This window comes from Glycine max, chromosome 12 (genome assembly GCF_000004515.6).
Source record: "Glycine max cultivar Williams 82 chromosome 12, Glycine_max_v4.0, whole genome shotgun sequence".
NCBI classification, from domain to species: Eukaryota; Viridiplantae; Streptophyta; class Magnoliopsida; order Fabales; family Fabaceae; genus Glycine; species Glycine max.
The window spans coordinates 16,439,600-16,511,688 of NC_038248.2; the positions used below are offsets into that span (position 1 = coordinate 16,439,600).

The following is a 72,089-nucleotide window of genomic DNA, read 5'->3' on the forward strand; positions in this document are numbered from 1 at the left end:
AAGAAGAAAGTACTATGCAATAACAAGATAAACTAGGTGTGGCTAGTAAAGAAAATAAACTATGAAAGTAAGCAAGAAATTAAAGTGAAAGAAATGTAAACTAGGCAGATCCTAAGAGTGTTTGGATGACCTCATTTAAGGTTCCCAACAAAACACTCACTATCCTAAGGAAAATTTCCTACAATTATTACACACAAATGGAAGTAGGGTGACCTATCGGAGACTCCCAACTTACTTCTAATGAAAGGCCTTTTTGTTACAAAATTTGAAAGCAATGAAGGTAAGTAAATTCTCAATTAAAAAAATTACAAAAATGTCCTTAATTTTGGTGGTTGTTCTCTCTTTGGTGATTCACTCAATATGGAGGGTTTCTTAGTCCAGTATCTCTTAAGGTGGTAGGCTCCTTACTTCTTGACTCAAATTCTTCAAGGGATGGCACCAATCCTCCTTTCCAATTCCCTATATGGCAACTCACAAACAAGGAAATAAAGAGACAAGCAATAACCAAAGACCAAAAAAATGAAATGAAAGCTAAACCAATAGAGTTTTAACAAGACAAATTTTCAAGGATTATTCAACAATTAAAGCAATGAAAAACACACAAAATCAAGCTTGGACTCAAAGAGAAACCTAGAATGGCTCTAGAGTATAGTAGAAAAACTATATAAAAAAAAGACTCAAGAAACCTCTAGTTTTGACACTTGTTTTCACAATAATTTTCATTGAAATTTCAGAACTAAGATTGGTATAAAATAGGCACCAATTATAAAACAAATTTTGAGCCAAAACAACAAGCACACTTCCCTTTCACTTTTTTTTTCCTGGACACTGATTTTTCTACCAACTTGTATGATTTTTATTATTTTTTACTTTTATCCAAATCACTTGTTTCTTTTTTTATAATTTTGATACAGATGTCTAGAAAATTTAGTAAACAATTCAGTTCAAACTTCGTAGTGACCAATTCCCAGTAATTTATACAAGTTTGTATGTTCAAGCAGCCAACACCAACGATTTCAACCTAGAAATCAAGAGTAGTGTTTATGTTTCTTAAGGCTTGGATAGTTACAATTTGTGCTTGCTTATGCTCAATTATCTTGAATAACACAATTCAAGAGAGCTTAAGACTTATTTTGATTCATAACCCAGCACCATAACTCAACTTGATCATAGGCATCATGTAGGAAACTTAGAAAACAAAAAAAAGTTCAACAACAAGATTACTTCTAGGAATTGATTTAGAACATGTTAGGAACTAAATAACATGCATGAATTAGACTCAAAATTCAAAAGATAGGCTAAGAATGACAAGAATACATGAACAAATGTATCTAGAATTCAATCAACAAAATAAAAATTCAACACAAACATAGAACATAATGTGACAATTATTATGACTAAACATGACTCTAAGACAACATGGATTAAGTGATTTACACTTAGATTTTTGTATTTTTTTTCTAATCAATATTTTGGAAGAAAATTTAGATCTAAAAGTTTAGCACAAGAATATTATGACTGAAAAATGATAGAACCTAAAATCAACACAAAAACATGATTCAAGAGTAGATCTATAAAATTTGAACCATAGAAATGCAAGAACAAGTGTAGATCTAAGATTTAATTAGTTTATTTTTTGAATCTACTCTAAACAGAATCAAACCACAAGAAAATGGAGGATATACATGGAGAATAAGATGAATAACAAGAATTTAAAGTGAATTGATCGAACAAAAAGATAGAGGAAGCAAAAGAATATCACCTAGATAAAGATATGCTCTTGATACCACATGATGTAGCTCCATGTGGAGCTTGTAGGCCTTGGATCTTCTTCATCAATGGATTCCTTTTCTTCTTGAAGTTTGATGGCAGCGGAATGTAGAAGCAAAAAGATGATTGGAGACGCCACTTCAAGGAGAAGATGAGTCTAGAAGAAGCTCACCACCATAGGAAGCCAAGGATAAGAGCTTGAAGGAAGGAGAAGATGAATGAAGGGAGAGGTAGAGAAGGAGCACGAATTTTTGTGCCTCAAAAGAGGTCTGAAATTTGAAGCTTAATTCTCAAATTATCAAAGTTCCAAAAAAACGCACACACATGGTCTCTATTTATAGTCTAAGTGTCACATAAAATTGGAGGGAAATTTGAATTTCTATTCAAATTTCACTTGAATTTGAAATTGAATTTGTGGAGCAAAATTTCACTAATTATGATTAGTAAATTTTAGCTATGGCTCAGCTCACTAATCCAAGATTAAGTCCAAGATTCTCCACTAAGTGTGCTTAGGTGTCATGAGGCATGTAAAACATGAAGGACATGCACAAAGTGTGACTATATGATGGGGCAATGAGGTGTAGTAAGCAAATAATCACCTCCCGCTCTAAAATTTAATTGGATTGGGCTTCTCCCAATTCAATAAATTTATTTCCAACCACACACATCAAATATTCACTTAATGCATGTGAAATTACAAAATTACCCCTAATATAAAAACTAGTCTAGGTGCCCTAAAATACAAGGGCTGAAAAATCCTACATTTCTAGGGTACCTTACCTATATTATGGAGCCCTAAATACAAGGCTAAAAAATAATGAAACCTTAATCTAATATGTACAAAGATAAGCAAGCTCATACTTAGCCCATGGGCCCGAAATCTACCCTAAGGCTCATGAGAATCCTAGGGCCTTCTCTTGCATCTCTAGCCCAATCTTCTTGGAGTCTTCTATCCAATGCCCTTGCGGGGTAGGATTTCATTACAACACATACAGGTGAGCTTGTTTCAAATCTTGTATAGTTGGAGTGATAACATGCAGTCCTCTTAAACCCTTACCGCCCACTCTTTCATCATGTTGAGACTTGGGAAGTCCAACAGGTTTAGCTTTTTCAATGTACTCTGAACAAAATTCAATGGATTCTTCTACAATGTACCTTTCAACAATAGATGCTTTTGGACGATGTAGATTCTTGGTATACCCTTTTAAGATCTTCATGTATCGCTTAACCGGGTACATCCACCACAAATAAACAGGACTAGTCTATTTGATTTCTCTGACCAGATGAACAATTAAGTGAGCCATGATGTCAAAGAAAGCAAGAGAAAAATACATCTCCAACTGACACAATATAATAGCAGCCTCATTTTCCAGCTCATTTAACATCACAGGATCAAGGATTTTGCTACATATGGCATTGAAGGAAAAGCACAGCCGAGTTATGGCTAACCTGACTTCGTTAGGCAAAATGTTAAGAAAATTGCATTGTTCTAATTTTCCTATAAGATATTATGTAGTGGTTACATGTCACCCATACTTGATGTCATACCCAAGGTTAGGAAGTATTTGAAGGAAACCATTGTCACCAAACAATGATCTATCCATGATGGGGCTGATTTTGGGTTTGGAATTTACAATGATCACCATTATCATTTAGGGTACTTCTTTTATGGAATTGTAGTGCTTGCTAAGATTGATTTGGTGTGGGGTTGGAAGTATAAGCCTCAAGCCTATTCACTAATGGCAAATTTTATGACCTTGATCAGAAGATCGAACTCAAATTACACAAGACTAAGGTGTTTTGACCTTTATAAACTGCACTCATGGGCTAGAGGGTTAACTGAGTTTGGAGATGGAAGAAATCAGCAAAGTACTAGTGGAGCTGTTAATGCATATTATGTTGCTGCCTTGATGGGTCAAGTGTATGGTCACCCGAATCTTCTTGCTATTGGATCAACAGTCACATCATTGGAAATTCTAAGTGGAACAAATGTGGTGGCATGTGAAAGAGGGAGTGCAATATGATGAAGAATTTGGAAAAGAGAACAAGGTAGTTGGTGTCTAAGAGCTTCCCTAATATTTCTGGATTTATCTTTCTTTGGACTAATAAGTTTTACTTCTTATATTTATGTATTTTTATCACTTCTTTTATACACTTTTATTTTTGTTGCTAACTAAAAGAACAAGAATATTAAATGAAGGATTGGAAGGATTCCAATTCATTTGTTCATGCAATCAGCAATGGGCATCATTCCAATTATTACTAGTAATTATCAACTAGTTGATAGAGTTGGTAGAGTTGGTAACTTTTGGTTAGCAGTTAATAAATAAACTACTAATTATTAGCTAGTTGATAGAGTTGGTTACTTTTGGTTAGCAGTTAATCAATAAACTCCCTATAACTCATGGTAGACCTCTTCATTTGCTTCTTGTTGTTGTATTTTTCTCCAATAAAATTGTCCAATTATTTGTTTATCGTTGGAATGGATCATAAAATTATAATTGTGGCCATTATTTACCCTTTATTTTTTCTTACATTTCTGTGTTTAGAGGAAAATTATAAAGAAACGAGTAACATAGTTAATGGTATATCAATAAACTAATTAATATCTTGTAACTGAGTGGTGATTATCTTGTAACTTCACAACCTGAGACAGAAAAGGAGTGGGGCCATCATGTGATATGATGCACCGGCATGGTAGTAGCACTATAGCGCGTGATTAACTACTCTGGTATATAGGGAGTGAGTTGGCTGTGGCTGGTAATCAGTTTTGTATTGTTGAAGATTATAATTCATGATTGCAATGGTTACAATTGCGAAGGAAGATCAATGAAATGGAGAAGCAAACAACGTTGGATTATTTGGATAAGAAACTGAGGATTGCTAAATTGATATGGAGAAAGAGGCACATGCTTCTCTAGAGGAAACTACAGCTATGTGCAACTGCAAAGTAGTGAGACACTGGCTAAAGTTATATTGGCTGTCAAGAAGGCTGAACTACCAAATCTTGATAGTACAAACTAGGTGGTGGTTGTTGGTGTATGCTGAAAAATATCTTAAATCAAGGCTAGCAGTCCAGAAGCAAATATCCAGATGGCTTTTATCAGTATTTAAGGTAGCAGTAGCCATTGGTTTCATTGTCTATGAAACAAAATCCTACACCTGGAACGGGAGATGGATTTAGATATAAATAAAATAAGAGGAATGGAAATAGAAAGTCTAGCAACAATGTAATTCAATTTATGAGGAATGAAGTTTAGCAGCTACTTTTGGAAATCCAGTGGAAGTTGTGTGGCACCTAGTTTAAATATTCTCTTTTGTTTTGCACCCACATCTACAGAGTCAAACTGTGGTTGTTAGTTGTGATCTAGGTGATTTCCTTAGACGTCTTGCAGGGGGGTAATATTGACTGCAATCTAGTATTTCATACTACTAAGTTTTCCTAAAATAGTTCCATTAATAAGTCTACTAGTAAGAGTCCATTTGGTATTACCCCCTTGGCCTCACCAACTTGTTAATCTTGTGACTTTTCCTTTTCCTTTTCCTTTTCCCTTGGCCTCACCAACTTGTAAGACAACATTAGAGTTTTCGTGTAGATTCATTTCATACGGATGCTTAAATATATCAATCAAATTAGTTGAATCAGTATAGCAAGATTAATGTTTCAATATATCACATAATGACCAAATTAAGAATAACAAATTGGAAGATATGACTTTCTCCCTTGTGACATTATGGCAATCATAAACTTTCAACATATTAAGTGTCTATTAAACAAATAGCATATTCCGCTTACAACCAATCTCTTCCATTAAGCAATCAATATGAGATACCAAAGTATTTTGCCTAACATGCTAGTTAAAACTGATTTCTGTGGGAGACTACATTACCAAACAAGATAAACAACACAAGGATAAATATAAAAATTGACTTCATAAGCATAAAATTTACATGACCTAAAATCATATCTTGTAAGAACATATACCTAAAATTTACATAGTAAATGGCATAGTCTGAGTGGTGATTATCTTGTAACTTCACAACCTGAGACAGATAACTCCCTTGTCAACAAAGCAGCTGTTGGGTTAGTTATTAAAATGACTGAAAAAGCACCAACGGATCCTTCATATCTAATGGAATGCGATGCTTATTGTTCACTGGTTTTTCCAACTAGGGAATCCGAGTAACTCCACTAGTCTAGTTATAGGTGGGTTATTTTTTGCTGAGTCCATGACTATGCATCCAACAATTCTCTCTTTTTTTAGACTTGGTCCAAGCTGCTATGTATATATGTATATATATGGTTTTGAAACAGCTGAAACGGGCTTGGATTAGTTGCATGGTATCATCTTCTCTTGACACTAGAAAAGTATGTACATATATGTATCAAAGGCTTGTATGGTAACACAAACTTATGTTGGTGTAATTCCTATTGCAAACACTATTTGTTGGGATACAAAGACAACTAATGGGACTCATAATTTCAGGCCATTCCTGATAACTAACATTTGGGGATATAGCTATAGTCATGGATCAAATATTCGAGCAATATAACTTGCAGAAATACCCATATTTTTTACATTTCATGGCTAATAAATATTAATTGTATCAACTTCCAAGATGAAACTTTTGGCATCTTGAAAGCAAATAATCCTAGGCAATGCATGAAAAAACAAAAAACTATTCTTTATGATTTAGCTGCATTAACAACAATTTATATAATCACAAATACCTAAACTACATAAATATATACCATTAACTATGTAGATTTATAGATAAATCACATGGACCTACATAAATATATACCATAATCATGTTTCATTCAAACAAAAGATAAAAACTAGCAGTTTTTGGTAGCTGTCTAACCTCTGAAACAAAAATATTTTAGGAGTGGTTACTTGTTGTGTCTCAATATGGTTTAGATTGGATTATAACCCGAGCTCCTGAAGCAACCCTATAGAGTTAAAATCAAACTCATCAATCAATGACTGAAAACTATAAGGGGGTTGAATATAGCTCACCCACAATTGACACAAACCATTGACACCTTTCTTAAGGGGATCTAAATAAGTTTTCACATGGCATTAGGAATAACAGAAAACAAGGTATATACATGAAAATAAACCCAGCGTACCAGGCCAGAAGCAAAAATTTAAATCATCCAACACAATGGTGCTCACCACTTTCTCAATTCCTGAAAACGACATCTGCAAAGCAAAAAATGCATTCTCATTTTATTTATCCTTTCGAAAGCACAAGTCAAAGTATTCAAAATGAAAAAAAAACACAATGAAGGACATTATTTAGGGAGTGAACCTACCGAATCAACGAGGACATGGAAGGAGTGGCTAGCGACCCAAGCAGAAGTTTCCCTCTCTGTGTTGTTTCTTTTGCAGCAATGACATGAACCACACACCCTTTTAGCGGTAAGGTGAGGAGGAGACGATGGGAGAGAAACGTCTTTTTAGCCTGAGCTATGGTGAAGGAGAAAGGGTCTGCAAGACAGAGCGCGCGAGGGCAAAAATGATTTCAGGTTATAATTTATGGATAACACAACATCAGTTTTTTTAAAAAACCGATGTTAACATTAATTCATTAACATCGGCTTTATACAAAACCAATGTTAACTATTCTACGTTACATCGATTTTTGAATAACTGATGTTAATGAATTAATGTTAACATCGAGTTTTGGAAAAACTGATGTTAACATGAACTAATTAACATCGATTTTTTGAAAATCGATGTTACTTAACTCAACTTATTTGCGAAAATGTCACCGCACTCTTGTTAACATCGATTTTTCAAAAAACCAATGTTAACCTTGCGATGTTAATTCTACAAATTCTAGCAGTGGAAGCTTCTTTGCAGATTCTACGGAGCATCTTCCACTTTCCAGTTAAAATTAAGTTCCCACGAGTGCTTCATGACCCAACATCAATCAAATTAAAATATTTTAAAACAATATAATAATTAGTATATATTAAATTACTAATTTATATTAATTTAAATTTGAAATACATTTAATTAGTGCGTAATTGTACTTGATTTTAGACCAGGGTTGTGCCTACAATTTTTTAGTCCTTAGACAAATTTTATATTTTAATTTAAATTTAATATGATTTTTCAATTTCTATATCATTCTTCTAATTTTTTGAACTATAAGTTTGTTCATTAAAATTTAATAATCAAGAATTTCAACATTTCATTGTGATAGTCCATTTAACCATTATCTTGCAACATATATTCAATCTTTGATTAAATATAAAAGATTTCATATTTAAAAAACTTTTGTTTCAAAATTAGAAAAAAATGCAAGTATTATAATATTCTATAAATATTACATATATTAAAAGAAAATTATTTTTACTATAGATTAATACTTCTAATAGAGAATTGATTTCTCTTGTTAGTATTTCTTTCGGCATCTTCAATTTAAGAAAAAAAAAGTTGATCTCACAATTTTTATAAAATTAAATATCTATTTTTATTCTAATGCCCAATTTTTGTTTGAATTTAAAACAAATGTAAATTAATTTTTCATATAAATTTTTAAATGAATTATAAAACTTTTCAAATCATCTAAAAACAGTATTTATGTATATGTATATTTTTAAATTGCATATATTATTAGCAAAGTAACGACAAATAATATAATTAATAAAACTTATCATGTAATTATTTAAATTAAAATTATTATTTTTATATAATTATATTTTATTAGGTCAACGACTATGCGTTTAACATAATTAAATTTGTTATTGATAATTAGGTCAATTAACTTAGATATATTGTAAAATTCAAATATATACAAATGATTCACATTGCTTTTAAATCATTAGTTTTAATTCATATTGTTTGTGAACTATATTTTAATAACTAAATTGAAAACAAATTATATTAATATATATATATATACATAATAATTTAATAATATTAATAACTAAATTTAAAACAAACAGATGGTCACTTTTCCTTTTTAGGGCATGGTTGTTTGTCCATGCTGCTATCTTGGCACCGGGATGGTTGTTGCCTATAGTCGTTATGGTTCCAAGATATTTGTCATAACCATTACAACTTGCTAGCCATACATAACTAAAATTACACAGATCATTTGACACATATACATTCAGAAACTCAAAATGAGTATACATCGAAGGAAAAGAAGGAACTTGAGTAGCAATGAAACTTGTGAGTTATGAATGTGGAAGTGACCGATTTCCCCAATATATGAATAAGCGCTTGGATACGCATTTCTGCAGGGACCCCAAGAAATTCCTTTTCATTTGTATTGGCACAAAGATGCTGATAACATGTCATCTTGTAGTCCTTATCATTTGTCTTAAAACAGTCTACACATCCAAATCAATATAATGGCATGGCCTACTCTTTTCAACGATGGTCAGATTCTTTCCACCAATCTCTACTTGTCGTTCAAATGAAAGTCTTTCCATATTGATCCTTTGCTTGTAGATTGTATAATTTCTCATGATATGCTGGAAGTTCGAGAGGCATAAAATAAATGGCAGATGGGCCAGTAGGGGTCATTCTATATGCCTAGATGCACAAATTGATCATGCATCAACTTGATTATATTTTCCACTTTCAAGGTGTTTGACAGCATCCTTTCACCTTTAAATCCTTTTCCTTGCTTTCTTCCTTCATTTTATTCTGTGATAAACACATGAAAATAATTAGAGTAGAAGAGCTACCATTTATAATTAATGTTAACATGGCAGTTAACGTGAGAGAAGAATGTTAAATAACATACAAATTAGAGTCTCAATTAAATTGGTCAAATAGAGTTAACACAAGGATTAGCTTGGAGTGATATGATATTCCTAAATTTAGAAATCAAATAATATGCAAAAGGAAATTAAAAAATTAAATTACAAGTAAGAAATATTTTCATTGATACGATGCATGAATAATAACGAGGAACATGCATGAGCATTTCTTCTCACCTTATTCAAACAAAGTCGAATTTACTTTAACAGTATATTGTTGCAGCTTGTAAAGAGAGCATTGGACAGCTGATCCCTAAATGTCATGGAGAATTGGAATGCTAACGCTGCCTCTACTACGCATCCTTTTTTGTTTGATTGTTGCAAATTAAATTTGCATCCATATTCAACAATGCCTCCAATTCTTCACTATGATGGAAGTGTAGCTGAAATCATGTTGCCAGTTACTACTTGTTTCCCTCAATTCTCAAAAACCCTTGCTTTCGAGGCAATGAATCTTCGTGGTGCATCATTGTTAAGTTTGATAGTTGTAGATCCTGTTCGTGTATCCAACGATACCCATATTTCTTCATCTCATCATGAGAACCGTGGGAACCCTTTATTTTGATATCCAATTCCAACTCACCAAGATAAGTCGTACCCCAGTAATTACATATTTCAATGAAAAATGGTCCATTCGCCTTTTATTAAGTACCACGAATATTGCACTACAGACAACAACAATGCAACTATTTCCATTCTGCATAATTAAGAGGAGACGAGTCTATGTTTATTAAATTACCTACATATTGATTTTTGAACCACCTTGGTATTTCACTTCCTGGAATGATACTTTCAATGCCTGTAGCTGTCAGACAGCATGCATGTTTGTTTTGGTGGAATGCCTAGCACATGGACACAGCTTTATGTTAAATCATGGTTCCAACACATAAAAGAGAAAAAGAAAGAGACGGGGGAGGAAGCAAGGAGTGTACACACTGATGAGGACACACCTAAACAATTTGTATCATCCATGATAAACCGATGCCAGTGCAGCGTTCCCTCAATTAATTCTGGACAGTTAAAAATATATAATCCAAATTTTGTGTCATCATCAAGTAAATTTTCTCTAATTGACCATGGCGGCATGTAGGTTCGTGATGGAAAATAAGTTCGTGAAGGGAGCTCAGGCAAATATTTCAATCGCTTGCAGTGCTGTAAGTTTAAAGCTAACAGTTTGGAAAGCTCCTTGAGACAAGGCAGAGTAGAAAAGTTGTTTCCCATTAAATCTAGGCATTCTAAGCAATGTAAATTTCCAAAAGCACCAGGGATTTTATGTAAATTGCAAAAACTTAGATCAAGTTCACGCATACATGAGAAAATAGGCAAGGAAAACAATAAATGACTAACTGAATCTTTATGTGCTTTGGCATACACCAAATGTAAAGGCCTCGAAAACAACCTTTTCAAAATGGAGGATGTTGATTGGGATTGAGTAGGAGCTTCACCTATACAAAGCTTCTCCGAAAGCTCATCATCCCTTGGTTCATCAAATAACTGTATATTGTACATTTTTTAACAGCCAGAAAGACTTAGGTATTCAAGAGAATTGAGACCCAGTATGCTGCTGGGTAAGCTTACTAGATTTTTGCAATCTTTTAAATTTAAAATTGTATGCTTTCTTAGAAGACCAATGAATGGATCTATCTTCCTGAGTTGTGTACATCCTTCTAGATTTAACGTTTCAAGATATAGAGCCTCTCCAAAAAATTGTAACTTGATGAGACTTGTGCAATCTTTCAAATTCTAAAATGCAAGCTTTCTTAGAAGACCAATGGATGGATCAATCTTCCCGAGTTGTGTACATCCTTTGAGATTTAGATGCTCAAGATTTATAGCCTCACCCAAATTTGGTATCTTGATTAGATTTTTGGAGTGAGAGATATCTAAATGTCTCAAATTGTGTTGAGGCTGCAGTGAACAATAGCAGGAGGCAAAATAAATAATAACTAGACCTTCTTCTATCTCGATCTTAAATTAGTTGGAAAGAAAGAAAATATATAACAAAAGATAATATGTCTTTTTTAATCATTTAAAGAAAAGTAAAATAGAAAAAGAATAAAAATTTACACTATACCTTTGTGTCTTCCCATAATTGTTTCATGTTACTATCAGGAAGGGACATCTCAACGAGCTTATGCGGCTGAAAAGATGGTGACAAACACTCAAATAGATATTTTTTTTTTCCAAAAAAGATATCCTAATTCATTTAAAAGATGATTGATTTGAGGAATTTAAGGTGACTCATTTTCGCTCATTGTTTTTTGAGGAAAATATTCTAGATATTCAACAACTATGACTTAAAAGATTATTTTACTTCCTACAACAGAAAATGGAATGAAATGTTAGATCTTTAATTTTGAGGTGTTTACAGCTTCTAGAAAAATGACAACCTAGGATTTTATACTCCAAAACTATTTTACCTTATTATCTAACATAACTTCGTGGAGATCTTTGTAATCCCACAACCTATTCCATTTTCTTGGCTCTTTAGGTGATTCTTCTCGAACAATATACCTACGCAAATCTCTCAACAAGCCATGCATATAAATCTTTCCAAATTCAATACTTATGAGTGATTTATCAACAAGAACTCGTAAGCCATTTTCAGGATGAAATCTGCAAAAATCTATAATTTCCTTAACATAATCCTCGTCATAATCAGCGAAGAAGCAAGCAATATCTAGAAATATTTTCTTATCTTTGTCATTGAGCTCATCAAAACTTATTCGCAACACATCCATAATGTTTCTACTTTTATTTTCTTAGTCTAGCCAATGCACTTCTCCACTGTGAGACATTTCCACCAAACAATGTTGAGCCCATTACTTCGATCAATTGCCAAGGGGTGACCTTCAACATGTGATAATACACCCTTCATCAACTCTTCATAACCACTTTTAATATAATTACTTTTGAAAACATTTATGCAAAACAACTTAACAGCATCGATGTGATTCACTGGCAAGACTCAGTAAACATCATCTACTCCATGTTTCCTCAATATATGTTCATCCCTAGATATTATGATTACCCTACTCCCTCCACCTAGGCATTCACGCAATAGAGTTTCTCTTCTCCCTGTAAACATCATCAGTTGTCCAACTTTATCAACATGATCAATAACTATGAGTGTTCTTGCATTTCGTAGGCTAGACCATACCAAACATGTTCCCTCATAAACATTACAAATCTCTAGATTTTCTTCATTTAGAAACTGAGAAAGTAATTGTTTTGTACACCTAATGCACAATGCACCGGAATCTTGATAAATTTTCCTTACATCATCAATAAAACAACAAAAATCATAATGATGAGAGATTCTTTCATATAAAGCACAATCAAGAGTTGTCTTTCCTATTCCGCACATCCCACTAATTCTGACAACTCGAACAACATTAAACAACTCCAATTCTAAAAGCTTTACTAATACTTCAACACGGGATTCCATCCAAACTAGATGATCATTTGGAAGACTTGAAAATTTGGGACCCAAAATTTTTAGTATGTTTTGAACAATTTCTTCAATCTCTCTGCATATTGTTGTAGCCTGAAAATTTAAAGATGGTAGAGAATGCAAAATCACCACCCAAGAGAACCAAAAGTGAATGTACATGTATATAACAAGATAATAATATAGTACTTTTTAACTTTTAAAACATTGTTGCATTAAACGCCTAAAAATTTAGACTCAATTTGCAGATTACCTCCTCAACCACTCTCACTTCTAATTTAAAAAGGGATAATAAATTAATTTAAGAAAACTGCATGACTAAGAAATGACACATGAATACTTACTTATTTTGGATATCCCAACCAGGTAGATTGGCCCCATGTGTAAGAGCTTTACTCAATCTTTGCAATTCCTCCATCTTCTCTTTATCCTCACTAAATCTTTCTTCGTGTTGGGCAAAGGCTTCTCATAACTTCCACTTTGTTTTCGCACCTCTGATGGACCAACATCGTAAAAAATAGGCAGAACATGTCTTGGCGATATTTCAATGCAATTGCAGATGTGTGCTAGTTCACGCAAGCACCAAGTAGAGGAAGCATAGTTCTTTGAGAACACCACAATGAAAAGGCGAGACCCTTCAATGGCTTGAAGCAGCTTGGGTGCTATGGATTTTCCTTTGTTGAGACTCACATCATCTCTGAAGACATCAATGCCTTTTTTTCGGAGAGCTTCAAAGAGAAAACCAGTGGAGTTGTTGTGTGAGTCTTCACCACGAAAGCTCACAAACACGTCATATTTCCTTTTTGTATGAGTTGAAGGATTGCATTGGATGATAGTGTTAGAAGCCATTGCAATTGTTGTGAAGGTGCAAAGCTAAGACAATGGTTTTTGGATACAAAGAAAGCCTTGGCAGTGAAATAATATAATTATATACAATGGTTTAGGCATAGCCCTAATTCATTGTGCTTCATCCATATGTTGGGGCCGGCTGAAACTATCATTTATTTAGTGAGTAACTTGGTCGTTGGCTCATGGCAGTTAACGCGAGACACACGGGAATGTTCATTAGCACCTTGTAGAGACAATTAAAGTTGGTCAAAGAAATTTGATAGAAGGATCACCAATAGGAATTTTAGGGACGAAATTGTTAGTTTCTTTAAGATAATGAAAGACCGTGAGCATTATTTCTTCTTCTACTTGCTTGTGTATTGTACGGTAATGTTGATATTTTAAAATAAAATTTTAAATTATAATGTTTATTATAAATTAGCAAGTGTTATTACAAAAAACATTAATGAAATACATAATATTCAAGCATACGTCTTAATGAAAAATTGTTCATCTACTATTACACATAAATTACTTTGGAAGTAAAGTATAGGTGTATCATTTGTTAGAACACATAGTTTCTAAACAAATTAAATTATTATCAAATTTAGAAATAATATTTTTATCACATTTGAATAAGAAATAATATTTTTATCACATTTAGAAATAATATTTTTATCGCAATTGGAGTTATAATGAACATGTGTAGGGATTTTTATATGATTAAATTGGGTTTTTTATGTTTATTGAATTTTTCCTTTATGATTATAAATGCAATATTGATGTCCTGGTGTGAATTGATTGATAAAATTGAGTTCTCTTGGTGTTTTCATTTTTCATACCTATGATTTTGATATAATTGTGCGAAATTATTTGAGGGGTTTTATTTCCCATGTTGTGATAAAAAAATTTTATAAATTGTTATATTGAGATTCTGAAATTATGAGTATGTGATAAATTGAACTTGTGATAAAAGGTGAAATACATGTGTATTAAGATGTGTATATTGAGTTGTGAGCTATGAACTGTGTAATCACGCAATTGTAAGACCCTTTTAGGGCGACGAGTATTATGATGGAATCAACTGTAGGAACCTGACGAGTTTAATTACAAGCGCGACCAGTCAAAATGATATTGAAAACAATTAAGTAGTTGTGTATATTGCATAGTTCATAGGTAAAGTGTATATGATTCATGAGGTGTGATAACATGCTACTTTGGGATTATATCATTGTGATTGAGACCGATTATATGTGATAAATTGAGTATGTATTGACTCGTAATATATGTGTGCATTGAGATGTTGTGTGCATTGAGTTGTGAGCTATGAATTGTACAATCACACGACTATAAGATCCTTTAAGGGTGACTAGTTAATGCTAAGACCCTGTAAGGGCAACGAGTTAATGCACGATGAGTATTGTGATGGGAACCACTCTGGGGGTCCGAGGAGTTTAATCACAAGCGCGACAAGATAAAACTATTTTGAAAACAATTGAGGAGTTGTGTGTTTTATACAGTTCATAGATAGAGTTTGTGTGCTAAAATGTTTTCTCGGTTGGACCTGAATCAGGAGGGAGAGGCCCTGATGGACTCTTCGGAGTGTAGGCCTTGGAGGTAAATACACTCGGTTTGAGTGCTCCTTTAAGCATATGCCGATTCCACATGGTTGGAGCATTCTCGCAAAATAGCGTGACTCTGACTAGTCTCCCTATGATTTTACCGAGTGAAAATGACCTGACTTGCTAGTGTGTGGTTTATCTTGTCATGTACTCCTAGGCGCCTGACGAGGTTTTTCACTGACATGGTACCACATTGCATATAGGATTGAGTCTTAGTATATATGTTGCATAATGCTTGTGTATTGATCGATATTGATTGACTTAGTGATACTGTGTTTTGATCATTGAGTACGTGAATGTTGTGAAAATGAATGAGATGTGTGGTGTTGTGATGTGATGTTGCGCGACAAAGTGGTGAAATAACATGAGCTATTCTTAAGTAAGTTATATTTTGTTTATATGATATTTATACCTACATGTTGTCTTGCTTCTCTCTATTAGTTAGGAATGTGATGACTCACTCCCCATGTGCTATTTGTGTTTGAATCCTGTGATGATCTCAAACTTTGTGTTTGTGGGAGCAAATGGTTAGGTGGATGACTATGAAAAACATCATGCTAGAGCACACGAAAACACAATGCTCTGATAGGATGTGAGATTTGAGTATAGGTTTCTATATTAATTGCATGAAGTCTTAGATGACCTTGTTTTGAGCCGAGATGATTTATTATTTATTTGAACAAGTTTTATTATACATGTTAGAAAAGTGAATGTGAGCCTTTTATCCTTTTGAAAGACTAGCATTTAAATGTATTTTAAAAACATTTAATTAATTCTAATTTCTTCTTCATTTTATTATTAATACATATATGTGAGGGGTAGAGGGTGTTACACTACAATTTATCACCTCGGGTTCCTAACATGGAACCTTACACTTTTATTTTAACACCTCGTGCATAAAATTTTTTTTCTTAAGGTAAACACAAATCAGGTTATTGTATAATTCACAACTCACAACACAAGTAATATCACCTCAAGTATTAATCACACACTTATTCACAACCAAATTTCATGTTCACAATTTTAATATATCACAATGTCACAATTCACCATCACATGTTTATTTGTATCTCACAAATCAACACATATTCAATTTATCCATTACACACAATTTCAATCACAATTTCATGATCCCAATATAACAATTTATCATGCTAATCTAGTAAATCTTGTCCAAAATAGAAACAAATTGTACGAAAATGCTTCTCACAACATGGGGAGTAAAACCCCTCAAACAATTTCACGCAATCATACATGAAGAATTACAATACAGTAAACATCTCAAGATAAACCCCAATTTGATCCTCTAAGGATCCCTACACATGTTCATTCTAACCCAATTGCAATAAACTCATCTCTTACCTTTAAACGGGCTCACGTGTGTAGTTTGGTAGTGATAGAGGCATCTCTAGCGGTTTTCTAAGATTCTCCAAACTTTTTCTCTGGTTTCTCTACTAGGGTTTCAAAGCCTTGGAGAGAAGGAGAAGGGATTAGAGCCTTCATTGCACTATCTGTGTGCAATGAGAATTTCACCCTCCACAGATGTTACTTTTCAAAACCCAATGATGTAGAAGTGCCAAAATGAATTTCAAATGCAAAGTTAAAATTTCACAGTGATCCAATGATTAACAAGTACAGGATCGTAGTTTTATTATGACAAGTTTGGGTGTATATGGAAAAATGAGAGCTACATGCAAATGACATTTCTCTCACAGTAGGCATTAATTTACAAATCCCAATAATGGCTTTGTGTAGAAATGAGTTCCAAATCTGGTGTATAAATTTTATGACGATCCAATGGTTAACGAGTCCAAGATCATAGGTTTATTGGCACAAATTTGGATGTATGTGGAAAAAAGAGAGGATTTTGGGAGAGGAATGAGGGAAAATGAATTTGAGAGGAAGAGAAAGTGTAGAGATGTATCGTAAATATAAAAATTGACATAATATGTCTATTTATATCTGCGGTACTCTTAGCCTATTATTTACTCTATTTTTTTATTTTATCATTTTATAAATAGAAACTCTATTTTACTCCTTATTAAATTAATAAATAAAACATCATTTTTATTTTTCTTCAAACCATTATCCATTTTGTGTAATTCGGAATGATTCCGTCACATATAAGACGTAATCTTATGTCATTCACCTACTGGTGTCTCCCATTTTCACATTTAACATAGGGACAAAAAAATTTCCCACACAAAGTGTAGAAGCAAGCTTCATGATGATGAATCAAGTTGATTCAAGTAGTTTTGATAATGACAAAGATGATGAAAAAAAGTCAACAAGTTCAAGATCAAGTTTAATTTCAAGTTTCATGAGAAGAAATCAAGAAGATTCAAGAATCAAGAGAAGATTGATTTCAAGAATCAAGAGAAGATTGATTTCAAGATTCAAGAGAAGATGAATTCAAGATTCAAGAGAAGAAATCAAGAAGACTTCACAAGGGAAGTATTGAAAAGATTTTTCCAAAAACAACATAGCACAGTTTTGTTTTTCAAAAGAGTTTTTCTCAAAAAATTTCTAAGTTACCAGAGTTTTTACTCTCTAGTAATCGATTACCAGTTTCCTGTAATCGATTACCAGTGGCAAAGTTTGATTTCAAAAGTTTTTAACTGAATTTGCAACGTTCCAATTGATTTCAAAATGGTGTAATCAATTACAAGATATTGGTAATCGATTACCAGTGTATCTGAACGTTGGAATTCAAATTCAATTGTGAATAGTCACATCCTTTCATAAAAAGCTTTGTGTAATCGATTACAAGGATTTGGTAATCGATTACCAGTGATAAGTTTTGAACAAAAATCAAAAGATGTAACTCTTTCAATGGTTTTCAGGTTTTTCTAAAGGTTATAACTCTTCCAATGGTTTTCTTGACTAGACTTGAAGAGTCTATAAAAGCAAGACCTTGATTTGCATTTGAACAATACTTACAACCTTTACAAACAACTTTTCCTCATATTCACTTACAACCTTTGAATCTCTTTGAACATCTTCTTGAACTTCTTCTTGAACTTCTTCTTCTTCTTCTTCCTTTGCAAAAGCTTTCTAAAGTTTTCTGGTTTTCCAAACCTTGAAAACAGAAGTGTGCTATATCTTTTCATTCTCTTCTCACTTTTCCAAAAAGAATTCGCCAAGGACTAACCTCCTGAATTCTTTTTGTGTCTCTCTTCTCCCTTTTCCAAAAGAACAAAGGACTAACCGCCTGAATTCTTTTGTGTCTCTCTTCTCCCTTGTCAAAGAATTCAAAACGACACAGTCTGAGAATTCTTTTGATTCTTCTTTTTCCCTTTAAACAAAAGATTTCAAAGGACTAACCGCTTGAGATATCTTTTGTTTCCCCTTCACAAAGTTTCAAAGGACTAACCGCCTGAGAACTTTGTCTTAACACATTGGAGGGTACATCCTTTGTGGTACAAGTAGAGGGTACATCTACTTGGATTGTTGTGACTGAGAACAAGAGACGGTACATCTCTTGTGCATCAGTTCAAGTGGAGAGTACATCCACTTAGTTGTTCAAAGAGAACAAGGGAGAGTACATCCCTTGTGGATCTTTGCTTGTAAAGGATTTTACAAGGTTGAAAAGAAATCTCAAGGACCGCAGGTCGCTTGGGGATTGGATGTAGGCACGGGTTGTTGCCGACCCAATATAAAACTCTTGTGTTTGTCTTCTTTTTCCCTACACTTTTAATTTTCGCTGTGCACTTTAATTATCGCTTTTACTTTTGGTTAAGTTTCTATTTCTGTTCTTTACTTTCTTAACATTATAGTAAAAGCCTAATTGATCTTAATAACATTAAGAAGGATAGATTTTTAATTAGTAAAGGTTCATTAATAATTAATTTAACCCCCCCCCCCCTTAATTATTCCGAGATCACTTGATCCAACACAAAGATGGTGCATTATGTTCAATAAATTGCAGGAATTGTTCAACCCCATTCTTATACTCGTCACTAATGCGTGATACTTTCATCCAACTTTGATTCATGTTTCCCCTTTGTTGTGACACTTCATTAAGTTATCCAACATGCATGAAAACCTCATTTTTTCATTAAAGGTGTGGCCCTATCCCATTTAGGAAGACGTTTTTTATAGTAGATTTATGCATAAAGGTTAATTATCCTTTGTTAAATTTCACAAAATTTTGGCAGCATTTCGCATTGGTCTCTAAATATACAAGATGAAAGCGATGACATGTCATCATCCACCACATTCAACTATGCACTCGGATAACAAAGTGAAATCAACTATACTGAAATATCGTCAAATTTAACAAAAGACAATTAACCTATACGTATGAATCTACTATAAAAAATAAGTATTCCCAAACTATCAAAACAGACAATTCAAGATTCAATACATCAATTAATGCAAATTGTCCATATTAATCATTGTATTGAATCTCAAACGAGAAACTAAGGTTCACTCGTAACTCACGTAATTGCTAAAATAGGTTTTTAACATCGGTTGTTTTCGGCTTTCAAAATCGGTTAAAAAATCAATGTTGAAACTACAGATGTTAATTTTATCAACGTTAACATCGATTTTTTGTTAACATACACTACACGACATCGATTATTACGAAAACCGATGTAATATAATAAGCAATATAAAAAAAACAAAAACTGCAAAAACAACATTGGTTTTGATCAAAACTGATGTTGTAAGGTGCATAACAACATCGATTCTTAAAAAAACGATGTTGAATTGTGTATTCTAAAACGTTTTCTACATCGATTCTTTTAGAACCGATGTAAAAAATACCTTTATAACATCGGTTTTAGGCCAAACCGATGTAGAAAGTGCATATAAAACATCGGTTTTGCCCAAAATCAATGTTGAATATTTTTACAACATCGGTTTTAGTCAAAACCGATGTTATAAGGGAACTTTCTACATCAGTTTTAAATCAACCGATATTGTTTTTTATATAAAAAAATTATTTGTTTTATAATAAACCAATTAGAATCAATTTATAAAAAATATATTATTTTAAATTAAAATATTTAAAAATATTATTTTTATTACAATATCACATTACTTACAATCTCATAATATTAATTTAGAAACAAATTTAAATAATAATTATCAAACTATAAGATATAAATATTACTCATTTTCAACTTACATGTATATCGCACAACAAAATAAGTAAAAGCTAGATTTTTTAACTAAAACTTAAAATAGGACAATTACTTATGCAAGGCAAGTAACTAATGTTTCTTAAACAATATTGGTCCATGAAACACTTGTTATTTTTATAAGTTATTAATATTTTCATTTTAAAAATGAAAATTGCAACCTAGTCACTCTATAAGTCATGTTAAGAGTATATGTTAAATAAACTAATTATCCAAGTTGAATATTGAATAAGATAGTAACAATTTGCTCTTAATATTGAATAAGATAGTAACATATATTTCATTTTAGTGTGCCATTATAAAGATCTAGCTTTCTAAGGCATACCCTTAATTGATTTTCCAATTGACAATATGATAGTGACATGTTTCAATTTTTTTAAGTAGATTTTAAAATTCTGCTGATAGTTTAGTTACATTAAAAAAAAAATATACGAGTTTATAGTGTTTTGTAATTCTGGCTTCTGATTTCTTATGTTTTATTTTTCTTTTATCCTTAAATTATTTATGACATTTTCTTTCTACCTTCTCTTACATACAGTACAGTTTTATTACTCATTTTTAGTTTCTCAACTAGATACTAAGTGTATTTTACTTATTTTTTTACTAGCTATTTTTTATATTGCACTACTTATATTAACTATTAAACTATTTTCATTAGTTATTTTATTATTTTAGCACTATACTTTAAGATGATGATAATAGATTAGTATGACAATATATACTAATATATACGATGATATTTAAAAGTACGTAATAATAATATCATACTAATCAACACAATAAAAGTATGACATCTACTTAAACATATATAATTATTTTATTATATTTTAGAATTTGTTGGAAATATTTTAAAATTTAATATTATGTTATAATTATAGAGTTTTCAATAAAAATAAATAAATAATTGAAACTAAAAATATAATTAAAATAACTAATCTTTAAATAAAATTTATTAGAATCCAAAATAAAATTAAAAAACTAAAAAATTATAATTACATGTATTCAGCTTTTGATGCAATACTTTATGGCACTAACATTTACTGGAGACTAGAAGCAAAGAGAAGCATGAAATAAAGAACACAAATACCACTCATTAATCCAAAGATGATATTTAATCAAGAAAAGTACTATAGAAAATTTGGCATTCAAAAAGTACTACATATGATTAACACTTCAAAGCTAAAAGCACACAAAATTATTACTCAATACATATGCCGATAAATCAAAATTAAATAATTCAAAGAAATAATAGAATAATTAGGAAACAGATAAAAAAAAGTCAACAAATCAAGAAGAAATCAATCTAAGTACACAAAAACTAGTGTTATATATAGTATATTAGCATAGTTGTAGGTACAATAATATGCCAAGCATCAAACGTAATGTATCCCAATGTAATTAAAAATAAAAACAAAAGGACAAGATAGGCAGGACAGAGCAAAAGAATGAGAGATATTAGTTTCACTATTTCAAAATTACAATATTTGTCTCTCCATTCCAAAACATCGCATTCCAAGTATACAAATAAGATATAGTTTTTGTTTGTCTAATTATCTTTAATTCATTTTATCATATTATTTTACTAGGAAAAAAGAACAGACTCCAGAACTACGTGCACCAACAAAATATCAAGTTTGCAATCTCATGAAGCTTAATAGCAGAAGCTTTCAAGTAAACAATATAACTTCATTCAATATAACTCTTTCCAGTATAGCAACTCTCTGGTCAAAGGATGAACCACTTGTATTACTCAGACCACTAAAAGTGCCCACAATCAACTGAAAAATGTCCTGCAAAAAGATCTAACAATGATTAGGATGTAGGAGACTATGTTCCTAACTAAATTTCTCTTCATGTTTGGCTGAAATTAAAATGATAGAGACTATTTATACTGGAACTTATGAATGAAAGGTACCTTTAGAAAATCATCATTGTAAGGAGCTTCAGGTGCAGTGATTTGAGTTATCTCATAGAGACATGCTGCAACTATAAGCTTGATATCACTATCCTGGTGCTTCAGCAATTCTGGCATAACAATTGCACCAAAAAAGGGCTTCATTCAGCAATTCTGGCATAACAATTGCACCAAAAAAGGGCTTCATTGACTCTAATGTTGAAGCCGATTAAGATTGATCCAGGTTGAGGGGAGGAAGGGTAGAGGGAGGTTAACAGTTGCCAATAAAAAATACTTGTATTTAAAAAGAAAATTTTAATGTTGTACAAAAGCAACATAGGTAATATATATATATATATATATATATATATATATTAGAAATGTTATAGCACACATTTGACTACATCCAAGGAGGTCTTCTCCCCAATCTTAAATCTGTACAATATCCATCTGAACATGATTACAAACACAAAATTAGTAAAAAAAACAAAAATAAAAGTATAACATAAAACTCCATAGAGAAACAATGCAATCCCGAATTCACCAACTAATTCATTTTCAATTCCCTCATTAGAAACTCATTTTCAAATTCTTAGTATTCACAAACTCGTAACCTTAATACAACTTGCGCATATAAGAACAAAGCCTTAGGGAATAAAAAATGGTTTCAGAAATCACCAAAACCAAAACCCCATCTTGAAAATGGCTTCATCAAAGTTTCCAGCCATCATAATAGCAATGTTGGAGTCTGCATGGTCACATACATCCATAGTTTCTGAAAGAAAAAAAGATGATGAATTCTGATAAAAGATACAATACCACCCATAGTTTCTAAAGGTTGAAATTGACATCGACATAAATCGTGGCGGTGACGAACTCGACGACATCGGCGAGGACCTTGGGCGCCTTGACGGATCCGCCGTAGCGACAAGCTGAATCTCGAGCTTGACGGCATCGACGAAGCACTTGACCTGGTCAATGAGGGGATGGGCATTGTGGCGGACGTAGTGGTGGAGGCCACTGCGGACTGCAACGCAGGCGAGCTTCTCGGTGCTAATGTTGGCGGCACGGAGGGCGGAGAACTGGCCGGGATCGAGATCAGGGTAAGCGAGAAACAAGTGGTTGTGCATCCACTCATGATGGCGAGACTCAAAACGTGAGAGCCCGTACTTGCGGCACACCGCGTACACACGCCTACTCCTCGCTCAAGTCGTGCACTTCGTACTCATCCTTGCACGCCGCGGAGAGTTGCGAGTGACAACGAGAGTGAGATCCAGGAGTGGAAGCACCATGAGAGTGAATAAGGGAGTAAGTTTGCAATGTCGAGGGTTTGGTGCCAGACTTTATTATAAAACAACCAACAACATCAGTTTTTAAATAAAACCGATGTTGTTCATGCAATCCACGACATCGGTTTTCAAAAACCGATGTTAACTATGAACAAACAACATCATTTTTTTTAAACCGATGTTAACTATTAACTAACAACATTGGTTTATGAAAAACCAATGTTAACATTATGCTAATATCATCAATTTTTTGAAAAACCGATGTTAATGATATCCCTTTATTTACGAAAATGCCACCATAAGTAGTTTAACATCGGTTTTTCTTGTAACCGATGTTAAACTGACGATGTTGAATGTACATTTTGTAGTAGTGATATATCAACAAGCATGTAATAAGCACAGGAGTGGGATAGACAAATACATACCTTGAAAGATGGTCACTAACAACAGCAAGGAGTGCAACAATTGAAGTGCTATGGTGTGCAAAATTGTCGATCCAAGTACACTGGTTATAAAAGAAGACTCAGCTTCCTAAGCTTGAGTCAAAAATTTGTACCTACAACCAAAATCAATTGTTAAAAATTGAACATGCTATTAACAAAATAAAACACTTATGTTTACAAATTCAGGCATTGTCCAGCTAAGTGTATTGAACAGACTGTTAACAATATATGAAAACAAGTGTTCATCATTTATGCAAGCTTTTGCCATTTATAAACAGTAGTTTTGAAACAGTAGTTTTGAAATTTAAAAAAAATGTCTAAACTTCTACGACAATTGGATAGATTTTTAGAAAAGTAGCATAATCCCTAAAAAAAAATCATACAACCATTCTTTATCAAAGCTCAATGCAAAGCATACATGCTAATTTGAATGGGTGAACATTAGACTATTCTAAATTCTATCTTTTATGATTCATTATGATTCCAAATGCACCCTTATCTTCTCAACAAAATGAATCTTATAGTGCAACAATGAGTGTATATGGTTCTAATCCACATAAAATAGACCATATAGCTCGGTTTATGGAACTTGCTATGAATGGTTCTTGTTTGGAGAATGAAGATTGAGAAGTAGTAGTTGTTATAGGATGTGGTTTTAATTATTGCCTAAAAGATTATTGACATTATGTTGTTACTTGGTTGTCATTGTACATTTGTACTACTAGATTAATGTATGTTGGTTAATGGTGCAAACTTTTGATTGGCCATTCAATCATAGGTGGCTAAATGAGGTCCACAGAATATGCCCTCAGACTCAGGAAGTCCTCTCTCACTCCATCCTCACCCCTAATTACTTGCTCCAAAACATGATTTCACAGTGTTGTAACGACCATGGACTTGAACTACCAAAGCCCGTTTGGGACATTGACTACAAACAACTAACCCAGGGTCACAGACTCTGTTTGCATACATTACTCTACAAGCTATGACTCTCTGTCTCCGAACAAAAAGAGGGTCTATACAGAAGACTTGATCACAACCCTTGTTAATCTTTCAATTCACGATGACAACAAGACGGTCAATAAAGAGGACGGAAAACTCATTTCACTTCTTATAGAATTGCTTAAATCAGAGGAATAGTTCAAACAAGAAGAAATGTAGCTGCAACAATTTTGTCAATAGGCCACTCAATCTATGAATTTCAAAACATTTTATTATGACAACAAACTAAACAAAACCAAATATATTTGTTATGTGCTCATTGTGGAAGTCATTACTATATAAAACACATAAGTGGTACAACTTACATTGACAAAGCAGTGCACCAAGATTGCATGAAATGCTCCATATGTGGTGATACAAGCTCCAGAGAGACCCATGCACCTAAAATGATGGGAAAACCAAGTGCTTGGTTCAAATTGGATCTTCTAGGATGGAATTCGAGCACCAACAACAACCCAGAATGAGTTTTAATTTTCGATCGTATCTCAGTGTACAGATCTCGGATTTGAGTGATTCCAAAATAAGGAGAAAGATTACGCTCTGAACTACAATTTAGGGTCAAGAAACAACAGAAACAAACTCATAAAACGTGTAGAACGAACCTGGGAAAATCAGGCTAAAGGCACTAACTGAAGAACGCTAAAATGCAGAAACGAACAGAAAAACATGGAAGACAGAAAATCGAATAGGCACCACAAACAACGAGGTTTGATAAGCCTAGATAGAGGATCGCCACAAGAATTGGGTGAATTCCTTATAAGATCAGTTGATTCAAGGAAGAACCCTAGCAGAGACAATGCTCACACTTTTGACAAAAACCACAATTGTCCTCTTCATTCAGTTCCAAAAGGTTTTATACAAATTAGTTCTCAACAAAATAAGAGAAATGTAAAATCCCAAAGTCTATAAATGGGCCTTCATTCCAAGCATTCAACACATAGGACTAGCAACTATCCCTTGTGGGCCTCCAAATGTTAGGTCTCTCCCTGCATTTGAACTGACCTCAGAATAGTCACCATATGCTCCAAAGCTTTTGGGCCTTTTGCGCTCTTGCTCTTGTCATGGGTCCTCCTATGCCTTGGATTGGGTCTTGGGCTTCCATCTGGTCATGAGTCTGGGTCTGGTGGTTGTCATGGGCTTGGACTTTGATGTCCACATCATAAAATCTTATAGTTTGATGTCTATGCTATGGTTTATAAATGTTTCCAACAAAAGTTAAATCATTTTAAGCTTCTTTTTTCATACCTAAAGCAATAAAATTAAATATAGTTAATAAAAAATGAAAGAATAAAAAAAATAATAATATAAAAATATTGAAAAATTAATATAAATTAAAAGAATAATTTAAAATTTATGAAATAATTTAAAGGTAAAATTGTACAATAAATAAAGAATGATTAGTGAATAGTTATTTAATTTTGATTAATTGATCAATTTTAATCTGCATAATTAAAAAAGATTGATTATTATTACTACTTTAACATTACTAAAAATTATATATATATATATATATATATATAGGTATAAATTAATGCCTAATTACATATAGGTATAAATTAATGCCTAATTACAACCAACCATTTAATTAATTACCTTCCGTGACATACGGACAATAATTGAAAGCTAAGGGACATTTAGTTAGTTCCATAACGTTGATAGTTTAACCCTAAATCTCTAGATTCAACCACAAAAATATAAGTTCCATGCTTATAGGTTCAGATGTGTGGCTTAGGCTACTTCATAAGCTTGATCTTTATCATATTAAAAAATACTTTTTCTTGAATGTTCTAATCCAAAATGCTATTAGCTGATCAGTACACATGTTAAACACCTAAACTAATATACATCAATGAGTAATTACAAGAAGGGAAATATAAAATTGAGATAAGATCTAATATAAAGTTGAAATTTGGGCACGGCCGGGCACTAACCGACAACAATAAATTATAACATTGATATATGCACCATCTATTATGGGACAACTCATGGTAACTGTGCTGAGATTTCAGAGTCTCACATGGTCCACATATATGCCATTTGATTACTAAGCGAAAAAAGGTCAAATAAAAATCCATATATAGGCGTGTAATGAAAGGGACCAGAGGATGCTGGATGCACGTTTTTTTTTAGAAGGATGCTGGATGCACTTGTACACACACATAACAGCCCAATCTAGAACAAAAAAAAAAAAAAAGAGGATAGGGAGAATCGGAGGATAAAAAAGCTGTGTTCCTTCAAGATTATAACTTAATGTGTTCAAACAATGGTTTTGAATCAAATACTAAAGCCTGTAAGGGAAGTATAGTTAATTTACAAAATATTGATGATTAACACACATTGAGCATTGCACTAATAAGTTAAACTCTAATTAAGAACAACAACTCCGAACACATTACCTTGCAGCTCAGACTCAAGCACTCTAACTAATTAAACAATATTTTAACTATAAATTCTATATATAATTAAATTAAAATTATAATATTCCAACTCCTTATATCTATCTTCTTCAGCCCTAATAAGAAGACAGATAAGCATATAGGATTCTAAAAGTTATTTTACATAAAATCGAATTAGAAACAAGAGGGGTTTGGATCATACCCCATGTCACAGTGCATTCCTCGCTAGTGACGCTAGTCTGGTTGGATTGGCACTCGATACCTAAAATAAGCTAATCAGAATTTTCAAGAAACGGAAGGAAACACTTCAAATCAAAGAATTGTTTTCAATATATTGAAAAATGTAAAATTTCTTACATAGATCCATGATGTAGTTTCAACAGATAACACAGTTATCGACAATGATGTCTGTAAAAAAAAATGAAAAAGTGAATTTCAAAAAAAAAAAAGAATCAGAAAAATTAGAATTTAAGGAGGGAGAAAAAAATAAAAGCTCATAGAGCAATGGTGTTCCACTTCTTGATCTCAAAGCACTTGGGCTTCTAGGAAGAAGGACCGGTGTTGCTCGAGGGCTCACAGGGGGGTTTTTACACGTAAAATAGTTGTCCTTTTTATTTCTTCTAATTATATTATTGTATATTTTAAGACGGTTTGATAAAATTATTTTAAAATATGCGTCATTAAAAAGATTTATTTTTCATAATTATAAAACTATCACCTCCTGATATTTAAAAAAAAAACATTATAACCGTCTTAAAATGTGAGTGATAAAAAAACAATTTTTTTAATGATATATCTTCTAATTATTTCCACTCTCACAAACAATATTTAAAAAGAACATAATTTAGAGTGTAATTAAATGAATATCCACCGTCATGTCTTCCAAAACAAAACTAATCAGTACGGAAAGGCATGTGCTTCATGTGTTGAATGATTTATCCGAACGTGTGGCCAAAACTGAATTACGCATCAAAATATCATGCAACATTATCTTGTGTGGACAATAGGAAATGGAGAAAAACAAAGAAAAAAGACCTTCTATCTAACGGTGAATAAGAAATTGTCGGTTTGCATAAGTGATAAGAAAGGCATGTGCTTCATGTGTTGAATGATTTATCCGAACGTGTGGCCAAAACTGAATTACGCATCAAAATATCATGCAACATTATCTTGTGTGGACAATAGGAAATGGAGAAAAACAAAGAAAAAAGACCTTCTATCTAACGGTGAATAAGAAATTGTCGGTTTGCATAAGTGATAAGAAAATAGTTGTGGAAACTGTTAACTTGAGCAGTTTGAAGGAGGTTTAACCTCGTACCCAAGTGAGAAAAAGAAACTCTTACAATCCAAATAAATTATTTGATATCAAATATATATGGTTGGACTAATGTAAACTTGTCCTTTTTTTTTAGAAAGTTAAATTTATACGAGAGTATAAGAAAGAAATCTGAATCGTATACATAATCATACATGAGAGAGAGGGAGGTAAAGATCATTTTATTCCAAAATTAACTTTGTATATATTAAGTTTAAATGATCTAAAAATTTATGAAAATTTATTGACTGAATTATTCAATAACAACTTTTAGTTTAACTATTAGATAATTAAAATTTAGTATAATATAAGTGAGATTGGTAAGCATCACATCTACCAAAAAAAGATTCGTAAGCATCGAGCTCTAAAAAGAATATAATGTAATTAAATGATATAATCATTTAGCATGATAACACTATATAATAATTAATTATTATGGTATTGATTATGATTTAATGTAATATTTATATATTTTGTATATTTTTATCATACTTATTTATGGACATTAAATAAAAAAAAGAATTTTTTTAATTATTTAACGATAATGTTCATAAAATAATTTATAATAATAAATGATTATATAATATTTATAGTTTGATTATGATAATAAATTTAATTTTGGGATATAAAAATATGAATTGATTATATTTTATGAGATATATTATATATATTTTAATTTTTTAACACCAATAAGTGATATCCTAATTAGACCTTTGATCTTATCCCGTACTTCAATCATATCTATTTCTGGCTCAAAGAAGGAAGGGATAAGATAACCTTAAAAAAAATGTGTTCAGAAATCCATAGTAAAATGAGTAAAGTATCAAATTAGTCCTTCACTTTTGGAAGCATGTCAATTTCATCCCTGAGAATTAAAAAATGTCAAAATAATCCTCGACTTTACATTTTGTTTGTCATGTTAGTCCTTGCCGTTAGTAGTCTCTTACTCATAATACCGTTAATAAATGTGTGATGTGACACGTTAAGTGTCATCCAGACGCACACATAAAACTTCCACATCAGTTTCTTCTACTTGCCACGTAAGAAGGGACTAAATTGACATTAAAATGACTAAAATGACATAATTTAGGTGATCATCAGATTCTGCAAAGAGAAGTTAGGATGATAGTATGAGTAGGAGGAAAAATGGAATGAAAGCGTGAATGTTAAAGTAGCCGTTAGGGTTTTAACATTTTGGGAAAAAAGATAATCACCTAAATTATGTCAATTTAGTCCCTCCTTACGTGATGAAAAGTAGAAGAAATTGATGAGGAAGTTTCAACGTATGTGTCCAGGTGGCACTTAACGTGCCACATCACACATTTACTAACACCATGGTGTTAGGAGATTACTAACGACAGAGACTAACGTGACAAACAGAATGTAAAGTCAATGATCATTTTGATATTTTTTAAATCTCAAAAACCAAATTCACAACACCTCAAAAAATGAAGAATTAATTTGATACTTTACTCTTAATAAAATTGGATCTTATTCAGCTTGCAGTCAATTAGGCTGTATGATGTTTGCTTGCGGCATTATGTTCTGAACAAGACGAAAGGTAGAAAAAAAACAAAGAAAAGGAAAACCATTATTATATAGATCGCAAGTGTCACTATCAGCTAGCATAGGTTACAAGAAAACAGCTGTTTAAAAGTCAGAAAAAGAAAATCTTACGATTCAAATAACTTCGTTGAAAACTATGTAAAAATATTGCAAAATGCATTTTTATTTTTTTTGTCGTAATAGTAGTAGAACGGGATGACACTACTTAGAAAATGTTTCGAGCGCCAACCGTAATATCCACTTGCAAATAAGTAAACAAAAAATTCTAACTCAAACAAAGCTCATTTTTCAGTAATGTATTTGACACTAACATATCCCATTTGACTAGATGGAGCGGGAGAGGCTTACGGTTTTATGGAATTTCACGTGGTGATGTCATCGGCTACAAGTCAAGATTTGACAACATGCATAACGAGAAGGTTAAACCCTTTGTTTTATTTATTTATTCAAAAATCAATATCATTATTTTTATAAACGCAAATTAATTTTTCAATTCCATTGGATACCTTATAGAGGTTTTGACTTATTTCTGCTAGAAAATGCATACAAAGATTTCAAAATATGGAGTGCTTATATAGCTTTAATCTGTTTTCCAGTGGTAGTATGACATCAAACTGACAGGGTCATGCTCCAATTTGGACTTTATAAAAATATACCAGATCCACTGCATAATCTTGACAAAGTCCATCATACTGACATGAGAGGACATATTGACACAATTGGACAGAGGAACATCAACAGTGGATTGCAATTTGAAAGGAAAGACACAAATATATGTTAATTAGCCAACCAATTCTTGGGAAGATTGAACATATTAGTCACTACATGAATTGATATCGAGAAAATTTTAAAATTTTCCTTAAACAATTTTCAACTTTTCCAAACGATAGAGTGACATCTCGTTCAACTCCAGGCATTGAAGCTAAACAACATCCTCCACAATAGAGTCCACCAGTGGCTTCCAGCATGCATGATGAAGGACTACAACTACATGCTCAATTATATGAATTCATGCCGCAACCTCATCATCATCAACAAGATTATGCGTACAATCCATAATTCTTTAGTGCAAGCGGAGAATACTTTATAAGCAATCTCATGGGTACAGATCTTCGCATATCGGAGTTTGCTTATGCATACATGCAAAGTATGCCCATACCATTGTTTGCATCCTTTCACCAAAGTATTGTTGGATGTTCTTCCACTAATAACTTTGTGTAGGAAGAACCAACCGTTGTTCTTGATGAACAAGTTGAACCACAAGAACATAGTCGAGTATGTCGACAACCGACAAGAAAAAGGCTACCACCAAGATGTGGAATTGGTGAACACAGACGACATTAATTACTTGCCCTTGTTAATTATGTCTTATTATGTTTGTTGTCAGTTTGTCCTTGTTGATTGAATGAACAAGTAAATAATGCATTGAGACTGATCACTGCATTTTTCTCACACGAATTTCTTGAACATGTATTTCTTCGAGATGATCTGACCCCACGTTGCTTGTATCGAGACAATGTGACTACACAATACTTTCTAAAAGACAATTTAACTACACACTGATTTTCTTAAATAGCACAAACCAAACGTAATAAATTAAGACTCAATCTAAACCATTTATATTGTCAGTGTCATCTCAGCCGTTGATATGTGTCACGTGAAAACAATAAATCACCTAATATATATAACAATAGGGGGTTAGATGCAACTCAACGTATTTGCTTAAAACACGGACAATTTATCTGCTCTTGTGTATTGCAATGGTGACATGATTGCAACAAATGAAGGGATAGTGTTTGAATTCCTTACTGATCCAAAAGTCATCACAATAACTGAGGACATGTCGTGTGCTTCCTTAAAGAAAACAATTTTTGACGCCAACGGAGGCTACAAAATTTTAATAAATGTTTTTTACCATCAACCAAACTACGTAAGTGACGGTTGTGTTGCATACAACTGTATGAAGCTAAAACACAACGATGATGTTGGAAAAATATTTTTCATCTATTCAGAATATAGTAGCAAAGGTTCGATTAAGTTGAATGCAACTTTTGGGTGTTCTCCAGAGGAAATCCTTGCCCAGTTGCAGAAACCAATAATGGCTAAATAGATAATTGCTTTGATGCATGATGAATCTGTGTAGTCATTATGCAAAATACTTGTCACTTTTTTAGAATACTTACAATTCATAATTGGAATTTTGTTGTTGCTTTCTTTTTAAACACTATCTATTTTAATTGTGTTAGTCCCAGAGGATTATGATGCTTACGTAAGTTTCATCTTGGAATTTCATTGTTGCAATTCATCATTCGTCTTCTTCAAACTAGATAAATTTGGTTTTGTTTAAGGATTAATTATTTTTTAAAAAATATTGTTTAAGTAATAATAGTTTTACATGAATTAATGCATAGTATTAAAATTTAAAATGTTTTATTTATTTAATTTGTTTAGGTAAAATAATTGGATTACTTAAATATATGTACTTTTTATAAATATTTAACTAAATTATATTTATATTGAGTATTCATATATATATATATATGCATTTACTGTTCACTCGTTAGGAATCTTGTAGAGACTTGTCCTCTGTGCCAGAAAATGAGAGGTTGGGATTGCACTGACTACAATCAACCGCACATAATGCATTCACAAAAACGAGGTCATTGTTCACCCGTTAGGAATCCTAAAGAGCTTTGTCTTGTTTGCCAGAAAAGGAGTGACCGAGATTGCATTGACAATAATCAATGACGTGTTACAAAAATGAGGTTATTGTTCACCGGTCAGGAATCCCGTCCTTTGTACCAAAAAAAAGATGTGACCCCATGTTGCTTTTTCCCATACGATTTTTACCTCACATTGCATGTTTCGAGACGATGTGATTGAACAATGTTTTCTAGTAGCGATTAGACTAAACATTAAAATTTTCAAATAGTACAAACCAAACTTAATTAATTAAGACTCAATCCAAATTGTTTATATTTTCGATGAGATCTTAGTCATTTGTATTAGTCATGTGAAAATAGTAGATCACCTATTATATATACAGTAGAGCAGTTAGCTGCAACTCAACACCTCTGTTTGTTATCCACCCTATCTCATCATCCTCAAACCATTTATTTTTCTCACAAAGTCTAATTCATAATGGATAACAATTCATGGTAGTTTCTTGACATTGATGACTCAGATCTCTCATCCTTTGTTTGCCCAACTAATCAGTCATCCTCTAATTCAACAAGACTTATTCTTGGTCTGACTAGGATCGTATAAGCTGCCATGATGAATAACAAAAAAAATGGTGCATTTTAAAATAAAAAACAAAAGTAAAAAATTTTAAAAAATTAAATAAATAAATAAAGAAAAAAACTTTCTTGCCTACATTTTTTTATAAAAGGACTTTATCGGTTTCCTCAAAACCTATGTAGTAAGTTGGTTTCGAAAAAAAAAATATAAGATATTAAAAAATTGGTTTTTCAGAAATTTGTTTCTTTAAAAAAATTGAAAAAAACAAGACCATGACAACACAGTCTACACTTGTCGTAAGCTACTTGGACGATTGCAAAGGATAGGCGTGGCTCACAAAACTATAACGTGCACGTGAGTTGCGTAATGTAATAAAGTTGGATCTGTTTTACATTATGGATAAAATTAAGATGATTACTTTTATGAGATGGTTTTTGGCTAATTAATCTAATTGAAAGGCTAGTTGTTCGTTAGCTAAATGGTTTATAGTTTGCATAGGTTAATTTTTAATCTTATCTATAAAAGTAAAATTATTCATTTGCATATGTATAAAGGGTTTAGGTGAAATTGATAACATAAAGAATATTCACTATAAATTCGCTAGCCTGCTCAATGACCGTTATATCCTCTCTTCGGTTTCCTATAAATTAACTGCTAAATCTGCATGAACTTTTCACAGTTAAGCTGCTAAGGTACACCAATCAAATCAGCATCCCTTATCCTCAAATTACTTAGAAAGCAATTCATGACTAACGTATCCTCGTCACTTCCGATTTTTGCCCAGGATGCAAAACCCCCCTCACACTTCACTCGGAACACTGCAAATTTTTCTCCTTCCATTTGGGGGGATTATTTCCTTTACTATGTTCCTAGTTCCTTTTGATCATTTAATTTATTTGGCAGAGTCTCAATTATATTAATTGCTTTTAAATAGGTTTTCTCATTATATGTTTGGTTATAAAAAATATATTTTATAAATAAATTCATTTGTATAAGAAAAGTTCATTTAAACTATGGATTATCGGTGATTCAAGTATTAAGACTATGTTGGACAAGATATTTTGATTAATTTTTAACTATTTTTACTAGTTGAAAAGTTTGTTTGACTGTCCGTAAATAATTTTTTTTAGTAGTTTCTAACGTTTTTTAAATTGCTACTTGAAACACTAGTTTTTAACTTCTAATTTTTTATAATTTCTTTATTTTTTTTGATATATTTATCAAATTTCCTTATTACCATTTTTAAATAAATCAAGATTTTTTTTTTTGTCATTTTGCATTTTTTTAACTAATTTAACAATTAGTTTTACAGGATACTTATCATTTAGGAAGTTAGTTTTTCAGTTTCTAGCTAGTAGTTTTAGTTTTCCTAACTTTTGAGCTTCTAGTTAGCTTTTCAACTAACTTTTCAGTTAATTTTATCAAACATAACCTATTTCTAGTTCCATTTGTACACTTGTTCTTTAATATGAGTGCATTAACAAATTATAACTAGAAATTATTTTAAAATAAACCAATAATATTGCACTCATACAAAAAAATAAGTGTGAGTACGTTGAAAAATTCCTATATATATATAAAACGTTTATTTTGGTAGTATACTAAGTTTATATGTTTTTTTTTATTAGTGAATATTAGAATGTTAATTTTTCTCAACAGAGGAGATTGAGCATGAGATCTTTCTCCTCTTTCCTTCTCGCTTGACCATCCAATCCACCTTATATCTCCCTATAAGTTTATATGTTAAATCAAGTGAAGTATGAACATGTGAACCATATGAAAGTTGCATAAAATAAATAGAAGTACTACAAACATACTCAAACACACTAATTTTTAATTGGTCAAAATTGATTGAAAACTAAAAAAATAAGGAGAGATGAGAATAATTCAATATGATGTGAGACTCATATATAAATTTTATCATTTTCAATAAATTTCTATCAATAAAAGTGTGTTCAAAATAGCATGTCAAAGACTTCCTAACATTTCTCTAAAATAAATAATAATAAGTGAATCTGCCTGATATATATCATCTCCATTAAAGGAATGCGTCCTAGTAACACATTTTTTAAAATACTTTTTCTACTACATTTTTAACCTACGTTTAAAATTTATGGAAAATCAAAATCATGAGTAGAGTTTATTAAATATTTTAATCATTGATTGAAATTTATGAAAAACTTAAGTTATAAGTAGGGTTAATTAAACTTGAAGTGTGACTCACATAATTTTGTGATTCTAAATATATTTTAACTAATAAGAAAGAATTAAAAATATGTTAAAAATGTATCTATTGTTAGTATTCCAAAAAAAAAAAAAAAAGATTAGAAACCTTGTTGCCTAACTAGTATTCATCAATTGATGCATATAATTAAATGGTCCTTCTTTTTACTTTATGGTTTTAAAGTTTTGATATATTGAGTTGACCATTGACTTTTGTCAACATTAGTGCAATATTTCATATGCTCAATTTTTCATAAACCCAGGAAGATGATAGTCACATCAAACAAGCTCAACTAACAAAAGAGGAAGTGAGGAAGATGCTTATTGCTCCTATTGATAACAATTTCTATTTTAAATTAGAATTTATTGACTCAGTCCAACGCTTGGGTGTTTCCTACCATTTTGAACATGAAATTGATGGAGTATTGCACCAAATTTACAACATTTCAACAAAGGACAATAATATCATAACTCACGATGATGATCTTTGTCATGTGGCTTTACTCTTTCGGTTGCTTAGGCAACAAGGTTATCACATTTCATCAAGTAAGTAACAGTCCACCCAATCTACATTTCAACATAACAATAACACATCGTAACTCACCATGATTATATTAAATTTCTCATTCACTACTTCGGTACTAGGGACATTGCATTACACCAAGAATGATATTTAGCTGCCTAGGAATATACTTGAGTCAACTTTAGAGGAAAAATAAGCTCAAACAATTCAAGAATGATTGTAGCTAGAACTTGAACTATTGATAATGTAGTGGTTTCAGGAAGCACAAACCAGTGGAGTATAGTAATGAGATTTTTACCTTAACAAAGAACAATTTCAAATGTATATGCAAGGGAAAGAAAAATACATAAACAACTATAGCATATATAAATATTTTAAATAGTAATGATATGGAGCATGTTAGCGCAACCAAGATAGATCATTGGCAGGTTGAGAATAACATTGACAAAGTTTGCCTTTGCTTTATTTTGTTTGGGGTAAAAAATAAGAATCATAGACTAATTATCTTAAATAAATTTCCCAAAATACATATACTTTGGAATAGGTCGGCTCAAATCTCTTAGATTTGAAATTTCCCTAACATCCTAAGATCTAATTTGACATAAGGCTTTTGTCTCTTTCAAACTAAATTCAAAAGAGTTTTTCACCTTCTGGATTGGGTTGATTGGGTTTATAAGGTGATTCAAACCTATTTATAGAAATTGTTTGATTTTAAATATGCATTGAAGTCATTTGTGTGATAACATCCACACATATATATTGGAATTAACACATATATGTTTATTAATTTAACAGATGTATTTTACAAATTCAAAGACCAAACTAGAAACTTTAGTGAAAAAGCAGCCAATGATATACAAGGAATGTTGAGCTTGTACGAAGCTGCTGAACTAAGAATGCATGGAGAGGATATACTTGAAGAAGCACATAATTTCGCTCTTGTTCAGTTAACTAAGTCTCTAACTACCCAATTAAGTCCTTCTATGATTGCACAAGTCAAGCATAGCTTAAGACGATCACTTCGAAAGGGATTGCCTAGGCTGGAGGCCACATATTATATGTCTTTCTACGAAGAAGATTCTTCACATGATGAAAAATTGCTAACATTTGCAAAACTAGATTTTAATATGTTGCAGGAGTTACATCAGAAAGAAGTTAACAATGTGACCAGGTAATATCTTTCTCAAAAGTTAAATATGATCTTTAATTTCATTAAACAAATAAATGAATCCAAGTCTAAGATCCTTTTTATAGGAATTAATATCGGATTTGGTGATCAGGTGGTGGATTAAGAATTTAAATGTCTCAACGAAATTGCCATTTGTACGAGATAGGATTGCAGAATGTTACTTTTGGAGTTTGGGAATATACTTTGAGCCACAATATTCTCTTGCTAGAAGGATAACAACGAAAGTAATTGCTCTATGTTCTGTCATTGATGACATGTATGATGCCTATGGAACCATTGACGAACTTGAGCTTTTCACCAATGCAATTGAGAGGTTAGACACATCAAAATGACATAAATTATATCTTTAGTCTATTTCTTTAAATATATCAAACTCAAATTTCCAATGACTACCAGGTGGGATATTTGTTGCTTGGATGATCTCCCAGAATACATGAAAGTATGTTATATAGAAATTTTGAATGTTTATGAAGAAATAGAGGAAGAGATGAGAAAACAAGGAAAAGTATATTGCATCAAGTATGCTAAGAAAGAGGTATGATTAATTTTATTTTCATTTTTGCAATAGCTACATGCAATTTTTCTTATCATTTTTTTATTGACAGTTACAAATTAATTAAGCAAAGTGAATTTCAATACCATTTGCCTTTTTCTTTGCTTCTTAATTTTGAATTTAAATCTTTAAATTGTATTTTTTTATATTTTCTAGTTAATGGTTTTGAAGTGTGGGAAGACATTAGAATATGGATGTTTTTCTGTGTATACTTTTTCTTAGCAACAGCCAAACTTTATTGAAGGAAAGGTCAACCACAAGCAGTGATTGGTCCCCTCAAACAAACAAAACTTACAAAACAGTGCGGTCCACAAAATGGACAAAATAAAACACCATTATTAGTAACAAATTACAAAGGGAAGCTTTTCCATCCTTTATGCTCGGACAAATTTTATCCTCTGATATTAGTCCGCAAGCATATTGTTGGGTTGTGAAACCAATAAAATAAAAAGTACTAAAAATCCCTTTTTTCCTTGTTCTAAGCCATTTCCATGAATTGATTTTGGCCATCTCCACCATGTTTGTTACGTGTACTTGCTACTAACGAAAGATCATAGCATTTCTACCTAACGATTTTTTACAAATTTTAAAAACTTTTTTCCAAAGCAACATTATTGTTTGAAGATAAATATGTAAGAAAACATATATCAAATTTTTGCAAAACATTCATACGATGATTTCAGAACTAGCAAGACAAACAAAAATTTTCAAAGACAAAAATCAAATTTAAACCCTAAGTCAGTTTAAAACATAGACGAGAAACTAAACAAGATAAAACACAAGAAATTATACTCGTTCATCTCAACCACCGAGGCTAGATCTAGTTCTTGGCAAAACCACCAAGTTTCACTAACTTCAACAAGTTACAAGTATTTATCACTACCACTTCTAGCTTCTTAACTCAAGCTCTACACCAAACTTATTACAACAAGTATTCTTTGTCCTACCAAGCCACTGCTGACTCTAACACAAATCATAAGATTTGTGTATTTGATTGCATGATGACTAACACTCAATTGTCTTACAGACGAATAGACAATCTTAGCATACAATGTTTTCTCTCAATATAATCAAATTATTTTGAGAGCAATTTTGAACTTTACAAGAATTTACACATAGATCTCTTACAAAAAGAATTTGAAGTGGTTGTGGTATTTATAAGCCTTCTTCAACAAGAATTTACACATAGATCTCGTCAATGGTTTCTTTTTGGAAATCTTCTCTATGGTGTAGAGCATAGATTTGTCACAACATCACAATTATGAGGTTCACTTTCACTCTTCTTTAATTACGTCACAACTTCAATGTCACCAACTTTGGTAGACTTGTGATTGTTACAGTGTGCAAATTTGAATTTCTCATGGCTTATGATTTTGTTGATTCTCTGGATAGTTTATTTTTCATTAATTATTTTTGTTTACGAAGAGAGGATAAAGGGAGAAGAAGTGAATGAAGAAGAAGAGGAGGGAGGTTATATTTTGTGGCAGTTTTTAACCACAAATATTTTTATCTGATTAACGACGTTAGTTTTAGATTGACAATAAGACTATTTTGAATCAAAATAAAAATGATAAAAAAAATTAAGATGGACTTTTTAAAAGATAAAAGAGCAAACTGAAGAAAAAATAGGACAATAGACTAAATTAGGTCATTTGACAAAAAAATTTCTCCTCCATTTCCATTCCCAAACCCATTCTCCCTCTTTCCTGCTACCTAGATCCCCAATAGTCGCCTCTTGGTCTATGGTTACACTACACACCTTGCAAACCACTCCTTAATAACCCCTCCATTCACCCATGGATCTAACCAAAAGCGTGTATTTCTACCCTTCCTAACAACCTTCTCCAACGACTCTTTAAACCAATTAACACAACCCCGTCGTTGTTCCTTTTCTACACCCCATACCTTTTCCCACCACCACGACCATTTCCTATCTGTCCATTGTAACTCACCATATATACCTACTAACGCCTTAGATCACATACTTTCCTTCTTGACCAGCATATGCCATCTCCATGTTCCTAACAAGGCTAAGTTTAGAGCCTTCAAATATGTAATACCTAACCCCCTATCACTCTTACTCTTAAACATTTGATCCCATCTCACCCAATGTATCTTTCTACAATCGAAATTCCCCTCCCCCCAAATAATTTTATTTTTAAAAATAGAGATTCAATGAGAGAGATTATACCTATCAAAAGAAAGATAATAGACCGATATAACTTGCAAAACAGACTTTAAAAGAACCACACGTCCCCACCATAGACAAGAACTTGCTAGACCAGGTTAAAAACCTCTTGCGAATCACGTTTACCATTGAGCTCCTTTTTTTATGTATACCAAAAGGTGTATATAATTTTTTTTATATTATTATTATAGGAATCTAACGAATAATATATAATAACAAAACCTCATAAGAGATTTTCATTTACTACAATTATTAATATTGTCATTGGCAAAACATGCTTTGACAATAAATCGAACATGACTCTCTATTCGAGCTACTAAATGAACATTGGACAATGCATATTTTGTCAATTGCATCAATTATACCATTTAGGATTTCAAAAAATACATATCCTTTCATAAGATATTTTTTCTCATTTGAAAAAAAATGAAAAATTTATGTTTGTCTGCTAAAAAATTGTTATTATGACTGGAACTTAAAGCTTTTAATCTAAATATTAATTTTCATTTATTCAGAAGCCTATTATATATTTGAGATACATGTGTGTGGAAGAATTTTTTTTATAACCAATCATAAGTATGGAACATGTTTCTCAATATTATATAATTGTACTTAATTCTAGATGAAAAGATTAATCAAGGCTCAAATGGCTGAGGCAAGATGGCTTCATTGCAATCATACACCGTCAATAGAGGAGTACATGCAAGTTAGAAATGTATCAAGTGCTTACTCTATGGTGATCACCATATGTTTTGTTGGCATGAAAGATACAACAGAGGAGGTCCTTATATGGGCAACAAGTGATCCAATAATTATTGGGGCTGCTTCAATTATTTGTAGGCTTATGGATGACATTGTTGGAAATGAGGTAAATACATTATTTTCCTTTTGAAAATGTTTTATAACGTTAGATTAATTTTTCATTAATTTCACTAAAAAGAGAATAGGTTAAAGAGAATAGGTTAATGTTTTTTAAGGGACTCTTGTAAACTAAACCTAATTATATAAAAAAGAAGTTGTTGACAAGAAGTAATAATAACACTGCTCTTATCCTAACATTTGAGCTACTAGGTTGCATATGACCACTCATACAAAAGAAACTTGAGTTTAAAAGATGAATGAAAAACACATTTAATTTACCTTATGTTAAAAAGATCTAGTCATCCCATAACTTTTAAAGAGTTAGGAGAGGAAGACATTTAATTTACCTTATAATTTTGGTAATACCAACTTTTACTTTAACGGTTAAACATTGGTTTCTTTAGTATTAATTTTTTTCCCCAAAGTTTGAGCAGGAAAGAAGACACGTTGCATCAAGCATTGAATGCTATATGAAGCAACATAACACCTCAAGGCAAGATGCCATTAATAAACTACTTGAGATGGTTAAGAGTGCTTGGAAGGACATCAATGAGGCATGCCTTAATCCTACTGAAGTGCCAATGAATTTTCTTTTGCGTGTTGTCAACCTTGTGCGCATGATTGACGTGCTTTACAAAGATGAAGATAATTATACAAATGCAGGAGGGTTAATGAAGGATTACATCAAAACTTTATTAGTTAATAAGATGTCTGCCCGTATAAGCTAGAAGCTTAGTTATTTTATTATTGATCTGTTTCTTTAATTTATGTAATATAACATGGTAATTTCTCTTTAGCTTAATTTGGTGTGTATACCTTAATTTTATTAATGTGTTTTCTAAAATTAGGCCTCTTATATAATTAATAAATTAAAATAGGGAAACGAATATACAACCACACCTTGAACTTTTAACTTTTAGCAAATAGATACCCTTAACTTATAGGGTTGGCCTAGTGGTCATTTCTCTTTAGCTTAATTTTGTGTATATAGCTTAGTTTTATTAATGTGTTTTCTAAAATTAGGCCACTTATACAATTAAATTAATAAAGAAAAAAGAATATACAATCACCTTGATCAGTCAACTTTTAGCAAATTGACACCCTTAACCCATAAGGTTGGTGCAATGACGTAAGGTTCATTGCATTCAGATATGAAAAATGATTTATTTAGTACGAGAATTTATATTCGATTTTTTGTGTGTAAAATTTTCTTAGACCAACAACAACAACACACCGCAAATAGAATTAATATTTGACGCAGTAAATTTGGAGGAAACATGTGTGATTTCTGGCTCAGGAATAAAAAAAAACTTATCATTGTTTAAATAAAAGTTTCTGTTAACTTTCTATTAAATAGTTAACAAAATTAATATATACCAATAATTTAAATTGAATGTCAACCCTTCAACCAAGTTATCTATTCACATATACATCCATTGTAACTTAATGAAAAATAAGCGGAAAACCCCCTAAAAATTGTGTTTTGTGAACATTTTACTTTGAGTGCATTTCACGTTGTTCTATGAGTGCATACTTGAATTTGATGGATGATGACATGACACTGCTTTCATGTCGTGTACTTGGAGACCAATGCAAAATGTTGCTGAAATTTCGTCAAATTTAACAAAATATATGAAATCTTTACATATGAATCTACTATAAAAAATGTCTTCTTAAATGGGATAGAGCCACACCTTTAATGAAAAAGTGAGGTTTTCATGCATGTGGGATAACTTAATGAAGTGTCACAACAAACGGGAAACATGGATCGAAGTTGGATGAAAGCATGACGCATCAATGACGAGTATGAGAATGGGGTTGAACAATTGCTACAATTTACTAAACATAATGCACAAAGTATGGGTGAAAAAGTTTTCTATCCATGTATTAAATGTGGGAACGAGAGACACCACTCAGTAAATGACATAAGATCACATCTTATATGTCATGAGATCATTTCGAATTACACAAAATGGACATGGCATGGGGAATTGTGAGACATACCAATATTCTATCGCACTGAGGCGGTTGATGAAGACATCAAAGATCGTATAGAAGAAATGATTCACGATCTTGGGCAAGACTATTTTCAGCAAGCATGTGCACCATTGTATGACAAAATAGAAAGTGATTCAAAGAAGCCATTGTATTCGGGTTGCACAACTTTCACAAGGTTGTCAACGATGTTAGCTTTTGTCAACATTAAGGCAAGATTTGTGTGGAGTCACAAAAGCTTCACTGAATTGCTTGTGCTATTGAAGAAGATGCTTCCTGAAGAAAACACATTGCCGAAAAATCACTATGAGGTGAAGAAGATTTTATGTCCTATGGGAATGGAATACCAAAAAATCCATGCATGCCTTAATGATTTCATATTGTACAAAAATAAGTTTGCAGAAATGTGTAAGCGCCACACATGTGGGGTACCACGGTACAAACTGAAGGATGATGAATGCAGTAATGATGCAACCACAAACAATAGTCGTCCAACAGATGTGTGCTGGTATCTTCCAATAATATGAAGGTTTAAGAGATTGTTTGATAATGGACATGATGCAAAAAATCTTACATGTCATGAAGATGACAGAAAAAGTGATGGATTGCTTTGACATCTGGCCGATTCTCTGCTATGGAAACAATTGATTGTTTGTATCCATATTTTGGGGACGAGCCAAGAAACCCAAGGCTTGGCCTTGCTTTGTATGATGATAGTGGGTCCAAGGAAGCCAGGGAATGATATTGATGTATATCTCACTCCGTTGATTGAAGACTTAAGAAAATTGTGGGAAGATAGGGTTGATGTATGGGATGGGAATCGCCAGCACACTTTCAAGTTACGTGTAATGGTGTTTTATATCATTAATGACTTTCCAGCATATGAAAATTTATAGTGTCAAAGGTCATTACATGTGTCCTATATGTGAGAAAAAGACGAGTTTCATCCAACTCAAACACGGAAAGAAGACAGTATATGCTAGGCACCAAAGATTTCCCAAACCTTATCACCGGTATCAGTGATGTGCCATTATTTTCTCCTATTTCTTAACCCTTTTTGCACCATTTTAAGTACTGATTATTCTTAATTGTCAAATTAATTAGGCAGTTTTATTATTTGGGCCCATTCAGCTAATTTGATGTTTTTAATCTAATTTCAGGAATTAATGAAGCATTGAGCTTGAATCTAGAATTGGGCTTGGGCTTGAATCCAGAATTGAGCTTGGACTTGAAGAGGGCAGGCTATTTTATTCTACAAAATTAGATCTTATCTTATCTAGATATTATTTAGATTTGATCTCATCTAGATATTATTTCATCTAGATCTTATCTTATCTTATCTAGATTTGAATTTAATTTATTTATGGGCTTGGATTTAAAACAGATTTGTAAGCTTTGGAGCTGGAAAACTATATAACAGCACCAAGGTTCTAGTTTAGGCCCTCTCCTCTCTCTTCTCCCTCTCTCTTCTCTCTCTCCTATTTTCGTTTTTTTTTTGTTTTAGGCTTTTCTTTGAGACATTACTTCGTTTTGCAATTCCAGTAGCAATAAAATTTCGTTCTTCAATTTATAAGTTCGTTCTCTATTGATTAATGGAAGGCTAAGTCTCCAGCGTTATTTTCTCTTGAAGATCAAGCATAGTTCTCTTTGAGGTTCTATTATTACAGTTAAATTCTGTTCAGTTTTTCCTTTTCACTAATTACTCTGAATTTGTTGCTTTTAATTCATGCATGCTTTGTGCTTGATTAATTGTCTCTGCGCTTAATTTATGTTCATGCTTAATGATCGTTTATGAGTAATTGGTGTATGTGATGCTTAATCACATAATGAATGCCTTATGTTGAATTTCGCTTAGTAATTTAATTTAGGGTTGGATTAAGTGGTTAAACTGATAAAGGATAAATTCTCGCAACCTAGGATAAGAGACTTGCTTGTGAATCAAGGGGAAGCAACGTATTTTAATTATGATATTTTCTAATTCAATTTTACTCGCTGTTTAATTTACAAAAGGCAAACACCCCCCCCCCCCCCCGCAATTTGTTACTATTTCCTACTATCTGTTATGAACATTTGGTTTATCATTGCTCGTTGGGAAACGACCTAGGATCACTTCCTAGTTACTACATTTTAATGTTTATTTGATTCGGGTATGGCCTCGATCAATCAGCGATTGAAGAAAGCTTTTAATGGAAGCTAGGAGAATGAAAGTGCACCAAAACCATTAGCTGGAAATGAAGTTTATGATCGAGTAAAGGACATCATAACTATCTTTGGGAAGACCCAAAAGAAGTCATCATTTGAGACGAACATATGGAAGAAAAGGTCAATATTCTTTTATCTTCCATACTGGTCTGATCTACATATGCATCATTGTCTAGATGTAATGCATGTCAAGAAAAATGTTTGTCATAGATGGTCTCAAATGTTGTCAAGACCTGGTTGACATGGGAATATGAGAGTAGTTGCATCCGATATCACAAGGTCGACGAATATATCTATCCCCAACATTTCACACAATGTCTATAATAGAGAAGAGGAATTTTTGTCAACGTATGTGGAGTCTAAAAGTCCTACAAGGATACTTTTCAAATATCAAGATCCTTGTATCCCTCAATGATCTTAAGTTGGTTGGCTTGAAGTCTTATGATTGTCACGTCTTAATGCAACAACTATTGATTATAGCAATTCGTGCTATCTTGCTTGAAAAATTTAGGCTTGCCATAAGTCGTTTGTGCTTTGTTTCTAATGCTATCTATAGCAAAGTCATTGACCCTCAACAATTGGATGATTTAGAGAATGAGACTGTCATTGTCCTTTGTCAATTGGAGATGTATTTTCCTCAATCATTTTTTGACATAATGATTCACTTAATTGTTCATCTCGTGTGGGAGATCCGGTTGTGTGATCCCATTTTTTTATGGTGGATGTATCTAGTTGAGAGGTACATGAAGGTCTTAATTTTGGACCAGTGGCCTCAATAACTTAAGAGGGATAGACTTAAAATGCAGAAGAAGCAACAATCAATTTAGCAATGTTCTTTAAATATGAAAGACAAAATTGATTGCAACAAAATAAATGAGATAAGGAAAGAGAGAATCCAAACATAATTTTTATACTGGTTCGACAAAGTCCGTGCCTACGTCCAGTACTCAAGCAACCCACTTGAGATTTTCCACTCCCTTTGTAAAAATCCGTTTACAAAGTCTGAACCACACAGGGACAACCCATCCCTTGTGTTCAGGAATCCTTACAACTTAAGAGACCCTCAGTCCCTTAATCAATCTCTTTGTATAAGAAGAAAGAAGAGGAATTCTCTCTTGAAGAGAAGGATATTACAATTGAAGTCAGTGGATGAACTCTTAATGGATTTGTAAGTGTTTGCCCAAGAGTTTCTTTTGAGAGAGCATTTGACAATGAAGTTCTCTTGGAATCTCTCTCATTGCTTTTTGAAGTCACACACACACACACACACACACACACACACACACACACACACACACACACACACACACACACACATATATATAGGCCCTTCGTGCCTTTTCAAAATGGTTTGAAGAGATGTGTCTTTTCAAAAAGCTTTTTTGAAGTTTTCTCACTGGTAATCAATTATAGGTTTCTGGTAATCGATTACACAGTTATATTTTGAAGGGTCATGACTTTTGAATTTGAATTTCAGGAGTTTCGTTGCTGGTAATCGATTACGTGTTCAAAATTCAAATTCAAAACCCTTTTCAACAGTTATTTCTCAACCATGTCTTCTGGTAATCGATTACACTTCTTGGTAATTAATTACCAGAGCCTTGCATGTATTGGAAACACTCTGTTTTGAGGCAAGGCTTCATCTTAAAGAAATCTTGAAGCAAGGCTTTGTTTGTTAAAGCAATCTTGTATTAATCTTGAAGCAAATGCTTATCCTTTGAAGTAGCCTTGTTTGATTCTTCTTTGGCATCATCAAAATCTTGTATATATATATATATATATATATATATATATATATATATATATTCACACTTAAAGGATTATACTAAGAATCAATATCAACCAGAAGCTTCCATTGTTGAAAGGTATGTTGCTGAAGAAGCTATTGAGTTTTGTTCTCAGTACATTGAAATAGTTCAATATGTTTGGCTTCCTGACCAAGATCCATGTGATTCAAGATTGTCAGTGCTTCTACAAGGAAGACCAATTGGTATCAGTAACCAGAATGATGATTCAACACTTGACATTTGTGAAACGCTTGCTTTTTCCACAAAAGTGCCTTTTATAATTGAAGAAAACGAGGTTGATGATGTACATGCAAATCGTAATGATTATGATGAAGGTTGATGGGAGAACATTCCTACATAAAAGTGTTGTATCAAAGTAATGTTTAGCATATTATGTTATTTGTAACCAATTTATTTAATGTGTATATTCATAATTTGTTACATATACGATTTTTGTAATCGATGTACATTAAAGAATTTGTTTTATTTGCACAGGATCATGGGAACATTGCCAAGGTCCCTTTTGCATTCAGATTGTCATTTAGAGGGTACGTCTAGGAAGAGTAGACAATCCACATGGCTAAGAAGGTTGACTTTAAGAACCTTGGATCAACCCAAACCAATAGTTAATGTTGATCCTAAAACTGGAGAGGATCAGGCCCACAAAAACAGAAGTTCCACAACTATCTAGGGGTCATAGCTAGAGAAAAAATTCCTATTGTACATAGCAATGGGAAAGATGTACCAGAATCTCAAAAGGACCTAGTATGGGATGACATTTGGTAAGTCCACATAACAGGGAGGTGTATTTAATTTTTTGTTCTGATCCCCTGAAAATGTTGACATGCACTAAATGTTACCCAAAATATGTTATGTAGGCGAAATTTGATATCCAATAAGCCCAAAATGCCAAGAACAAGGTCATGTCCATGATGGCCACTAGATGGAGGCAATTTAAGTGATGCAATCCTACTCCGCAAGGGCATTGGATAGAAGGCTCCAAGAAGATTGGGCCAGAGATGCAAGAGAAGACCTTAGGGTTCTCATGAGCCTTAGGGTAGATTTCAGGTCTATGGGCTAAGTATGAACCTGCATATCTTTGTACATATTAGATTAAGGTTTCATTATTTTTTTGGCTTTGTATTTAGGGCTCCATAATATAGGTAAGGTACCCTAGAAATGTAGGATTTTTTAGCCCTTGTATTTTAGGGCACCTAGACTAGTTTTTGTATTAGGGGTAGTTTTGTAATTTCACATGCATTAAGTGAATATTTGATGTGTGTGTTAGAAAATAAATTTAATTGAATTGGGAGAAGCCCAATCCAATTAAATTTTAGAGGGGGAGGTGAGCATTTGCTTGCTACACCCCATTGCCACATCATATAGTCACACTTTGTGCATGTCCTTCATGCTTTAGATGCCTCATGACACCTAAGCACACTTAGTAGAGAATCTTGGACTTGATCTTAGATTAGTGGGCTGAACCATAACTAAAATTCACTAATCATAATTAGTGAAATTTTGGCTCCACAAATTCAATTTCAAATCCAAGTGAAATTTGAATAGAAATTCAAATTTCCCTCCAATTTTGTGTGACACTTAGGCTATAAATAGAGGTCATGTGTGTGCATTTTTTTTTCAAATTTGATCATTTGAAAATTAAACTTCAGATTTTAGAGCACAAAATTTCGTGCTCTTCTCTTCCTCTCCCTTCATTCATCTCCTTCTTCCTCTAAGCTCTTATCCATGGCCTCCTACGGTGGTGAGCTTCTTCTAGACTCATCTTCTCCTTGAAGTGGCGTCTCCTCTCTCTCTCTTCCTTCTCCATTCCACTGCATTCATCTTCCAAGAAGCAAAGGAATCCATTGATGAAGAATATCCTAGGCCTACAAGCTCCAATGGAGCTTACATCATGTGGTATGAAGAGCATCTTCATCTAGGTGATGTTCTTTTGCTTCCTCTATCTTTTTGTTCGGTGAATTCTCTTAAATTCCTTGCTATTCATCTTATTCTCCATGTATATCCTCCATTGTCTTGTGGTTTGGTGCTGTTTAGAGTAGATTAAAAAAAATAAACTGATTAAATCTTAGATCTACACTTGTTCTTGCATTTCTATGGTTCAAATTTTGTAGATCTACTCTTGAATCATGTTTTTGTGTTGATTTTAGGTTCTATCATTTTTCATTAATAATATTCTTGTGCTGAACCTTAGATCTAAATTTTCTTCCAAAATATTGATTAGAAAAAAAAACACAAAAATCTAAGTGTAAATCACTTAATCCATGTTGTCTTAGAGTCATGTTTAGTCATAATAATTGTCACATTGTGTTCTAAGTTTGTGTTGAATTTTTATTTTCTTGATTGAATTCTAGATACATTTGTTCATGTATTCTTGTCATTCTTAGCCTATCTTTTGAATTTTGAGTCTAATCCATGCATATTATTTAGTTCATAACATGTTCTAAATCAATTCCTAGAAGTAGTCTTGTTGTTGAACTTTTTTTTTGTTTTCTAAGTTTCCTACATGATTCCTATGATGAAGTTGAGTTTGGTGCTGAGTTGTGGCTGGATTTGTGAATCAAAATAAGTCTTAAGCTCTCTTGAATTGTGTTATTCAAGATAATTGAGCATAAGCAAACACAAATTGTCACTATCTAAGCCTTAAGCAACATAAACACTACTCTTGATTTCTAGGTTGAAATCGTTGGTGCTGGCAGCTTAAACATATGAACGTGTATAAATTACTGGGAATTGGTCACTACGAATTTTGTGCTAAAAGTTTTACTTAATTTTCTAGATATCTGGAAAAAAATTATAAAAAAAGAACCAAGTGATTTGGATGAAAGGAAAAAAATACTAAAAATCACACAAGTTGGCTGAAAAATCAGTGTCTAGAAAAAAAAAGTGAAAGGGAAGTGTGCTTGTTGTTTTGGCTTGAAATTTGTTCTATAATTGGTGCCTATTTTATACCAATCTTAGTTCTGAAATTTCAATTGAAAATTAGTGTGAAAACAAGTGCCAAAACTAGAGGTTTCTTGAGTCTTCTTTTTTGTTTTTTTTACTCTACTGTAGAGCCATTCTAAGTTTCTCTTTGAGTCCTAGCTTGCTTTTATGTGTTTTTCATTGCTTTAATTGTTGAATCATCCTTGAAAATTTGTCAAGTTAAAACTCTATCGGTTTAGCTTTCATCTCATTTTTTGGTCTTTGGTTATTGCTTGTCTCTTTGTTTCCTTGTTTGTAAGTTGCCATATAGGAAATTGGAAAGGAGGATTGGTGTCATCCCTTGAGGAATTTGAGTCAAGAAGCAAGGGGCTAACCACCTTAAGAGCTATTGGAATAAGAAGCACTCCAAGTTGAGTGAAACACAAAAGTGAGAATAGCCACCAAAATTGAGGACTTTTTTTTTGTAATTTTGTAATTGGCAATTTTCTTTGCTTTCAAATTTTGTAACAAAAAGGCCTTTCATTGGAAGTAAGTTGGGAGCCTCCAATAGGTCACCCTACTTCCATTTGTGTGTAATACTTTTAGGCAATTTTCCCTTAGGGTAGTGAGTGTTTTGTTGGGAACCTTAAATGAGGTCATCCAAAGAATCTTAGGATCTGCCTAGTTTGCATTTCTTGCACTTTAATTTCTTGCTTACTTTCATAACTTATTTCCTTTACCTTCCATTGTCAAACCACCTAGATAGCTTGCCTTTTACCAATTAGTTTTTACCTTATCTTTCACACCTCTTTTAGTGTTTATTTTGGCTAGTTTCAACCATAGTTTCTTTGACCTTTTGTTTTCAAACCCCCAACAAGAAAGAACCACAACTTAGGAACCAACATGAGTCTTCATTCTTCATCTAGTGTTAATGGTGAGGGTTCTACTCCTAAGGACCGCTTGTATAAGATATTAGATGAGTTGAGATCCCTTAAGTTGTGGAAAGAAAAACAAGAGAGAAAATAAAAAGGAAAAAAAGATTGGAAGAAATAAGTCAAGATGAAAGATAGAAAATAAGAGAGGAAGAAAGAAGAAAAATAATAAGAGAAAAACATGCCTCCTATAGTAGTCATAACTCTTGCAAGAGCCTAAGTGAAGAACTTCGTGACTATTATGAAGGAAGACATAGGTCACATCTTAGACCTTACTCCCATAGGAGAGAAAATGAAAGAAAGACTCAATAGGCTAACATTAACCTCCCATACTTCCATGGGAAGGACAATGTAGAGGCTTACTTAGATTGGGAAATAAGGGTAGAGCAAAAACATAAAAGAAAGTCTACTTTAAAATCTTATGGCTCTTATTCTTATCCAAAGAAAGACCAAGGTCTAGGCATCTTAGGGGCAGCACCTTCTAAGCCCAATGATGATAAGGGGAAGACAATAGAAAAGCAACCCTCTAAGGCTAGTATGCAAGAAAAGACTAGCTCTATATAGTGCTTTAAATGTCTTGGAAGAGGACATATTACTTCTCAATGCCCCACCATGAAAACCATGATTATGAGGAGCCAAGACATTTATAGTAGCCAAGATGAGGCTACTACTTCACCTTCCTCTAGTGAAAGTGAAGAAGTAAAAGGGGAAAAATCTAGTGAAGAAATCTACCCCCAAGAAGAAGGACAACCTTTAATGTTTAAGGAGGAGTGTAAGGAGGTAAGTGTTTCCTCCAAGAGCTTAGCTAAGAAGGAAAGGCATTTTAAAATAAAGACAAATATTAAAGAAATTTCCCCTCTTAGACAACCTCCACATTTTCTCCTTTGTAAAAAGACACTTGTTAGCATTGCCACACCTCTTGGGCTTGAGTTTATTCCTCAAGTAAAGGAGTTGTTGGATGAGGGTTTGGCTCGCAAGAGCTTAAATCCTTGTGCTTTGTTGGTACCCAAAATAGGTATTATTAGGCACCAAATCCCTAAAATAGGTGGTATGATGAATGTTTTGAATGGTGTGACCCTCTTTTGTAAAATCACTCGTGCACCCAACATCTTCATGATTTGTGTACATAGGGACTCATTAGGTAGGTTTGTTCTTATTTTTAGTTTCAATACAAACTTAGGTACTCATATGGGACACCTTAGGTTTGTCATACTTTTGGTAGGAATAATCAACATGAAAATATAGAAAAATGTATGTTTTATTGTATAACTTTTCTTAATTTTTTAAATAGTGATCAAGGGGTTCCCATGAACCTTAAGACAATAAAGGTCATTCCTGAGTGACCCACTCCACCAAGTATAATAAAAATTTGGGGCTTCCATGACTTAACAAACTTTTACAAAAGGTTTGTCCCATATTTTTCTATACTTGTAGCACCACTCATTGAGTTGGTGAGAAACCATGTTCCTTCATGGGAAGATTTCCAGGAAATGGGTTTTCAGACCTTACCTTACTTCAACATACCAAACACCACTAATACATGTTTTTGTTCTTTTTACAGGTGTTGAGGAAAAAAGCCCAGAGTTTCAAGAACCTCGGGATTTAAGGTTAAATCCTTTTCAAGGGGGAGGGAATGATGCAATCCTACTCTGCAAGGGCATTGGATAGAAGGCTCCAAGAAGATTGGGCCAGAGATGCAAGAGAAGACCTTAGGATTCTCATGAGCCTTAGGATAGATTTCGGGCCCATGGGCTAAGTATGAGTCCGCTTATCTTTGTACATATTAGATTAAAGTTTCATTATTTTTTTGGCCTTGCATTTAGGACTCCATAATATAGGTAAGGTACCCTAGAAATGTAGGATTTTTCAGCCCTTGCATTTTAGGGCCCCTAGACTAGTTTTTGTATTAGGGCTAGTTTTGTAATTTCACATGCATTAAGTGAATATTTGATGTGTGTGTTGGAAAATAAATTTAATTGAATTGGGAGAAGCCCAATCCAATTAAATTTTAGAAGGGGAGGTGAGCATTTGCTTGCTACACCCCATTGTCACATCATATAGTCACACTTTGTGCATGTCCTTCATGCTTTACATGCTTCATGACACCTATGCACACTTAGTGGAGAATCTTGGACTTGATCTTGGATTAGTGGGCTGAACAATAACTAAAATCCACTAATCATAATTAGTGAAATTTTGGCTCCAAAATTTGGCTCCACAAATTCAATTTCAAATCCAAGTGAAATTTGAATAGAAATTCAAATTTCCCTCCAATTTTGTGTGACACTTAGGCTCTAAATAGAGGTCATGTGTGTGTATTTTTTTTAACTTTGATCATTTGAAAATTAAACTTCAGATTTCAGAGCTCTTTTAGAGCACAAAATTTCGTGTTCTTCTCTTCCTCTCCCTTCATTCATCTCTTTCTTCCTCCAAGCTCTTATCCATGGCCTCCTATGGTGGTGAGCTTCTTCTAGACTCATCTTCTCCTTGAAGTGGTGTCTCCTCTCTCTCTTCCTTCTCTATTCCGCTACCATTCATCTTCCAAGAAGCAAAGGAATCCATTGATGAAGAAGATCCTAGGCCGACAAGCTCCAATGGAGCTTACATCATTAAGTCTTCCTTGACCACTAAATTTATGTATGCTGACACTGAGGGTCAAGATAAAGAAGATCTTTTTGTAAAATATGGTCTGGATAAACAAACTTAGGAGGAATTTGCTGCAAGACACAAGACCCTTAATTAGAAGGTTAGATGTCTATGTGTTTTACTTTAAATTTCAATTGAAATATATCCTTTCATTTGAATTAATTATATGGAAATACTATGTGGTGTATAACAGGGAATTAGGAAAAAAGGCACAAAAAATTCAAAAATACAATGAGTTGGAAGAAGGAAACAAGCTGAGTCTAGAGAAACTGAAATAAGAGTTGAAGGAGGCCATCAAAATTGAGTTATCCCAAAGGGTATCGCAGTACTCACCCTTGATTTAGGCGGATATACAGTTATTAGGTGCACGTTCAAGTACAAAGGGGACTGATGCTAAAACTACTATCAATCCATCAAGGAAAGAACATGTTGCTCATATGATGCCTAATATGGGGTTGTATGTGAAAGGTGATAATTGTACATAGCTGGTGGCCTTGGGAAAAATATATGAGGGGGGGGGGGGGATCTACCATACATAGTGTGGCTTATGCAGATGATGTGATAAGTGTCAGTGTTGAAAAAGTTTTTGACGGTGATGCCCAGTGTTGAAAAAGTTTTTGAAGAAGCCTATTGAGTTGATGTGCCTACATAAAAAATTCAGTATGTCAGGTAGGTCCTTGACACATTCATTGCATGGCCGACACATCTTGTGAAACTTGTATCACATGAGGCAATTTTTATTTTGTTTAACATGTATTAAGACAATCATATATTGATAAATTAGCTACTAGCATTAGTTTAATTCTTATTTTCATTAACCATATAGGATTCACATATTAGTCCAAAGAAACTAGTTAAACTTGTTCAAAGGTCGAATAATGTTGCTGCAGACGATCCCTTGCGTGACTTTATTAAGAGCCTGTATGATATTTACAAGAAGCCTATTGAGTTGATGTGGGATGAGACTAAATTTGGGATTCCAAATGTAGATGGATCCTTTTTCTTAACATATCCTGATGTAAATGAAATAATGTTAGGTGACAAATGTTTGAACATAGCTATACTACAATAGTGGATTATGTAAGTAAATTTTATATCATTGAATAATAATTAATATTCCTTATGATATACATCATTATCAATTTTCATTTCAAATTTTTAATAATGGGTTTATGGGTGAATGGAGCTCAAGTTTCATGGTTCGGTGTATGGATTCCTTGAGCATTAGTTCATACACAATGCAAAGGATCGATATGCTGAATATGAATATTACATTGAAACATGGGTGAAGGAATCCCAACAAGAGGAGTACCTAGGAGCTTACTTGAATTAGTAAGCAATATTTATGCAAATTCTTGCCAAGAATGTTTGCATTATATGTAGCTAATTTTTTTTTCGAATTCAGGCCTATTGGCAGCTAGTTGTTCTATGTACTAGGAACAATGTTATTGTCTAGTTCTGTTCATTACTTAAGAAGCCTTATATTTATACCAAAGTTTTAGTCAATAAGTTAAGTTTTATATTATAACTCATTTAATCTATTATACACTTGGATAGATAAATTTTTTTATCATTGTATATATGTTGATGTTTTTTTCTAGCCAGTGCAATAAATACATCAAAGACCATCGTGGATGGTAAAAATGATCAAGGTCCTCCTAAGTGGATTGAAGCAAATGTTAGTCGTTTAATGAATGCTTATTTAAAACTGGTGATTTTTACATGGTAACTTCATAGTTGTTAGATTCAATTATTTTTCATATTGAATGTAGAGTCATGTTCAAAGTAGAGGCTATGAGTGTGACTATTATGTCATGCATTGGATGTGGAACATAGTAAGCTGGGGTTTAAAGAATGATTGTAGCATGGTATGTTTACTTGAATAACTTTAAATTATTAGTTGAATATCACTTTTTATTCATTTTACATGTACGTGAATTATTTGTATATTTTATATTTTGTAGTGGTTTGGTGATGGCACACCATTAAACATTGAGACCATACAACAATTCACAAGAAATGGGCAATATATTTAGTATAAGTTAAAAACATCTAATGTGTAAAGGTTTAAATGATATAGAACGAACCACTTTGGTGTATTTGATGGTTATTGTAAACATTATAAAGAAGTTTGTATAATCATTGACAATTATTTTAGAATAAATATACATATTTGTTTATTTCATTTTTTTTGCACCAAATCTCTTGGACAATGCATTCTATTCACAATGGGTAGTTGCGTCGACATAATAAGTGTTTTTTGTGCGACCAAGCTGCCCATTTTGCAGGTCATTGTGAGGTTGAGGATTTGGATATTCAGGGGAAAGAATGGCGAGCTCTCTGTTACGGGAAGACTTGCATCAGGTGCTTTTGCTTGTGAGACATCCATTTTTGAAAGTAATTAGTGGACCCTTGCTTGGTTGGTTCCATTGGTTTGTGGTGTTCTTGAATTTTGTTGTTCATATTTATATAATACAACTGATATCTTTTTATATCATTTATATCTTAAAAGAAATTAAGTATGGTTTGTGCTTCTGTGTTGTGTTAGGCATGTTCTGTTTACTCTTATGGTAGCCAATTAGCCAGTCATATAGTGACGTGTTGCTGCATTTTATGTATGTCTGGTCAGTTAGCATACCCAAAGTAAACAATGTATGATGCTTTACTTGTCAAGCCGTTTCAACGTCGTTTCACTTTATAAGAGCTTTTTAGACTACATTGTTGAAACCTTGCATGTAATGAAATGAAGTTTCCTGGTAAAACCCTGTGCTTGCTAAAGTGGCTTAACTAGGACCTTGTATATTCTTCATGGGATTTCTTTAGTATATGCAGTCTATTTTACTATTGGTGAAATATGCTTATGCACTTTGTCAATTTGTCATCTATGGATAACATTTACATTTTTTCATAGCATTAAAGTAAAACTTTATTTTGTATTTGTCTAAACTTTATTTTGTCATCTATGAATAAAAGTTATGTTGTTTCCTACCGCGTGTTGATTTTATGTTGCAATTCAGATGGATTGTTCTTGTAGGCCAAGTTTAGTGCAAAAGGATGCTTTGGGGTCTGCTCTTCTGCCATTTGCTGGGTTAGATTTGGTCTTCAATCCATCCTAATGGAGCAGTCATGTAGTGGGTAAGAGCCATCTTGGTCTTCCACTAAACTCAACCTTGTATCTTAAATTTTTTAAGTTTAACTTGTAAAATCAGGCCCTACTAGCAAAATGATGATTAGTAAAGGCTCATTTCATGGTAAGGATATGATAGAATATAAGAGAGGATAAGAGCATGATAAGTAGGATAAGCTTTGCTTTAATCCTAATTGATGTTTGGTGGATAGTCACCAAATAATGATAAGTGGTGGCGGCAGCAACAATGATAGTGGTGATAGCGGTAGTGACAACAACGGTAATGGTGGTGGTAATGGTGAGAGTGGTGATGATAGGGTGAGACGAAAGAAGGGAGAGAGAGAGAGTGACAATCCTATGTTATTGCTTTGTAACTTAACTCCTACCTCAGGATAAGAAATACACTACATACACAGGATAGACACCAAACAATTGATTACAGCAGGATAACATAGTTATCCTGGCCACTAAATGAGCCCTGAATGTATAATACTAGTTAAGACAATGACAAGACAATGACTGAATGATTAATTAAATGACCATAGTTGTAACTAGTGGCAAATATTTATTCATCTCCTTAAATATTATAAAAACTCCAAACATCTAATGTACCTCAGTCAGTGATCAGTGCAGCGTATTTTCTAAAACGGATAAAAAATATAACAAAAAATAGATGGGCTTCACCCCTTGCACATCACATGATAATTATACATTATAAACCTAAAAGACAAAAGGCTAAAAATATTTTTTAAAAAATGGGCCCAACGAACTAACCTTGTCAACTAGACTATAAACATTTTGCTGACTTCTAAGCTGAAAGAAAAGGTAGCTTGCATGTTATGTATTGCATTGTATGACTCATTGTAGGGGAGAGAATCAGAAGGAAATTAGGCATTTTTAATTCTTTTTTGAATTCTTTTTGAATTATTCTTTTTGAAATTAGGCGTTTTTTTTTCAAGTATTCCACCGAACTAGTATAATCAATAAGTTATTCCAAACCCACACTATCTCTATTGGCATTCATAGGTTGTTTGAGTAATTAAGATGATATTGTGTTCAAATGCTGGAAAAACTAGTCTTGAGTTTAGAAGAGTACACTGGCTAGGAATTTAGAAACAACGGTGAGTTTTTAGGGAGGTGGTGTTCAGAAGAAGATAATTAAACCTCATTAAAACAATCATAATAGGCATAAAAAAACAAGAATAATTATTATATGATGGCTTCATTGACTTGAAACAGTGAGGTAAAATAGTAAGTTTAGTAATACAAGAATGAGAGAATATCAAGTGTACCACTAGAAGGTATTAAGAAAATTTATCTATACAATAGAAGTTACTAACATATGTGTGATGCTGATTAAAAAACACTGATTTTGTGCGAGGTATACATAGGAGTAAGTATCAATATAGCAAAAGCTTTCTTCAGCTAAATCCTACGCGAAGTGAGTAGTCCCAACTCCTCACCGAGCTGCACCAACATTTCATTTAATTTAATTGCTATTTGCTACCATCCGGACAAAACTCGTGGGGTTTTTCTTGATTCGTTAGCCCGATGGTTCCCCTGTTTTCACTTCGTGCCTTGAATCACTCTCTGCTTGCCTTTTTTGAGGTTTTGTATTCTTTAGGATTTGTATTTCCAATTTGTAGGTACATTTATTTAATTTATTGCTTTCAGTCATTTCTGCCATGTGTGTTTGAGTGCCTTATTCTACCTTATCTCACAAACTTTGGCTTTACATTACAAGAATATTGTATTTTCCATCAGAAAATGTTGCTCTATAGTCTCTATTCAATAGAATTTTTGTAATTTATTAGTTCCATTAAAAAAAAATTGACAATTAATAAGGAATAACATGGGAAGGGAAATAGAGACTCCCAAGTACCCTACTCCTAACAAGGTTCAATTTTTAATTTGTATTTTTTTAAAAGAAAAAGTACCTGTTTTGGAATTTGAGTGTGTAGGAATTCCAAGACATTGTGGGGGATTCAAAAGAGGAAAATAGGATGTGAGAGTAGAATAAGAGAACCCCACATTTTTTTTCAGCAAACTTAATAATATATATTAATTGAGTACCACAGGTACTAATAGTACAAGTATCAATCCAGAATTGAGCTTAACATAGTTTGGCCAATCTGGAAAAACATTTAAATAATACAGAAACATGCACTGCTATTCTATCCTATTCTATTTAGGAACACTGCTCTGATGTTAGAAGACCAGTAGTTGTAGTGCATATTAAATCCCTTCTCCAAATTTGTAAGCCACATCCATAGTAGGAAAATTGCATCATCTAGAATTCCATTGACATTGAGTGAGCCATTTGAGAAGATAATAGTATTCCTGTGCTTCCAAATGGTCCATGTCAGTGCCATCCACCACCATTTCCATCTACTAGATATCATCCCTTCTATCGCTCCATAGATGTGTTGAAGAAAGTGTTGCCTTGGTTGGTTTGGGAAAACTCCTGATAAGTTCACCCATGATAAAGATTCCCACCATATTGGGAGGATCTTGCTGCAAAATAAGAATAAATGACCTGCACTTTCCTCCTCAATTCCGCAGAATGGACATCTTGAATCTCCAAGCTGAATGTGACGCCTCCTCAAGTTTTCTCTAGTTGGTAGTCTGTCTCTTATTAGTCTCCATGCAAAAAACTATCTACTTTAATGTCTCAAGAAGTTGCTTCTACAGAGAGTAATGTTTTAGTTAAACATTTGCAACAGGAGCTTCGGAACTATGTGAGTTTGCTTTCTTTTTTATCTTGAATTTTGATGGCTCTTTTTATTGGGATTATAGTAGTGCGAGGACACATACATTGATTACTTGATGTATGACTCTGGACTAATTTTGGTAGTTATGCATCTGGCATAATCATAAATGGAGAGGAATCGTGTCATTATTTTATTCATTGGTCTGTCTAATGTGAGACTTATTACTCACACTTACACTCATCCAATAAATGAACAGCCCCACCCACCTTGTGAAGAAATTAAATCTTCTATTAGAAGAATGGAGACAACAAGTATCGAATTCTTGACCACTTAGTCATAGAGGCTTTCATATCTGTCATGAACCAACTACATCAAAAGCTTAACCCATTAGGTGAAAGATACATGAGAGGTTTTATATTATAACTCTAGCAAAACTGTTTTGGGATCCTTTAGTAACTCTAATTGAAACTCTTATTTGCAATTTTTCCATGTGCATATTTTTTTAAATAAAATTTAATGATCATCTATTTGCTTATTTCTAAGTTGGATTTTAAATTAATGAACAGGTCATTTGACCCCAAGGAGTGATGTATATAGAGAAAAAATTGAGTAGGCTTGGCCCCTTGATTTGAGTCTCTTTTTTTAATCCTATGATGTTTATGGATTGAGACTACTCTTATTTCATCTTTTAGTCTATGAGCACCTTCAGGCCATGAAATTTTTTACATGATGTATTGTTAGCCTCCTAGTTATGCTTTTTTTTATCTTCTACATTTTCTATGACACTACTTTATCTTTTTTTGGGCATTTGATTCACTACTTTGCTTAAATATGCTGATGTGTGAAGCCTTTCAGTATGCAAATGACTCACAGTGTACTGGATGTGTAAGTCTATAAAACCTAGGATCTCTTCATCATATTTAGATTGCTTCTCAGCAGTTTTTTTTTCCTGGTGTAGCAAAAAGAGATATTGCTTTTCTGCTTTGCATTCGAGTAGGCACCTATTGTCTTTTGATCTTGATATCTTCTATCAATGCAGAGAAGTCATTTATGGCACACAAAAGGAGGGTGAGATCACTACTCACTTGAAACAAATGGAGGTGGCTCTGGATGCTGCTGAAATTGGTAAACAAAATGCTGAAGCTGAGGCTGAGTTGGCAAAAGACAAAGCAGAAGTATTAAAATCAGAAATTAAAGGAATTGAATTAATGGTCAGTGTTTATATTACGACACTTTGATAATTGCTGGACATTGGACTTGTTCTTTTCATGCTTTAGTTCCATTGCCATTTTTGGAATTCTTAGATTTATTATCTGCTATTCTTGATAATTGCTGGACATTGGACTTGTTCTTTTCATGCTTTACTTGCATTTATAGGGCATATACATGAGTTTTGAATATACTTGAGTTTTTTTTGAACGGCTTAACACAAATTTGTATGCAGGGACACTCAAACAACGACGGTCAAACCAAAGACCCGTCGTTGAATGATGACATCGCCAACAACGACGGTCACCAAACGACCGATGTTGATTGGAGTAATTCAACGATGTTCATCCCCAGCCCGACGTGGACATCATCGAAGTCAACGATGGTGGATCGTATAGCCTGTCGTTGAACATGAGCCCAACAACGACAGGCTAACGTCTGACACGACGTTGTTCTCACGAATACAATGACGGGCTTAAGGTGGCGCACGACGTTGTTCTCACGAATACAGCGACGGGCTTACGTGGCGCACGACGTGGACTGTTGATGACAACGATGGCCATTACGCCATACCCGTCGTTGCTTTCACGGTAACCACGATGTTGACGACTTACGAAGATGACGTTGTCTTCGGTTATTACTAAGATGGGTATCTGATGACCGTCGTAATCGTTGTCGGAATACAACGACACCTGAAGCAACGTCGGTGCTTAGCCCGACGTAGACCTGCCATTTTAACCGATGTAGTTGATGCCATTTGTAGTAGTGGATGTAAAACCTTGTGCCCCTCTTGTTGTGGATGAGTATTTGTGTGAGTATTTAGATGTATGATTTTAAATACTGTCATGCCCGACTTGCATAAACCTCTCATTTTGGCTCTCTCTAGTCCTACCTCACACTCTAAGTGTATAGTTGAAGAAGCTTACAATGGAGTGAGGAAAAAAAACTGATGATGCAAATTATGCTTAACACTCCTACATTTTTGCAGTAATATTAATTTTTTTGCTTGCTTCTCCAAAAAGGGTTGCGGAATTTTTGCTAGTGGGAGTCCATTTGGTCCGGTTGAATACAATGGCAAAATTTATACTTCTAGCCAAGTTTTAAAATCTTCTTCAAATTGAGTATTATTTCTCTCTTTTCATTTGTTAAACAACATAATATCATATATGATTCTTTCCTTGTTAATTCAGGAAACCAATGCTTACATTTTCCCTAGCTTTGGTTTGGGTTTAGTAATGTTGAGAGCATTTATAGCACATGATGATATGCTTCTACCAGCTTGTAAGTAAATATGTCAAATTTAGCATGATATTTCCAATGAACATCATGCTATGTAATTGATTTCTTTTGAATGGTAAAGAAAGGAATACCTTACTTTATTTCAATATTCTTGATTCCTTTGTATTCTCTTGGCTTACATTAGCCTCTTTGCAGGTGATAAGAGTATTTATAAATACAAATAGCCCCAAAATATTAAATACACTCTTTGAGTAAATATATGTGTGAAACTTGGAGCCTATTAATATGTGATAAGCAATGCTTTTAGATCATATAAAATTTAGAAAGAAATGATATTACCATATTGAATCAGTAAAAGAGATTGTTGTGGCTAAAAATATATGTAAAATGTTTCGGAAGGATTTTATTCAAAATTGTGGTAGAAGATATCTGTAGGGGATCTCATGCAAGATGAATACAAAGGTTTTGAACTTTTAAAAAAGTACATAGTCTTTGTTTTTTGTGAAAGTCTTGATTGGTGAAAAAAAAACATTATCAATATTGGTTGATTGTAATTGTTTTTTTTTCTCAATATTATCAAAATCGAATTGCATAAAAAAGATATTTGCTCGTTTCCTTAACACTAAGATTCTTGTTTACTATTTAAACACTTAAAAAATGTTAAACTGAAAATTCATCTATTAGCATTTTATTTTGAAAAAACTATTATTTTATAATCTAAGAGTGCCCCAATTGTAATATGCACAAGTCTAGTTTGAATTAGCTTCTAATTTATTAAAAAATTTCAAGTATGATATGAATTTAAAATTAATTTATATCTAATTTTTATAAATTTATAAAGTTGAATAATGAACTTCTAAAATGTCAAAATATATAAAGTAATTTTAATTTATTATATAGTAAATATGATTCATTTTATCTCAATTGTAGGTACTACAATCTTGTGAATGAAAAGCCACTCCCTAGGTGTTATGAATGGTAAAAATTGAAATTCTAGAAGGCTAATGTAGTGTTCCACGAGGACATCCTTGAAGTGGTGAATTTGGAAGTTGTTGAAGCGGTGGAGGTGTTATTTTCCTTTTCCATAAACTTACATTTACTTGTAAGGAAAGTAGAACCTTTAATTTAAAATGTGTAGACTAACGATTCATATCATATGTTGTAGTGGTTTAGTGATGGATGTAACACCCCGATCGAATCACACTAGAATGAGGGGGATCAAGAGGTTGTACAGGTATGAGACTGTGTAGTTAAGGATGAGGATGACTTAAAAGAGTTAAGTGGTATTACCTATACAAATAAGATGCATCTACTTTTCAGTAACCCATCACTTAAGAACTCCATGTTAAACAAATGTTGGTGCTGTAGAGAATAAATTTGTATGCCCACGATTCAAGTCATCATGTAATCAATTCTAATTTTAATAATAAAGTATTATTTACTTTCATTGTCATATTTTAATATTTGATTAAATGGTCTATTTGATCATGTCCTTGATTAAAATTTAAGACTTGTTATTATAATAGAGATTATGATAATGAGAAACAAGTTTATTCTAATTTTAATCTAAATCGTTCTTGATCATAGGATTATTGTAAATAGGATATCAATAATCCAGATAGATTAATATATATGTGATCATATTTATTGGATAAATATTAATAGATCTCATTTATTAATTTGCATATATAGATGAGTCACATGTTGATGTGATCATTGAATTGACTCAATTGAAATTTTCTAATGGTTAAAATTTATCATAAACTGTCAATAGAAAATTCTCAAGAAGAGGTATAATAACTTTCTTTGACCCGAGATTGTCATAGTAATTAATAGGTTATTTGTTGTATTTTGATTTCGGACACCTCATGCTTTAGAGCACTTGTTGAATGGATATTAGATATGATTAAATACCATTAGAATTAATGATTAATCAAGAAGGAATCCATCAACTCTTGGTAATGAGTTTGAGCTCTATAAATAAAATTATATCTTGGCCAGGAAAATTAAATGAGAGAAAAAATGAGTTTCTTAAGTCATTATGAGTTAACTCAAAAGGATTTGACAGTAATACCATACTCTAAAGTTAACCCAGAGTTGTTAAGATGAAAGAAATTATTACACTACTCTTCTAATGGTTCTTGAAAGTAAAATGTTACTTCATGTTATCCGGACGTTAAGGAGTGTTGCCAGACACCTACCTTGATTAGTATATTAATTTGATTAATATATTACCAGCTTAGTATTGAACCTACGGAGTCACACACAAACGAGTGTTCTAATCTCTGTTAAAGAAATTATTTTAATATTTGATGATTAATTAAATTAGAGAATTTAATATGATCAAATGATTAATTGATTTCAAAAAGGTGGAATATTATTATATTTTTGCTAGCATTGAAAATATAAATTATGTGAAAGATTTGATGAAAGAAGAGAAACAAACATATATGATTTTGTATTTAAAATTTGGGTTGAAAATACGGCTAGATACAAGTTTGACTTGGTCAATTATTATTTCAATTTTAATTTCTAAATGATTAGCAATAAAAGGTAACAAGAAATAATATAGCTTAAAAAAGGATACTATCAATAATGATTTTGATTTGATCAGAAATTTGGTATCCTTAATGTGCTATAAATAGAGCCTTGGGCTGCATGTTGAAAATATAAAAAATATCACTTCTCTATTCTTATTTTTTCACCTGTCAAAGTTGTTGACGAATAGAGGTCAGTCTCGGTGTAGATACACGTAGAGTCTTCACACTATTGAAGAATTTTATGCTTCAAGAGCTCATCAACAAGTACGTTTTTTAATATGTCATCTGTTTATAATATAATTTTAAATACAAAATAGATCATTTTATTCCGCAATATGTGTTTTTGGAATACCTTTTTCCTTCAGGTGCTCCAAAGTCCATATGAACCATATTAAATAAAATATGGTAAAAAAACTATTTATTAATTTAATCCTTAGATAAATGAATAAACCATGTGTTCCAATGTTATATTGTTTCAAAACATCTATAACCATAAAATCAATAGTAATATAAAGTGGAGACCTAAACCTATCTTGTAACATCATCATCATAACCTTACAAACATTCACCTGCAACGCTGACATTCAGCCCAAACACAAACAAGACAATCAGATGGGGAATGAGATACATCTCATAATAAATTTAAAACATTAAGGAAGACATAAAGATATAAGATATATTTATAAACAATTGTGTTCCAGAACACAAGCATGCCGCATCCAAATCAAACATTACATACACAAATTCACACACGAAATACGATGGAGATTAGACCCGTAGAGTCGCATGCATGTGGTACTATTTTGGAAAACACTATGAATGTAGTCTGGGAGTCCATGTAGTCGATGAATTGTCACACAATAGGCAATATGATATTATCACTCTTATCGAGATGACAGGATGGTGACGTGTTAGGATGTTTCAACCTTGCAAGGATACTCCAACATGTGACACCTTCTATCCCGACATGCATATTTATATACTATCATACATGAAATTACGAAATTAATTAAAGTGATTTTATTGAATAAACATAAAGAAGCTCATGTGGGTAAAAGATTCACATTCATGTTAGTCACCAAATTAAAATCTTATCAAATAAGGGTGTGAAAACATCTCTGGCCCAAAACAAGGCCATCCAATTTTTTTACAAAAGGAAACAAATTAAGTAGCATAATAACATAAAGTAACATGTTCAAAATATTATGCAAATTATACAGAAACCCATGTCCCAATGTCACATCCTATCAGAGCATTGTGTTCCAACATCCTCTAGCATGTGGTTCTCTATAGCCATCCACCTAACTATCTGCTCCCACAAACACAAAGTTTGAGATCATCATAGGACACAAACACAAACTGTACATAGGGAGTGAGTTATCACATTCCTAACTAATAGAGAGAAACAAAATAACATAGATATACACATCATATATATGACATATAACTTACTTTAACACAACTCATGTCATTCCACCACTTATCGTAAAAACATCACATCTCAACGCTACATGTCTCACACATTTTCACATCTTTCACCTACTCAAGGATCAAAATACAATATCACTTAACCAATCAATATTGATCAATACACAAACATTATGCAACAAATATACTAAGACTTAATCTTATATGCAATGTGGTATCATGATAGTGAGAAACCTTGTCGGGCATTTAGGAGTACATGGCAAGACAAACCATACACTTGTAAGTCCAGTCACTCTCACTAGGTAAAATCATAGGGAGACTAGTCAAGGTCACTCTATTTTGCGAGAACACTCCAATCATATGGGATCAACATAAGCTTCAAGGAACATTTAAACCGAGTGTATTTACCCCCAAGGCCTACACTCTGAAGAGTCCGTCAAGTCCAACCCAGAAAACATTTTAGCCTGCAAACTCTATCTATGAACTGTACACAACATAAGACTCCTCAATTGTTTTCAAAATAATTTTAACTTGTTGCACCATAAAGTGATTAAACTCATCTAGTTCCTACAGTGAATCCCATCACAATACTCGTCGTGCATTAACTCGTCATCCTTAAAGGATCTTATAGTCGTGTGATTGTATGGTTCATAGCTCACAATTCAATGCACAAAACATCTCAATACACATGTGTGATCTCACAATTTAACACATAGTGCATCACATATTCAATTTGTCACTTACTCATAATTTCAATCACAATTTCATGATCTCAATATAACAATTTATCATGCTAATCTTGTAAATCTTATCCAAAGTACAAATAATTTATACAAAAATACTTCTCAGAACATGAGGAGTAAAACCCCTCAAATAATTTTACATAATCATATCAAAATCATAGGTTAAAAACATGAAAACACCAAGAACACTCAATTTTATCAACCAATTCGCATCAGGACAACAATTGGATCGTCAAATACAACAATATCGTAATTATAATCGTAAAAGGAAGAATTATAATTCAATAAGAATCCCAAAATAAATCCCAATTTAATCCTATAAGCATCCCTACACATGTTCATTCTAACTCCAATTGTGATAAAATCATCCCTTACCTCTAAGCAGGCTTAAGTGTGTAGTCTGATAGTGATAGCAACGTCTCTAGCAGTTCCCTAAGATTCCTCAAACTTTTCCTCTGGTTGCTCTGCTAGGATTTTCAAGCGTTACAGAGAAGGAGAAGGGATTTGAGCCTCCATTTCATTGTCTTCGTGTGAGGGACATTTCTCTAAGGATAGATATTTTTTTCACAAATCCCAATAGCGGGGATGTGAAAAATGAGTTTCAAACCTGGTGTTCAAATTTCACAACAATCGAATGGTTAACGAGTCTGGGATCATAGTTTTACTATCCCGGGTTTAAGTGTGTGGGAAAAAGAGAGAGTTTCGGGAGAAGGGGAAACAAAAACGAATTTTAGAGAAGGAGAGAGCCTAGAGATGTATCATTAATGTAAAAACTGATCTAATATGTCTCTATTTATAGCTAGGGTACTCTTAGCATATTATTTACTCTATTTTTCTTTATTTTATATCCTTTTTATTTACCATAAAATCATTATTTTAATTAATAAAACTATTTCTTCTTATTTATTTAATTACAAAAACCTAATTATTTTCCTAAAACTCTATTTATTTTTAAATAAATTCTTTTTTAATTTATTTTACGAAAAACGGGGTGTTTCACAACACATATGCATACCATAGCATATTACTTTCACATATACTCGTGGACATCATGCATTTAGTCACAATATCATGCATGAGAACATTCACTAATTTACACAACAATATTATCACATCGCTTCATTCATCAAATCATAAGTATAACATCATGAATCGTACTACCACTCATTATGATATCAATATTACACACTCATTTTTCCTTCTACATTACTATGACATTCATAGAGTATAATAATCATGTCTAGATTTGTACTAATCTATTAAGATGGTTTTTATCTCATTAGAAAGATAAGACAGTTTATATCCAACTTTTATGTTGACCTCAAAATCCCTTTCAATAGTTTAGAAACCTAAAATTAGGAAACATACTAACTCATCGCATAATTATGACAACTTAACCTTTACTCACTAAAATTGAAATATCTAGAGTTATATAAATCCTTTTTGAGTGAAATCAAATCCCTTAATTAGATAACATCTAGGGATGTAACTCTTATGAATATGAAAAATTATAATTCTATCATTTAAGTACATGTTTTGGTGTTCTAAGTTAACAGTTTCTATCCGAAAATCAACATGTACGTCCAAAATCAATTATCAAATTCAATTTCAAGAACATCAAAATGAAAAAACATCAAAACATACACCAATTAAATTCACCCAAATCATAACAAAACAACGTGTTTTATGATATTCAAAACTCATCCAAGAAAATAAAGTTGCTATAGTAAAAAACCTAAGATCATACAATCTACCCGTGGCTTATTACCACTCAAACAACAAAAGAAAAAAAGAGAACCCACTCCCCTTAACCTCCAATGAAGCAATTCCTCAACAAGGAAACAGAAGAAGATCTCGTGACCACTCCCAAGAACGTATTGACCCAATGGCTTCGTGTGGAAGCAATGTCTTCCAAGGTTATTTTGATGATGCCAAAGAATCAAGAGTTAAGCAAAGTTTCAAGCAAAGATTCAAGAATCAGGTTTCAAGTTTCAAGATTCAAGAAAAATCAAGATCAAGATTCAAGACTCAAGATTCAAGAATCAAGAGAAGACTCAATCAAGGTAAGTACTAAATTTTTTTTGAAAACATTGAGTAGCACATGAAGTTTTCACAAAATCTTTTACCAAACAGTTTTACTCTCTGGTAATCGAGTACTGGTAGCTAGCATTGTTTTTCAAACTGATTTACAAATCTGTAATCGATTACCATAATCATGTAATTGATTACCAGTGTTTTAAAACGTTAAGATTTTAAAAATTTAAAATGAAGAGTCACATCCGTTAATGTGTTATCGATTATACCTTAATGGTAATCGATTACCAGTGACTGTTTTTGAAAAGTTCATTTCCAAAAGTCACAATTCTTCAAGTGACTTGTTTCTGAAGATTCTTTCAAAAGTCATAACTTTTTAAGTAATTAGTTTTAAAGGAATTGCCAAGAGTTACAAGTTTTGACTTGAGTCATCAATAAATTATAAATATGTGACCTTGGCATGAAACAAAAAGAATTGATCATGATCATCTACCTTTAAAACTATCTTTCAATCTTCTCTCAACATCATCCAATATCTTTCAACTTTGTCTACAAAATTTTCTGATTCTTTTTTTTCTCTTCATCTTTCTAAAAGTTTTTGTTCAAAACTTTCTCTTCCAAGAAAAGTTCCTTGTTCAAAAACTTGTGCTATTCATCTTCTTCATTCTCTTCTTCCTTTGCCAAAAGAACGAAGGACTAACCGCCTGGATTCTTTTGTGTCTCTCTTCTCCCTTTCCAAGAGAATTCAAGGGACCCTGCCTGAGAATTCTTTTGATTCTTCCCTTCCCCTTAAACAAAATATCTCAAAGGACTAATCGCCTAAGATATCTTTTGTTTCCCCTTACAAAGATTCAAAGGACTAACTGCCTGAGAATTCTTTGTCCCAACACATTGGAGGATACATCCTTTGTGGTACAAGTAGGGGGTACATCTACTTGGGGATTGTTATACTGAGAACAAGAGAGGGTACATCTCTTGTGGATCAGTTCAAGTGGAGGGTACATCCACTTGGGTTTTCAAAGAGAACAAGGGAAGGGACATCCCTTGTGGATCTTTGGCTTGTAAAGGATTTTACAAGGTTGAAAGAAATCTCAAGAACTGCAGGTTGCTTGGGGACTAAATGTAGGCACGGGTTGTTGCCGAACCAGTATAAAATTCTTGTGTTTGTCTTCTTCTTCCCTACACTCTTTAATTTCCGCTGTGCACTTTAATTATCGCTTTTACTTTTGATTAAGTTTCTATTTTTGTTCTTTACTTACTTAACTTAGTAGTAAAAGCCTAATTGAATCTAGTAACATTAAGAAGGATAAGTTTTTAATTAGTAAAGGCTCATTAATATTTAATTCAACCCCCCTGATGTGCCATCATTTTCTTCTATTTTCTAAACCCTTTTTGCACCATTTTAATTACCGATTGGTCTTAATTGTCAATTAATCAGGCAGTTTTATTATTTAGGCTCATTTAGCTAATTTGATGTTTTTAATCTAATTTCAGGAATTAATGAAACATTGGGCTTAATCCGGATTTTGGTTGTGGACTTGAAGAGGGCAAATTAAGCAGCGCTTACCTTAGTTAATTTCTAATTAGGAAATTTCGCAATTTTATTTTATGTGGTTCAGTGTTTATTTCGTTTTGGGCCAGAGTATTGTAATAGGGCCCAGTGACTTTGAGTGTCTCTTTTTAAATAGCAGCCTTGGGATTTGTGCAAGGCATTCTATTATTCTATTCATTATTCAGAGCTTTGTTTAGGGTTTTATGTTTTTCTGCTTGGATGCTACTGTTCACGTAATGCAATTTTCCATTTTCTACTTCTAATTACAATTTTGTTCTTGTTTCTTCTTCTACTTTCATTTACGTTTCTGTTTTCATTTTCATTTTTGTCTTATTTATGTTTCTGTTTCATTCACGTTTCTGTTTCATTTACGTTTCTGCTTCATGTTTCATTTACGTTTTCTGTTTGAATCTATGGAAGGCTAAATATTCTGGTGTTGTTTCCTTTTGAGGACGAAGCCCAACTCTCTTTGAGGTTTCGTTTATAATGTGGTTTCCTGGCAGTTTTCCCTTCACCAGTTAACCCAAATTCGTGAACATTAATCAGTGCATGCTTCGTGTTCGATTAATTGCCTCTGAGCCTAACTTGCGTTCATGCTTAATGGACGAAGGGCTAACTGGTGTATGTCGTGCCTAATCACGTATTGAGAACCCTAAGTTGATTTTTGCTTAGTAAATTGAAATAGGGTTGGATTAAGTGGTTAACTGTTAGGGACGAATTCTCCATAACCCAGGATAAGAGAATAGCTTCTGAATCAAAGGGAACAACCCATTTTTAATATTAGTAGTTTCGTATTCCAGTTTACTTGTTCTGTCCTTTAATTCACAAAACAAACAAACCCCCCCCCCCCAATCGTTACTGTTACTGCAAGTATATTATGAACATTTTGTTTATCATTGCTCGTCGGGAAACGACCTAGGATCACTTCCTAGTTATTGCATTTTCAAAGGTCCAACGCCTTGAAATGGTCCTTTATGCTTTTATTGGTTAAGGGTAGATTTCTAAGAGGTCTAAAATCAATATGTAACTTTATTACCTCTTTCAAAAATAAAGAAATCATTAATGGTCTAATGCCTTAATGTTTTCTCACTTTTCAAAAGAATCGAAAGATTATTTAATGGTCCAACGCCTTAAATGACCTTTCATTCAATAAAAACATATCTTGCAAAAACAGATAAAAATAACCTAACCAAAACGCTTTGTTCACAAAAGAACTACGTAGGTCTGATTTCCTCATCACAATTGAAGAATACGTAGGAGCAAAGGGAAACACCCTTGTCGACCACAAAAAGATAAAAATATAAAAAAGGGCATAAAAGATATAAGAACGTAAAAGGGAACGTAAAAATCGAAGTCATGTTTGCACATTTGATTAAAGGCTGTCGTCTCTTGTGACAGACGTGTGGGGTGCTAATACCTTCCCCGTGAGTAAATACAACTCCCGAACCTTTCACTTAAAGTTCGTAGATCACGTCTTTTCCGGTTTTTCCGACGTTTTCTTCAAATAAATGTTGGTGGCGACTCCGCACGTATTCCTTTCTTGGAACACGCACCCGCGAGTCACGCGTCGCCCTCCCGCCGAAGGGTTGGTTGCGACAGTTGGCGACTCCACTGGGGACTATTTCTTGAGAGTTAGGCCATTTAATCTTGTGCAATGTTTTATCATGACATCCTCCTTTGTTGGTTTCCCTTTATTTTTCTTATGTTCTTGCATATATAACTCTTTGATGCTTTTA

General features: G+C 32.8%; 2 protein-coding genes, 1 long non-coding RNA gene and 1 pseudogene across 4 annotated transcripts; 1 reads left to right on the forward strand and 3 right to left on the reverse strand.

The window, feature by feature from the left end:
* Positions 1 to 6,698: 6,698 nt before the first annotated feature.
* Positions 6,699 to 13,856, reverse strand: LOC100798172 (disease resistance protein RUN1-like; annotated as a pseudogene).
* Positions 13,857 to 22,755: 8,899 nt separating this feature from the next.
* On the reverse strand, positions 22,756 to 23,639 carry LOC102659453 (uncharacterized). The gene has a single exon (XM_014764817.2). It carries the CDS (start codon positions 23,626 to 23,628, stop codon positions 23,173 to 23,175), a length of 456 nt encoding a protein of 151 aa, XP_014620303.1. The 5' UTR covers positions 23,629 to 23,639; the 3' UTR covers positions 22,756 to 23,172.
* Positions 23,640 to 26,046: 2,407 nt separating this feature from the next.
* On the reverse strand, positions 26,047 to 28,321 carry LOC102667354 (uncharacterized). Its single transcript, XR_001383860.3, has 3 exons — positions 27,986 to 28,321; positions 27,831 to 27,890; positions 26,047 to 26,477 (listed from the first exon to the last, which is right to left on the reverse strand). It is a non-coding gene; the product is annotated as an uncharacterized lncRNA (long non-coding RNA).
* A 7,694-nt stretch (positions 28,322 to 36,015) lies between these two features.
* On the forward strand, positions 36,016 to 42,088 carry TPS10 (terpene synthase 10). 2 transcript variants are annotated; one of them, XM_014764909.3, is made up of 6 exons: positions 36,016 to 36,518; positions 37,291 to 37,666; positions 37,776 to 37,997; positions 38,081 to 38,219; positions 41,048 to 41,293; positions 41,721 to 42,088. In XM_014764909.3, the coding sequence occupies exons 1-6, from the start codon at positions 36,290 to 36,292 to the stop codon at positions 42,012 to 42,014; spliced, it is 1,506 nt and encodes a 501-aa protein (XP_014620395.2). In that variant the 5' UTR covers positions 36,016 to 36,289; the 3' UTR covers positions 42,015 to 42,088. The 2 variants fall into 2 exon arrangements, with proteins under 2 accessions (XP_014620395.2, XP_014620394.2); XM_014764908.3 differs by having other exon boundaries at positions 36,017 to 36,518; positions 41,712 to 42,088.
* The last annotated feature ends 30,001 nt before the right edge of the window (positions 42,089 to 72,089 follow it).

Excerpts from the sequence above, each read along its gene's own strand:
- LOC102659453 (XM_014764817.2), bottom strand. The coding sequence starts at position 23,628 with ATGCACAACCACTTGTTTCTCGCTTACCCTGATCTCGATCCCGGCCAG.
- TPS10 (XM_014764908.3), top strand. The coding sequence starts at position 36,290 with ATGCTTATTGCTCCTATTGATAACAATTTCTATTTTAAATTAGAATTT. Across the intron at positions 37,667-37,775 it reads GAAGTTAACAATGTGACCAG|GTGGTGGATTAAGAATTTAA; the intron begins GTAATATCTTTC and ends TTTGGTGATCAG. Across the intron at positions 37,998-38,080 it reads TTCACCAATGCAATTGAGAG|GTGGGATATTTGTTGCTTGG; the intron begins GTTAGACACATC and ends AATGACTACCAG.